This window comes from Helianthus annuus, chromosome 2 (genome assembly GCF_002127325.2).
Source record: "Helianthus annuus cultivar XRQ/B chromosome 2, HanXRQr2.0-SUNRISE, whole genome shotgun sequence".
Classification (NCBI taxonomy): Eukaryota; Viridiplantae; Streptophyta; class Magnoliopsida; order Asterales; family Asteraceae; genus Helianthus; species Helianthus annuus.
This window is the reverse complement of record NC_035434.2, coordinates 82,795,274-82,867,362: the sequence shown is the minus strand read 5'-3', so window position 1 is coordinate 82,867,362 and position 72,089 is coordinate 82,795,274. Positions and strand designations below refer to the sequence as shown.

The 72,089-nt window shown below is 37.4% G+C and overlaps 2 protein-coding genes and 1 non-coding gene across 3 annotated transcripts; 1 reads left to right on the top strand and 2 right to left on the bottom strand.

Annotated features, from left to right (window-relative positions):
* Positions 1 to 21,721: 21,721 nt before the first annotated feature.
* LOC110919394 (transmembrane protein DDB_G0273707/DDB_G0273361) lies at positions 21,722 to 28,250 on the top strand. Its single transcript, XM_022163669.2, has 5 exons — positions 21,722 to 22,156; positions 22,235 to 22,368; positions 27,111 to 27,258; positions 27,329 to 27,435; positions 27,916 to 28,250. Exons 1-5 carry the CDS (start codon positions 21,922 to 21,924, stop codon positions 27,955 to 27,957), a joined length of 666 nt encoding a protein of 221 aa, XP_022019361.1. The 5' UTR covers positions 21,722 to 21,921; the 3' UTR covers positions 27,958 to 28,250.
* A 28,178-nt stretch (positions 28,251 to 56,428) lies between these two features.
* Positions 56,429 to 56,522, bottom strand: LOC118490048. Its single transcript, XR_004888054.1, has one exon. It is a non-coding gene; the product is annotated as a small nucleolar RNA R16 (small nucleolar RNA).
* Positions 56,523 to 58,997: 2,475 nt separating this feature from the next.
* LOC110919400 (homeobox-leucine zipper protein HAT5) lies at positions 58,998 to 61,147 on the bottom strand. The gene is made up of 3 exons (XM_022163674.2): positions 60,590 to 61,147; positions 59,810 to 60,180; positions 58,998 to 59,575 (listed from the first exon to the last, which is right to left on the bottom strand). The coding sequence occupies exons 1-3, from the start codon at positions 60,699 to 60,701 to the stop codon at positions 59,183 to 59,185; spliced, it is 876 nt and encodes a 291-aa protein (XP_022019366.1). The 5' UTR covers positions 60,702 to 61,147; the 3' UTR covers positions 58,998 to 59,182.
* Positions 61,148 to 72,089: the final 10,942 nt, after the last annotated feature.

Genomic DNA, 72,089 nt, shown 5'->3' with positions numbered 1-72,089 from the left:
TATTTGTTATGATTATGACATGAGATGTTATGAGAATGATAAATGTTACTACATATACGTATGATTATCACACTTACTATGACCTGACCAATATGGAACATCCTCTAGAAAATGTCTCCACGACGCGACACACGCATGCCGACTAACCAGGCAGAACTGCAAGGAATCATCGCTGCCGCAATTGCTCAATATGCTGCTTATCAAGGGGACTCAAGCGGAAACATCTCCAACAACAACAACAACCCTCCGAACGGTAATGATCAGTCATAGGAGACACATTACACTATATTTGGACAATTCTTGTGCGACTGCTAATAATTCCCATAAATGACACTGCTTGTACAGGGTGTACTTTCAAGCAATTCTTAGATTGCAAGCCGCAAAACTTTGATGGCACTGGAGGTGCCGTGGCTTTCACTCGTTGGACTGAAAAGACGGAGACGACAATAAGAATGAGCAAATGTGCATCGGGACAACAAGTCACATACATCACTGGGCTCTTTACTGATGGTGCCCTATCATGGTGGAATCTTCAAGTCCAAACACTAGGAGAGGCTGCAGCATACGCCATGACTTGGGCTGAATTGAAAGAGCTGATGCGCAAGAAGTATTGCTCCAGAGCTGAGATCCAGATATTGGAAACCGAATTTTGGAACCTAAGGATGGAAGGTCCAAAAATCGCTGAGTATGTTCAAAGGTTTCATGATCTGTCCCATGTGGTGCCGTACATGGTCACGCCTGAATTCAAGCGCGTGGAACGTTTCATCTGGGGGTTAGCACCTCAGATTATGAGCATGGTCATAACGTCTAAACTGGCAACCATTACTGAAGCCATCGACTTGAGCATCTCACTGACTGAAGAAGCCATCAGGCTAAACAAGTTTTCAAAGGATGATCAGAGAAAGAAAGAGACTCATGTGGAGTCGTCGGGGAAAAACAAACGCAAGTTTTCCAACTTCAAGCAAGGAACTAGCAGTGGTAGCAAGAGAAGTGAATCAAACACGCCGACCAGGGCCAAGACTGGTGATAAAAACAGAGGAAAAGGTTACATGGGCACTCTGCCCAAGTGTGGTACATGTCAGTTCCATCATCCCTGTGACACCCCAGGAAAACCAGCAAACGATATAACTTACCTAACTTGAACTTATCTAGCTTTCTAGCTTTCTCAGTGTGTGCGTACTAAATTTCGGGACGAAATTTCCTTTTAGTTGGGGATACTGTGACAACTCGTAGTTCGAGCCCACTTCTGTGTAACATTATGTGCCGATGTGAACTATTACGATTGATATGACGTTATGATTCTGTGTTTTGTGTTATATGAGTGCATGTATGTATGTCATAAACAAACCGAACCACACAACATGGCCTTTGGGCCGTAATATTTGTACTCGAGATGTGGGGCTCGGCCCACTCTCATGCCCGCAAACAAACACCTCTTTAGGGGTTATTGCCCTTAGTTAGTAACAACACACACACACAAGACTCTCGTCTCTCTCTCTCTCTCGGCTTAGGCTGAAACCCGACGGCATCCACACGCACAACCGAAGATCTTTCTTACTCGGATCACCTTTGTGTACTCTAATCGGTTAGTGTCTGATTATGATTGATGATATTATTCTATGTGTGATAATCTAGTATGATGATCTAGGGTTCATGATAGTATGTTTGATTTTGATGTTAACTATTAATGTTCATGAATCGGCTATTATATGTGATTACCGGATATATATTGTATGATGTGTTAATGGTATCTTGGGTTTGATTATGATTTAGCTGGGAAATTGTTATGCTTTAGGGTCTAAACCGATTTATGTTTGGTGAAAAATTGATGTTCACGCTTTGATCATGACTAGGGTTCATGAGATTTATGTTAAAACTGCCTGTTTGATTTGTTTGAATGGTAAACAAAACTGTTAATTGATTCTGATTGAATTGCCAAAATTATGCATAATCTGTTACGGAATTTAGATGCTACAAATCAGGAAAACTGTTACACACTTGGTTGCGACACATAGTTGCGGGTCTAGTTACGACTCGAGACCCCACACTGGTACACACATAGCACAACTCGAAACCGTGGTTGCGAGTCCAGTTGCGACTCGTAACCAACGCACACCGACACAAAACAGCATGAACCGAAACCACTGTTGCGAGTCAGGATGCGACTCGTAACCAGACCATGACAAACCGAAACCACTGTTGCGACTCGTAATCTCTGTTGCGACTCGTAAACCACAGTTGCGACTCGAAACCCCTCGTTGCGACTCGAGACCTTTCTTTGTTGCGACTCGAGACCATATAACCGTACATGCTGATATTGGGCCTGCACAATACGAGCCCAACTGATTGGGCTGAACACTTGGACTTTGCTTGTTTACGTGACTGTTTACGTCGATGCCTATACGTGGAATATGATGTCGAATACTTGTACAACTTGTATACGAATCTGACTAGCATAATAACTTTGGTAGGACGGGGTTGATCACTTTGTAACTTAATTGAACTGTGTGAATCATACCGAGCAATCCCAGGTGAGTTCAATGCATTTTCTCAAGCATGCGTCCCGGTGGTTTGGGACAACTGGCAAACATTGGATGGGAAATATTGGGTAAACAACTTAATCGGTTTTGGTTATTGCCTGGAGGGCAATGGGGGTAATTAGTTGATAGCGCTATTAGGTACTAATTATCTGGGTTTCACTATGGTTGTTTAGAGGCACACTCCTCGGTTACGTAAGGGCGGTTCCCCTAGGGTAACTAACTAAACAACATAGTGGGTTGCTAAGAGGCACACTCCTCGGTTACGTAAGGGCGTAGTCCCTAGGGTAACTAACTTGAGCAACATCGTAACGCAACATTGAATCGCATTAACATATATCTGGTAACACAACGCGTAATAACACCTTGAACTCACCAGCGTAGTCTGACACACTTGTTGCATGCTTGTAGGTCGTTAACTTTGGAACGTGGACTTGCTGTCTGGAAGTGCTGGAGTTGTCATGGATCGAAGCTATTGGATTACTCGTATTGACACATTGGTTTTGATTTATTCTGAAACGATTACTAAACAATTTACTATATGCTTCCGCTACTCAACATTATTGAATTGATAACATGTTTTATTAAGTATTTTCTATTGGTTCAATGTGATTGGTGGCTCAGACTCTGATGTGTAACACGCCTCGCGGGGGTTCCCGCAGGTGGTATTTTGGGGGTGTTACAATCCCGGCCCGTGCCGACTCAGAAGAATCTTGCGGGAAGACGGGCCATTCAAAGGAGACGTGTTGGGTTGGATCAGGCCAAGGTAGTCAAAGGGGTTACAATAACAACAACCGTGGTAATGGAAACAGGCCGCAAGGAAATAATGGGGGGAAACAGAAATCGTGGGAATGCCCCGAATCAAGCTGGTAACCGGGGAAAAAACGGAAATTGAGGCGGAAATGGAAATGGGAATGGCCGAGGGCCAGGATGCTTCAACTGCGGGGACGTTGGGCACTTCAAAAGGGAATGCCCAAAGCTAAATCAAGCTCAAGGCTGAGTTTTTAACATTGGTGCGAGGGAAGCGCGCCAAGATCCGAATGTTGTCACTGGTACGTTCCCTATAAATCAACGCTATGCGTCTGTTCTTTTTGATACTGGTGCCGATTATAGTTTCGTATCGTTAGAATTTAAGAATATGCTTGGGTTAGCTGCTAGTAAATTAGACATTCCGTACTCTATTGAATTGGCGAATGGGAAACTAGTTGAAACGGGTGAAGTTATCAGGGGATGCATGATAGAACTGGGAGGACACGAATTTACGTTAGATCTACTACAGTCGAGTTGGGAAGGTTCGACGTGGTAATAGGGATGGATTGGCTGTCTAGCAACAAAGCCGAGGTGGTTTGTCACGAGAAGACCATCCGCATCCCAATGGCCGATGGAGAGACGATCATAGTTCATGGAGAAAAGCGCGATATGCCATTGAGGATCATTAGCTGCTTGAAAGCTAGGAAGTGCTTGAAGAAAGGATGTGTTGCCTTCATGGCACATATCGTTGATAAGGAGGCCGCTGAGCCAAAGATCGAAGACATTCCTGTCATGAAGGAATATCCTGAAGTCTTTCCAGAAGACTTGCCAGGATTGCCGCCTCCAAGACAAGTCGAATTTCACATTGACTTAGTTCCAGGCGCCGCGCCTGTGGCTAAGGCACCTTATCGACTTGCACCTTCAGAGATGCAAGAACTGTCGATACAACTCCAAGAATTGTTAGACAAGGGATTCATCAGACCAAGCTTCTCACCTTGGGGAGCTCCAGTTTTGTTCGTTAAGAAGAAGGATGGTAGCTTTCGTATGTGTATAGACTACCGCGAGCTCAACAAGTTGACTGTCAAGAATAGATATCCTTTGCCAAGGATCGATGACATGTTCGATCAACTACAAGGTTCGAGTTTTTACTCAAAGATCGATCTACGATCGGGTTATCACCAGTTGAGAATACAAGAGGAAAGTATTCCCAAAACTGCTTTTAGAACTCGATATGGACATCACGAGTTTCTGGTGATGCCGTTTGGGTTGACAAACGCTCCAGCAGTTTTCATGGACTTGATGAACAGAGTCTGCAAGCCGTACCTCGACAAGTTTGTAATCGTATTCATTGATGATATTTTGATCTACTCGAAGACGAAGGAAGAACACGAGCAACACTTGAGAGCTATCCTAGAGCTGCTTAAGAAGGAGAAGTTGTACGCTAAGTTCTCGAAATGTGAGTTTTGGTTACGCGAAGTCCATTTTCTTGGACATGTAGTTAATGGAAATGGAATCCATGTGGATCCCACAAAGATCGAGGCGATCAAGAATTGGGAGTCCCCGAAGACGCCAACCGAGATTCAGCAATTCTTAGGTTTGGTTGGGTATTATCGAAGGTTCATTGAGGATTTTTCCAAAATCGCTCAACCTCTCACCGCACTCACACAAAAGGACAAGAAGTTTGATTGGAGCGATAAGCAAGAAGAAGCGTTTCAGTTGTTGAAAAACAAGCTTTGTGACGCACCGATTTTAGCTCTACCCGAAGGCACGGACGACTTCGTGGTGTATTGTGACGCCTCGCGTCAGGGTTTAGGCTGCGTGTTGATGCAGCGACAGAAGGTCATAGCCTATGCCTCACGCCAACTGAAGGTTCATGAGAAGAACTACACCACACATGACTTGGAGTTAGGCGCCGTAGTGTTCGCATTGAAGATCTGGCGACACTATCTGTATGGGACAAGATGTACAATCTTCACTGATCACAAGAGTTTACAGCACATTTTTGATCAAAAGGAACTTAACATGAGACAGAGACGCTGGGTTGAGCTGTTGAACGACTACGACTGTGAAATCAAGTATCACCCAGGAAAGGCGAATGTAGTTGCTGACGCCCTAAGTTGAAAAGAAAGGATTAAGCCCATAAGTGTTAGGGCTTTAGAAATGATTGTTCAGATGGACCTCTCGTTGCGCATTCGTGCCGCACAGAGAGAGGCCTTGAAAGAAATGAATATCGAGGATGAGTATCTCTGTGGGATGGAGAAACAGTTAGTGCCAAACAAGGAAGGAACATTGTGTTTCATGAATCGAATTTGGGTTCCTCTATTTGGTGGATTGAGAAAGGTTATATTCGATGAGGCTCACAAGTCACGATACTCGATTCATCCAGGAGCGGATAAAATGTACCAAGATCTTAAGGATTTCTATTGGTGGCCTAGGATGAAAGGCGATGTCGCAGTATATGTTGGCAAATGTTTAACTTGCGCCAAGGTTAAAGCCGAGTACCAGAAGCCTTCAGGTCTCCTGCAACAACCTGTAATACCCCAATGGAAATGGGAACAGATTTCCATGGACTTCATAACGAAATTGCCAAAGACACCCAAGGGCCATGATACAATTTGGGTAATTGTAGACCGACTGACAAAGTCTGCGCACTTCCTGCCGATCAAGGAAAAGGACAACACGAGTAAACTTGCTGAAATATACATGAGGGAAATTGTTGCACGTCATGGAGTGCCTCTCTCGATTATCTCTGATAGAGATGGACGCTTCGTATCAAGGATTTGGCAGTCCTTCCAAGAAGCATTTGGTTCTCAATTGAATCTGAGTACGACATTTCACCCACAAACTGATAGCCAGAATGAACGGACAATTCAAACATTGGAAGATATGCTGAGAGCATGTGTAATGGACCTGGGTGGTAGCTGGGACAAACACTTACCCTTGGTCGAATTTTCGTACAACAACAGCTACCACACCAGTATTGGAGCCGTGCCATTCGAAGCGCTTTATGGACGAAAGTGTCGATCACCGCTATGCTGGGCTGATGCGGGTGATAGACAGCTGGTTGGCCCCGAAATGGTTCAAGAAACAACAGACAAGATCTTTCAAATTCCAAAACGCATCGAGGCAGCTCACGACAGACAGAAAGGCTACGCAAACCAAAGAAGGAAACCTTTGGAATTTCAAGTTGGGGATATGGTTTTGTTAAAGGTTTCACCCTGGAAGGGTGTGGCACGCTTTAGAAAGCGTGGGAAGTTGAATCCGCGTTACATTGGTCCTTTCAGAATCCTGCAAAGGATTGGGCTTGTAGCATACAAATTGGACTTACCTGCTGAACTTAATGGCGTTCATCATACATTCCATGTATCGAACCAGAAAAAGAGTCCAACTCAAGAGACAGTTGTCATTCCTGCTGACGAGGTCCATATTGACGACACACTCCACTTTTTGAGGAACCGGTTGAGGTTACGGATTGGAAGGTTAACAAGACACGCTGGAGCAGTGTCAAACTCGTTAAAGTTTGATGGAATGCACGACACAGCCCGGAATTCACATGGGAGCGTGAGGATCGCATGAAGGCCAAGTACCCACATTTATTCCCCAAGACCCCTGCAACTAGAAGTAGGACTTAAAATTTCGGGATGAAATTTTCTTAACAGGGGGAGAATGTGACAACCCGCATAATTACAGGTACCGTACAAATTAATTAACCTTAATTATGTGCTTAATGACTGTGCTTGAGTACATCTGACGCTTTAAACTGCTTACTGATTTATTTTATATACATACATGTGCATTCTTTACATACAGTCACTCCGATTATTTCATACAGACTCTTAGTGACAGACCTGATGCACAAAGCACAGTTAGCACAGTAAGCGGATAACTCAGACACATGCTGACAATGCCAGCACTTAGACAAATACTATTTTTAGGCCAGTATGGGCCAGAGATAAAACACTACACCAGTATGGGGTGTAGGGAAGTGAGGACCATAAGACTATGTCACGAGGTAGGTGATAGTTTGAGTGCCGGAAAGTGCCTAAAACGCAATTTAATTACAGAATTCCGCATTTTTAGTAACAATTCAGCTTTTAACACACTCATATTATACAGAGTATTGACTAAATGGTCCTGGACACTTTCCTAAGTGTTGGAATTAATTTCGTTACAAAAAGATGCGCAAAAGACGCTATACGGGACAATTAAACGCTTTAACGGAACGATGCGAAACCGAACAACTAGACATTACCCGAGACACGAAAATATTGTCAGAAATATTATTTTATCATTTTAAATTATTTATGGTCAAAAAATCCCTATACACCATGTAAACATGACATACACCCACTATACTTGGAAATACCCTTAACCTTCTAACTTATTACCTACTAGTTACCAAAAATTTACATTTTACCCCCCCCCCAACCAAAAATCTGCCCTAATTATTCAAAAATATTTTGTTTAGATATTGTGTAAAGTGAATCCTTGTTCTGTTGGCCAAGAGTTATTGGGTATGATTACCCTAGGAACTAGAATTGCATGTTTCCAAGATTAATCATCATCACTCTCAAACTCTACACTCAACCTCCTCCCTCCTCCCTCTTATTTTCGGCACATACTCCCCCCCCCCCCCCTCTATCCATAACCGATTTCACCACCACCATCCTTCACCACCTCCATTTTCTTCACTAAAAGCTCTCATTCAAGTTTGAGGTTCCTCCATAGAAGTGCAAGATTGAAGGGTTCTCGAGGAAGCTTGATTCAAGCCTTTGTCACTAACATTTCACCATCATCTTTGTCCTAAGATTACTACCCTAGCCTTGTGCTAGTAGTAAGTCCCTTCACACCCTTGTTCCATCTTGTTCTTGTTATGTTTTGTTTGAATGTTCATGACACACAAAAGCTAAAACACTAAAATGTTGAACTTAAAATTCTACATAAAAACCATAGATAAAAGGGTTGTATGAAGTAGAAATCTGGATGGTTTAGGGTTGGTTAAAAGCATGATTAAAGTTTTTACATTTGTTCATCAATAAACCATGGTTAGGGTCCTTGTTTACGCGTTTTTAGTCACTTCTACAATGTAAACAGCTTGCTGAGTTGGATTTCCAGCCAACTTCAACAGGCTGTAACGGAACCATTTTAAATCGAAAAACTGATTTTCTAAAGCCTAAAATGTGTATTTTGGAATAACTAAACAAATGGCACTGGAATCATAATTTTTCGAGACCGTTTACTATTTTTAAAAGACTTTTTTTGTACAGCAGCTCAAGCTGCATTTTTACTGCAGAAAAAGTGTGTTGTTTTCGAAGTCATAACCTGAAACCTGAGTGAAACCGACTCATGGAATTTTTACAGTAGTTGGTCATCGTTGTCAGGATGACCCTCCAACTGGAATTTCATCAAACGGACTTACGGTTAATTTTTAGTGAATATTTCCGTAAACTACAATCAGAAAGTAACAAATCTGATGGCAGTCGAGAAAATGATTTTCTATAAAATATGGATAACGAACTGGACTCTGATATTTTTACATGATAAATTTTGGAACACATAGAACCTTCTGTAAAAATTTGAGAATTTTTGAAAAAGGATAACTATTTTATAAAAATCCTCGAAAACAGTCCGGTTTCGAGTAATAAAGCTGAAATAAAGTATGTAACGTTTTGTATGTCTATATGTCGGTTTGGTTATTGAAAATGAACTATTGGATATATGTAAAAGAAAATGATATGCTAATTAAGCATAGACACCTCTATTTACAGAGGAGACTCTGTCGAAATTTTCCGAGGATCCGAACACTTAATAAAATGTTCGAGAAAAATAGATACGAAATAGTTGTCTAACTATTTTTCTAAGAACGATAGTTAAGTTAAAATAATTATTATTGTTTTAACAAAATAATACCTAAGTAACGCAAATCAAAACACTAAACTCTAAGCCAAGGCACGGCCCGTTCGTCTAATAGACATTAGTACGTTGTAGGTTGTCGTGTAGCGGAAAGAGTTAAGATTCGAGTCAAGACGCACTACGGTGAGTTCATGACCCCCTATTCCTTTACTGTTTTCGGTTTTATACTTCGGGGGTGGAATACATGTTTACAAATTATTTCAGACATTTTATACATGGTATTGTTAGCTTAAGGAGGGTTTTTATTACGCGATCAAGTGAGTGGTGGGCATGACACTTAAGGCCATTAATCCTCATAGTAGGACCACGGGACATGAGTGATAGATCTATTTGGGTGTAGCGAGCCCACACCCATGAGGCCGGGGGCCCATAGTGGTGACTATGTCTTCATACCGGAGACAAATTTGCTAGGTTTGAGTCTTCCTGCATCATTCACATATACTATTGGATTTGCAACCCAATGGTGATCAGTTTTTCCTTATTGCTACATACCAGGGACTATTTTTACTTACAGACATATTAAACGGTTTTTTACACACAGACTTACACATGAACTCGCTCAACTTTTTGTTGACTTTTTAAACTACATGTATTTCAGGGAATTAATTTGGATCTGGCAAGTGATGCATGATTAGCTGCGTACTAAATAAGGATGTCATCCGGAGTCGTAGGTTTGGGAAGTGTAACTCTTTCCTGGACGAGTTGCATGTCTCAAATCCTTGTGTCGTTGGTAGCATTTCGTCGAGTCTTATGAACTTTTTTTTTAAAACAAGTTATGTTTTGTAACGCATTTTGTGGTTGATGTTTTTAAACAATATGTTATGCATTCTCTTAACTATTTTAATGGATGAACATCATAAGTTTTATCATATAGCATGTTGTGATTGTTGCTATGGTATTAAGAAGTCACACCAAATAAACCCACGCTTCCGCAAAAGCCAGGGTGTGACACAAATGGAATGGGTAGAAGAGAAGGTTTTTGGGCTTGTCATAGAGTGTCGGGATTTTCCAAGATCGTTTAGGTTTTATTTTTATTTATTTACATTCCTATTCGTCATGATTTATTAAAAATATTTGATAAGATAAATTATTTATTAAGGCATAACATACCTTTTAAAATTCCATTTATATACAAGTTCACGTACCTCACGGGGAAAATCACTCACACTCGGCCGAAGGTGTATTTTTAGCGAATCACTCGAGAGCGGCGTGGAACTTATTTCTACCATAAGCTTGCCAAGCAATCAATTCTCCTCCTTTTTAACTTTATACCTTTGTAAATATCAAGAGGACTTTTTGGGTGAAGGGTTAGGCTTGGGCTAAAGGTGGGTAGTTGGTTAGTGGTTAGTTGAAAAGGGCGAAAAGGCGTAAAAAGCGTTGGTTTTCGTAAAACATTTTGTTTTTGTGACTTTTTATTTTCAATGAAGTATTTATTCAAACGAGCTTTTGTTTGAGGAGCTTTGTTTGTTTATTTCCAACTTCATCATCATTTTTTTTTCAAGAGTCACACGAAAACCAAGCTTTATTACCAAAATAAGGGGTAAAAAAATGAAAAAGGGTTTTGGTGGGTAAAAGGGTTTTGGGTTAAGAAATGAAAGGTTTAGGCTCAAATGGGTTAACTAGGGAGAATTTTTGGGTAGGTGAAAAGAAAAGTGAAAATAATGGTGTTGAAAGAAAAAATGGTTAGTCCTAATGCCTCCATCATTTACTTACTTGGGTTTAAGTTGGTAAGGACCGGGAATGAATTATCGTGGCAAGTTCTAGAGTCGTAAGAACCAAGCGGCTATTCACACAAGAAACGAAAAATGAGCATTTAGTGTAAAGATATGTATTTGTATGCTCTATAAAGGCTCAAAACTCACTTTTGTGGGAATGGGTTTTTTACGTGATCAAGTATATATAATCAAATTTTAACTAAGCTTGTCATGCCGTTTCATAATTTTCTTATGTTGGTTCTTTTTATCACGACGCTTTCGGTTGTAAATTTGTAAAAATATAACCTTGTTAGAATTAGAATTCTCAACTTAAACTTAGACAAGTAAAAAAAATGCAAATTTTTGAAAAAAAAATTGGGGTGATTAGCGATTCCAAATAGAGTTTTGTGTAAGGCTTGTTATTAGGACTTGCAAAATTCAAGGTTTTAGCATCCCCCCCACACTTAAATTACACATTGTCCTCAATTTGTCCCAAAAAAAAGTTTTTAGGTTGATTGAATGTGTAAAATGGTGTTAAAAGCATAATTTTATGTTACTGGCAGTCTGGACACGGCCCCGTGGTGAGTGGACACGGCCCCGTGTTTAGGTGCCAGTAATGAAAACTTACAAAAGTTGGACACGGGGGCGTGTTCGCTGGGCACGACCCCGTGTCTGGCAAAAATTCTGCAGAAATTTGACAAATAGCAGGTCTGGGAGGTGGGCACGGGGGCATGTCGGCTGGACACGACCCCGTGTGGACAGTCTGCAAGGCTGAAAAACAGGTTTCTTTCTTCGGTTTTCCTGTCCTGGCTTTAGTAGTACTAATGTTTAGTACTCTAAGCCTCGTTTGTACATGTTCTATCAGTAAACACCACACCAGACAATACCAAACGTCCTAAATTACCAAGTCAAACATCAAACCATCAAGTTAAAAGTAAAAACAAAAGCAGAAAATAAAAAGAGTTAAGGAAAGTAAATTGTTCAACACTTGGGCACGCAGGCCGGAAATTGTCTGATAGAAAGGGAAATTAACCTGTGGGCTCATCAACCGTCCACTCCTACTCCTTCTTCATCCTCCTAGTTCATGTCTTCATCACTGTCATCACCTCCTCCCCCATGACCCGCTATATACTCCCGGATGCTTCCGATGTCATCTTGGATATCGGTGATGTTTCTTTCAATGGCTCCGACCCATTGGTATGTGTTGTTGGCGAGGTTGTAGGTGTTCCTAGTGCACATAAGGTTTTCCTGCAAAAGATCATGTAAACTTTGAAGGTTAGGAAAACCACCTCCTTGTGAGGAGGACTGCCCCGGATCACCGTGGGGTTGGTACTGGTATTGGGGAGGTGGAGCGTGAAGGACTAGCGCCTCTTGCGGGTTCCATGCATGGCCTTGCATTCTCTGAAAGCTTACCGACCCATCTTCCGCCTCATAAATTAGGTTCATAGCATGACAAATGTGCACATCGACCCGTCCCGACCATGGGCTTCTCTGGAAGGACCTAGGGATGTTCGTGAAGTTCTTGAAGAGGCGGTACACCCATCCCCCATAGAAGATAGGGGTTGGTGCATGAGCAAGCCGGTTCAGATGCATGTTCCGGAGTAGGAGGAATGGAACATCGAGGGCTCTTCGGGTGTGAATGCAGTGTAGGACTACCAAATCTCTCAACCCAACCACGCCGCTGCTGTCGTGTCGCTGACTAAGAGAGTAAGTAAGGAGCCTGTGAATGTAGCGATAGAGCGGATCCCTTAGCTTAGTGCTCTTTGTACTGCTCGGATTGTAAAACCCATCACCAATCTGAGCCCATGCAGCCTGGCGTTCATTTTCATCTAACTCTCGCATTCCCTCGGTGTTTTCTTCATTTCCCGAATCTTCTTCTGAATACAACCCCACTATTGCCCTGAATTGTGCCATAGAGATCGAGTACCTTGTTCCACCACATCGGAATGCAACCCCCTCATTGTCGAACGGGTCACACCTTGAAGTGAAGGTGAAGGTACTATAGAACTCCAAAGTGCACTCGTGTACCGACCGGAGTCGGGTGGCCAAAGAAACCCTGAGTGGTTCGGTAACGAGGTTGTTGAAGCGGTCAAGTTGGTTCACCATGAGTAGCAGGTCCGTGCATGCTTGCCTTGGGTATTCCTCGGGTCTTGTTTGAAGCGTATCATATCTGGCCCTAGCATCGAGTTCATTAGCGTTGAATCTCGTAAACTTCTTCGACATCTAAAAGAATACACCAAAAGTTAGCATGAAACAATGAGATTTTCGGAAGAAACTGCAAACAGTGAGCTGGACACGGCCCCGTGCTCAGCGGGCACGGCCCCGTGTCCAGGCGTCTGTTACTTAAAAACTTCATTTTTCGACCTGGTCTCGAAAATCTGAAAATTTTTGGTCAAGTAGTAGCGGTTTCCCCCGAAAATGAAACCCCAAGTGCCGTTTTTCTCAAAATAAACCGTTTACCCCTTCAATTTTATCTTTTTCGGTTCAAAAACAAGGGTTTGAGGTTTTTGTGAGAAATTGGGCAAATCTATCAACAATACAAGTGTAATTACTTCCCATTATACTAATCTACACTAATGCTAACAAATTATTTCAAAAATTTGAGGTTCGATCCGGATGAACTTCAACAACCCTAGATTTTTCCCCAAATTTTTGATGTTTTAACTACATGCAAGTAACTAATCTAACTACTAATGATGATAGAATCATACCTTGATGTTGTTAGATCTAGAGGTAACGTCGAAAATCTGCAGAAAATCGCTTCGGGCCAGAGCTTTTTCGGGGAAACGGGGCGTGTGGAATGATGTAACTGTTGTGAAAAGAGGGTTTTATCCCGACAGTCGCGCAGACACGGCCCCGTGTCTAGCGGACACGGCCCCGTGCTGAGCGAGGTTTTGAAAAAATATTATATATATATTTTAGTGCTCGTGTGAGTGCCCATTTTCCCAAAAACATGGTTAAAGGACTTACTGGTTTCGATGTATACTCATTTGTTCGTAACATACCAGGTATGATGTGGCTGCCCTTTATTCGTCGACCGTTTGAAATGAGATCTCTTATTCCTCATCCTCAATGGATCCTCGATAGAGCTTTAGCCGTTGGCCATTGACTTTGAATGGAATTCCATTTCGAGATTTAATTTCTACTGCACCGTGAGGAAAAATATGGGTGATGGAAAAAGGTCCTGACCACCTAGATTTAGTTTACCCGGAAATAATCGAAGTCGTGAATTAAACAATAGAACTTGGTCTCCTACTCGAAATTCATTAGGATTAATGTATTTGTCGTGTAAATTTTTTATTCTTTCCTTATAAATTTCTGAGTTAGAGTATGCATAATTCCTTAGTTCGTCTAATTCATTTATTTGACAAAATCGATTTTTACCTGCAATTTCTAAATCTAGGTTTACACTTTTTATTGCCCAGTAGGCTTTGTGAGCTATTTCTACTGGCAGATGACAACTTTTTCCATAGACGTGCTTATATGGGGTTGTGCCTATAGTTGTTTTATAAGCAGTACGAAATGCCCATAAAGCATCATCTAGTTTATCAGCCCATTCCTTTTTATTTAATCCTACGGTTTTTTTTCAAGTATTCGTTTTAAACCTCTATTAGTCACTTCGGCTTGTCCGTTTGTTTGAGGGTGATATGCTGTTGAGACCCGATGATAGACCCCATATCTTGTTAAGATTTTTTCGAGTTGATGGTTACAAAAATGGGTACCTCTATCACTTATTAATGCTTTGGGTGTCCAAAACGAGAGAATAATTTTTTCAGAAATTTTACCACAACTCTTCCATCATTTGTTGGAAGGGCTTCGGCCTCGGCCCATTTAGACAAGTAATCAACTGCCACAAGTATATATTTGTTTCCTTTTGACGGTGGGAAAGGTCCCATGAAATCGAGTCCCCACACATCAAAAATTTCACAAACGAGAATGCCATTTTGAGGCATTTTGTTTTTAGAAGAAATATTACCTGATCTTTGGCAAGCATCACATGTCTTTACAAGATTTTGCGCATCCTTGTAAATGGACGCACCTTCGGATGAGTTGGTCAGCACACATTTTGAAAAGAAAGGGGTCTTCCCAAAAGTAATGCTTCACATCGGCAAAGAACTTCTTTCTTTGGTGATGTGGCCATCCTTTGGTGACTATACCGCTAGCTAAGTAGTTAGCGTAGTCGGCATACCATGGTTCTTGTCTACTTTCCACCATTTCCAGGGATTCTGTTGGAAATTTTTCATTGATTTGCTCGTCCCTAGTTGCTTCCAAAGCTGGGTCTTCCAGGCATGAAAGATGATCTGCCGTAGTGTTTTCTACTCCTCTTTTGTCTTTGATTTCAATATCAAATTCTTGGAGGAGTAGAATCCACCTGATCAAACGTGATTTGGCGTCTTGTTTCTTGAAAAGGTATCGGATAGCTGCATGATCTGTATAGACTACAGTTTTAGAAAGAACAAGGTAAGAACGAAATTTATCAAAAGCAAATACCACGGCTAGTAATTCTTTTTCAGTAGTTGTGTAATTCTCTTGTGCATCATTAAGTGTTTTACTAGCATAATAAATTGGGTGGAAATGCTTTTCTTTTCTTTGTCCCAAGACTGCTCCAACAGCAAAGTCACTTGCATCACACATGATTTCGAAAGGTAGTTTCCAATCGAGCGCTATCATGATAGGTGCATTGACTAGCATTTCCTTGAGAGTTAGAAATGCTTGATTGCAATCCTTGTCAAAGATGAAAGGCGCATCTTTTTCAAGTAATTTTGTTGGAGGTCTTGAAATTTTTGAAAAGTCCTTGATAAACCTTCTATAAAATCCGGCATGTCCTAGGAAATTTCTGATTGCTCTAACGGAGGAGGGTGGAGGTAATCGAGAAATAGTGTCTACTTTTGCTCGATCAACTTCCATTCCTTCGCTCGAGATTTTGTGACCGAGTACTATTCCCTCTGTTACCATGAAATGGTATTTTTCCCAGTTAAGGGCGAGGTTAGTTTCCTCACATCGGGATAGCATTCGTTCAAGGTTATCGAGGCATTGGTCATATGAATCTCCAAAGATAGAAAAGTCGTCCATGAAGACTTCCATTGTCTTTTCTATCATGTCATGGAAGATGGCCACCATGCAACGTTGGAAAGTTGCGGGGGCACTACATAGACCGAATGGCATGCGACGATAAGCAAAAGTTCCATAGGGGCATGTGAAAGTCGTCTTTTCTTGGTCTTCAGGTGCTATTGGAATTTGAAAGTATCCTGAAAAACCATCCAAGAAACAGTAAAATTTATGACCGGATAGTCGTTCTAACATTTGATCAATGAAGGGCAAAGGAAAGTGGTCTTTCCTTGTTGCTTCATTTAATCGTCTGTAATCTATACAAACTCTCCATCCTGTGACGGTTCTCGTTGGTATTAATTCATCCTTTTCATTAGTTATTACCGTCATACCTCCTTTCTTTGGGACTACTTGGACGGGACTTACCCATGGACTATCGAAGATAGGATAAATTAGTCCGGCGTCAAGTAGTTTGATGACCTCATTTTTAACCACTTCTTGCACATTGGGATTTACTCTACGTTGTGGTTGTATTACTGTTTTGTAGTCATCATTCATTAAAATTTTGTGCGTGCACATGGAAGGACTTATTCCTTTAATATCAACAAGCTTCCAAGCGATCGCATTTTTGTGTTTTTTAAGAAGATTAATTAATTTCTCTTTTTCTACGCTACTTAATTTAGACGAAATAATTACAGGTAATTTACCATCTTTGTCTAGAAAAGCATATTCCAAACCTTTCGGAAGTTCCTTGAGCTCAATGGGTGGGTCTTTAGGAGACTCCTTATTATGTGGCTCATCTAGATCAAGAACTTTAAAGGTTTGTTCTATGGCGACCTCTTCTTCAACAAAGTGGTCAACTTTTTCACTTGTATCGGGTGGTTCATCTTCATCTTCAATTAGGGGGTCATTATTGCCAAAAGGATATTTCATTGAACGCTCAAGATCTATGCTCCTTTTGAATGCCCCTAACTGAAGAGGTAGATTATTAAACTTCCGGTTTTTCAAAGCTTCATGAGTTTTTACAAAAGGTCGTCCCAACACTAGAGGAGCGTCATCGAGGATGACAAAGTCGGTTGGGATTACCATTTGATTTGTTTGAACCAAGACATCCTCCACTACACCAATTGATTTTATTACTTTCCGATTTGATAGAAAAATGGGTATTTGAAGTGGAGCAAAATCACTAATACTTAATTTTTCGAAAATGTAATTAGGCATTATGTTAACACAAAGATCTTTATCAATAGTGACATTACTAATAAATGAATTTTGAAAAAAAAACATGGAACCGGTGTAATGTTAATTTCAAAAGGATTTTCTTTTATTAGCGAGGTTTGATCATTGGTTAACTTAACACTTACCATTTCTTCAATTTTAGTGTTAGTGTTTAACTCTTTTAAAAACTTAGCATGAATTGGTACTAAACAGTGATTTTCGAAAGAAGGTGACAAGAGATTAATTTCTTCAAAATTAGACTCTTCTTGAATTTTAATGTTATCGGTCTCACCTTTTTCGTTGTTTAACTCATGTGTTGGTTTTTCACTTGTTTGTTCTTCCATTTTTAATTCCTCAATTATCGTTTCTTCTTTTCTCACGCGGGACTCCTCTTCCCTTGCGCGAGATTCTTTTATGCATCTTTCGATAAATTTAAGGTTTTCTATTATCCTATCGGCTATGTCGGTGATAGAGTAAGGATCGGGATCCTCAAAGCTTGAATCCGGTTGTTCGATCCTTGGTTCCTCATAGTACCCATATGAAGTAGATGGTTCATACCATTGTCCTTCATTGTAAGCATATGATGGATAAGGGTCGAAATTTTGTTCTTCATAGTACTCATATGAGGTGGGTTGTTCACGCCATGGTTCCTCATAATAAGTATATGAAGGTGGTGGCTCATATCTTGACTCTTCAAAGTATGAGTATGAAGGTTCATACCTTGGTTCATCAAAATATGAGTATGAGGGGATAGGTTCATACCTTTGGTCTTCATAGGGTGTGTATGAAGTTGATGGCTCATACCTGGGCTCCTCATAATAGTTGTATGAAGTGGATGGTTGAAATAAGTTACAACATTGTACCGAGTGCGGGTTACCACAATTAGTGCAATATTCTCTCATATAATCATCCTCCTCATAGGTGTAGTTGTAACCTCCTGAGTATTGATCCATAAGAATCACTCAGCAGACCACAACTGAGTCTGGGGACCAGAAAACAGAAACAAAGACGGAAACAGAGGCTGGACACGGCCCCGTGTCTGGTGAACACGGCCCCGTGTTCAGGGTCTGTATCTGGGCGTTTTAATTAAAGTTACTGGTCTCGTTGAGCACGGGGGCGTATTCAGTGAGCACGGCCCCGTGTTCAGACTCTGTATCTGGGTATCTAACTAAAAATATGCAGCACAGGGGCGTGTTCAGTGAGCACGGCCCCGTGTTCAGGCTATTGTAAATGCAAACTAAACTAAAATGTAGAAAAATGTGCGCGCGTTTTAAAAAGGTTTTGAAAAACTGATTAGGCCGTCGATTTTAAACTTTCTTAAAATCCTTGTGTCCCCAGCAGCGGCGCCAAAAACTTGATGCGTGCAAGTGTGTATATGTTTTAGGTATATATGTTAAGCCCTTTTTACACTTTTTAGCCAAGTTTTAAATTTATAAAACACGATATTTACTAACACTACACACACATATGGGCAACTGCACCCATCGTGGACGTAGTATAGTGTTGGTAAGATACCGAGGTCGTCCAAGGACACAAGAGCTTTTAGTACCGGTTTATCCTCAACGTCTAATCAAATCAAAATGTTAGAAAAGATTTTTAAAACTAAGAAAATAAAACTAACTAAATGCTGAAAAATAAAAATAAAAACAGATAACCAAGATGAATCACTTGGATCTGACTCGTGTATAGTGTAACCTTTGATTATTTTCGCACTTTTGCACTTGTTTAAGAGATTATCTTAGTTATTGTAGTAGGCCCCTCTTTCGAAGGTGACGTTACCCTCAACCCAGTAGTTTGAGTCAGCAAGGATACAATCCTAAAGGGTCGGATTATTGAAAGATAATTAATTAAGTTATTAATGCAAATTATGGTAGGCCCCTCTTTTGAAGGTGACGTTACCCTCGACTAAGTAGTCTGAGTCAGCAGGGATACAGTCCTAAATAGTCGGGTTATAGTATTAATAGTAGTTTACTTATGAGGGGGTCAAAGAGTTTGGATCCCCGCCATCCAATACCTTTGGGTATTGAAGGAGATCCTACTAAATTTGACCCAGGTCCCTTGCAGGACCTCTAAACGCTGAACAAGGGCAAGACTCTTACCAAACCGTTCCCTTAACCCCCGACCAGGTAGCCAACATACCTCCATATAGACCGTGGAGATATGAATGGTGAAAATCTTTTATTTTATATAGACAGTAAAATAATGTCAAGACACCACGGACAAACGATAAGGAAGAATCACCTCCAACATAAGAAACTAGTTATTAAAGTCACTAATACAAAACCAAATAAAAAGTGCAAAAGATTAAAAATAAAAAGTATTACACTAGACACTTGTCTTCACCAAGTGATGTAAGAGACTTAGGCAAACATGGCCTTTGATTGTCAAGAACTCTTACGATCAATCTTGGATCCCGAGACGACTCACACACTCTATGATGGACAATGGATGATGGTGGTGGATGATGGTGTTATGGTGGTGGTGGGTGGTGGGTGAAGTGTGAGATAGGTGGTGTGCCAAGGGATGAGTTGAAATGGCTCCAAGCACTCCTATTTATAGGATGAACAGAAGCCTGGGCATGTCCCCGTGGCCGTCTGACACTCTCTTTCTTCATTAATTGTAATTCGCAATTACAATAAATGCGCCTCCAGTACTCTGACCACGCCCCCGTGTCCGCTGGGCACGGCCCCGTGGTGGGCAATAGAAGCTTCTATTAGTTTGTCTTTTCTGTTACTTCTTGGGCACGGCCCCGTGCTCGCTGAGCACGGGGCGTGTTCAGTCTTCTGCTTTCTTTGTTTTGCTTGGGAGGATGCTGTCGAGGGGTCGGGCAATCCACTTTTGTCCCTTTTCTTGTATTTATGTTAGATTTTGCTGTCTTTTTGCTTCTTTTGTTAATTTGAGCTCATTTAATCCTGAAAATACAAAAGGAAGACAAAAGCACACTTTTTCCAACATTAGTACTAAAAAAGGGTTAGTTTTATGCCATATTTGATATAATTTATATGTTCCATTTTGCGCGTATCAGTCTACACAAAACCACTTTCCACGTGGCATTTCCCCAGCCGTCGATCAGACCCACGATCCGTGTGCATGGATGGGGGGTTAACTATTGACGGAAAGAGAAATAACTATCAACGGAAAAGTGTTCTCCGTTAATATCTCTGTTACACTTTTTGGCGCCAAATTACGATTATAAATATAGGAATTCAGGTATGATCTCACAAGTTACTTTCACATACTTTCACTCCTACTACTTCATCTTTTCCCTTTGAGATCACTGTACTTATTCTCATGCCGGAGGGTGGTCACGGAGAGAACCCCCATTCTCCCTGTGGCGAGTCTAACAGCTTTCTGTTTTGCAGTGTTCTCCGGTAAAGTAGCCCTCAACCAGCAATCGACGAGAAGATTAACCTTTTTATGCGGAAACTAAACCCCAGAGATCTGATTGATTCCGATCAATTTTGATCACTGTTTCTTCAGCTTTGATGTTTGACCGGTCAAGCAACTTTAAAATAGCAGCTTCATCCCCTGATCAGAGTACAGCCAGATGTGTATTGATCATGGTACACATTACGCAAACCCCCAACCCATCTTTTATTCTTATGTTCTAAATCAACAAAACCTTCATCTTTATCGACATTTATAATATGGGTTTTGTGGAATTTGAAGGTGAGTTCAAGCAGGAAGATGGAACGGTGGTTTTAGGTGGAGGCACTGGTTATTGTTGGTGGTAGGTGGTAGGGCTGGCAAATCGTGTCTTATCGGGTTTAACAGGTTTCTAACGACGCTTGTAACACAAGTATTAAACATGAATACAACGCGTTTAACCACTTTATATCTCATTTTATAACACAGTTTTACGTTTTATGTAGCACGAAGAAGAAATGATAGATCCTAACCTCAAAATTATATTTATTTTTAAGAAGTAAAGAAATCGCGTTGTGTACTTTTTCAGCAAACAATTCTAATCGTGTCTTATACAGATATCTATTGTCAGCCCTAGTAAGTGGTTATAGAGGTAGGGAGAGGGAAGGGGAGGAAAGAGTGTATACATATCTACATTTTAGATTTTGTTTTGTATTATTTATTAAAATACTTTAATTAAATAGATAAAATGACTAAAATACCCTTGTGTTACCTACTTTAACAATAAAATCTAACTACATTAGGGATAAAGGACATAACGTGCAAAGTTTTGAAAGATTAAGTACAGAATTTGCCAAGTTTTGCGCCAAAAGACACCGTCTACAAAATAGTATACAGATAAAGGACAAAACTTATAATTTTGTTTTTTTTTTATTTTTCTTTAATTTAATTTTTAGTAAACTACTACACACGTTTGTCAGGTAGTTTAGTTTTTGTTCAACTACCTTTTTTTTAACGGTGTTTTTTTTTTTTAGTGACCCAATGTCACACCGTCTAAACGACGGCACTAGCCAAGATCTAAACTTAACCCGACTACTCCGATATATTAAACCTCAACTGCTAAAATAGAATAAACTAATGAGAATATGAAATTAAAGTAGCAACCCTAGAGAGAATAAAGACAACATAACACAAACACAATATTTTGAGAGATAACAAGTTGACCTAAATAAGTTAAAAGCAACCTCATGTTGCCCCTTCATTGAACCATCCATGTGCCTCTTCCAGCCATTCAATGGCCAACAAATACATACACTTGTCCTCTCTTTTTTAACTTGTCAGCAACCTCCTGTTTTCCCTTATATTTTCAACATCAATCAAACAACGACTCAGTCATGGCTTCATATCTCTCCACTCTGGTGAGAATCGGCCATGAAAGCAACCATGCAATGCGCCTGCGATCGCCTTCGGGTCTCGCCGGAGCCTCCATTGATCCGGGCATAAGAAGAAGAAGAAGAAGAAGACGACCAATATTTGGTGTTAAAGCCGCGGCTAATTACTGGGATGCTTGGAAACCTGACCAGGGTTCCAAGGCTCCTTCACTTAGCGACGTGTTTTGGCCCTCTGCAGGTTCGACCAAATTGTGAACCATGATTGGGTTGGTGTTTTGGCTAACAAATATATACGTATATGTTTTGGATGGAGCAGGTGCATTTGCAGCCATGGCTATGTTGGGAAAGATGGACCAAGTGTTGGCTCAAAAGGGAGTTTCGATGACAATAGCACCACTTGGAGCTGTTTGTGCGGTTCTTTTTGCAACCCCTTCTACCCCTGGTGCTCGGGTATTTCATCCATCTATTTCTTATCTTTCATTTTTCCTTTTTTTTTTTTTTTTTTTTTTTTTTTTTTTGCTTTAATGTGTTTTTTTTTTTATATTATAAAAATTATTGGGTATTTGAGATTGCTTTCTTATAATGCATCTTCTTCAATTCACAAGTCTAAAGTTTGATGTGTCGTTTTAACAATATATTTTAATGTAAACCACATCAGATTGGATAGTCAAACTACTTTATGATTGTGCATTAAAATTTACATTTTGTTACACATATCTAATAATTAGTTACACATTTGTTAGGTTAGTGAGAACAATATATCACATAAGAAAAATCTGTATTTGTACATATACAAATACTAGTATAGTAATTAACTTTTTAGAATAGACTATCCTTAGTAAGGATAGGATAATTTGAAAATTCACTTGAGTATAGAAAATTTGTGAAAATCCTATGAATCAATAAAAAAAACTTTGTATGATATATGCTATTTATTATCTTCAAGATTTCAAGAAAAGAAAATTTTAAAATGTGGAACAAAATGATGTTAAAATGCTACACATGTGTAACATGCGGAATTTTCATTTTGTTACACATATGTAATAATTAGTTACACATTTTTTAGGTTACCGAGAACATATATTACATATGTTAATAGACAAAAAAAAAAAAAAAAAAAAAAAAATGGTTGTTACACTGGATTTTCACGAATTTCTTAAACTTAGGTGGGTTTTCATTGTATTCTCCCCTGGACCGGGGTATATCAACAAAAATATGTATTTATTAAAGCGTAAATCAAACTACTTCAATACAATACAACAATGTCATTTTATACATTCAAATAACTGATTATAATGTCGTGTTTCTGTCCTGAAAGCATGTACAAACCTTAATAATATTTGCAATACGTTTTGTTACATTTTTGTTACCGATTTTAGTTATAGAATTTCATAGCATTAGCATCATTCTCAAAATGTTTGAGGACGCATACTTGTATCTTTTAGACTTTTCTTGAAACGGGCATGGTCCAACGTAACTATAAAACTAGTAACTAGCACCAAAACTATGCTATTTACTTGAGAGGATTCTGTTGGTATAGAAAATTAAAATATGTATAAAAGTGATTGCTACAGATTATTAAATAAGTACTTTTAGGGTTTTGATTTTAAATAACGGTAAAAATCATGATTCACGAGGAAATATGTGCCACAAGATATGCTTGTGTATTTTACATTTAAAATTAAAAAAAAAAAAGGCGACTTAATTTTTAATGGAATATGCTTTTTAGCCATGAAGAATTACAAGTTTTTTATTATTAAGATAGATAATTTATTAACTTCTAACTATCTCGATATAAATTATCATTTATATATAAAATTATTTATTTAGTTCAATTTAAATAAATAGAGTTTTCGTAACTCGCACATGCTTCGATGAGGGAGGGTGTTGATGGTCTAATACTCTAATATCATTAGTTTTGATAACAAATTCGTACTAAACCGCTAAGTAATGTTTTGAAAACACAGAAAATCAAAGATCATGTTAGTTGGTCTGTTGAACCGGTTAAACTGGTCAAAACCGTTCAGTTTGGCACTTTGGGTTAAACCACATTTTTCTTACTTTTTAAAATTATTAGTTTGCATAACTTAATACTCACACAAAAATATCATAAGTAAAATCTTAATACTCACACAAAAATACCATAAGTAAAATAATACGGATGCGGTTGGCTCCAAGCTTCAAACCTAAACCCAACAATTCAACACGGGTTTTCAAACCATAAATCGAATAAACCTCAAACCGGTTAATTTGTTTCACTTTAAACGGTATAACCAGTTTCTAACAGTTCAGGAGCAATTCTAATCACAGATAACAATAAACGGGACATATATATAGTCCATGGACTTCTATGTTGTATTTCCCCTGCCATTAAAGCTATCATGGATATTTTTCAACACTTCTTCTTAATTATGTTTCTATGGCAAAAATTTAACCTTTTTTTTTATGAAGATGTAATTGACACCACAAATTGTCAGAGAATATTGGGATTTTAATTTTAACTTTTAACAGAATTTAAACATATAGAAATTGTTTTATTGAAAACCAACAAATTTAGTGATAACAAAAATATTTGAGCACTAAGATACACGTGCAAAGCCGTTACTGGAGACATCCGAATGTATATATTTTTTTTTAAAACAATAATTTTCACGCAAAAAGATCCGATTTTAGATTAAAACATGTTCATGCCTTTATTAATATTTATTATCGTTGCGTTTTTTTAGGAATTTTGGATTTTAATAATCTCAACTATTCACCGTTCGTCGTCAACAGTCTGAACTTTAAAAATAACCACTGGCAGCCCTAACTTTTAACATATTGGCCTTCAATAGACCCTGACTAACAGAACCCTAACGCCGTTAATCTTCGATCACCAGAAAAACGTTTTTTGGCCGGAAAACTCAACATTTTCGTCCCGAACCTCTTTATAACAATATTATGGAATTTTGGGAACTTTATCTAGTAAAAGCCTCAATTATTAAAGTCGTCGAAAAACTCATTTTTCGCCGGAAAACTTCTTTTTCGCCGGAAAACTCAACTTTTTGGCCGGGAAACTCAACATTTTCGTCCCAAACCTCTTTGTAACCTTAGATCGGACCTTTAGAAACCTTTTTTTTGGACAAAAACGGTTTTCCGGAGACTAACAAAGTTAGGGTTTTGTTAATCAGGGTCCATTGGTAGCCAATATGTCAATAGTTGTGACTACCAGTGGTTATTTTTTAAGTTGGGACGGTTGGAGGCCAACAACGAATAATTGAGATTATTAAAATCCAATATTCCTTTTCTTTATTTTAAATTAACTAAGTTCAGATCTATAAATCATAATCATGTTCTCATTCTGATAGTCAACTGAAAGAAATTTGACTTTTTTTTAATAATTTATGGGGGCTACTAAATGTACCCCCTCTTGTTACTTTTTATACCCCCTTTCCATAAAATCATATTTAAACTTGTCATATTTACTCCCTAAGAGCATTCACATCCAATCCACTAAAAATATACATACATTTCACTAAAAAACAACTCCTATATCAATATATTTTCACTAAAAACAAATACTTTTTCTCTCTCCTTTCCAATATATATTACATTTTTCTCTCTCTTTCACTCACAACCACTTTCAATATATATTAAAAAATTATAGTGGGTGAACAGTGTCCCCCCAAATATACAGATGAACAGTAATATTTTCTCTCTCCTTCACTCACAACCACTTTTTATACTCTTTACATTTTAAAAACCCCACACACTACATATGATGGACTGGATGGGAATGCTCTAAACAAGTCCTATTTTTTTAAAAGCATTCTTTTTTGTTACAAAAGAAATCCAAAAGTGTAAAAATATATTATAGACGTTTTTTTAATTGTTTATTTTTTATGTTTATTGCACATCTTTACAAATTACTAATAACGTTTTTTATATAAAAACAATAATAAAAAAGTTTTGAATTTTATTTTTGATAAAAGTCTACATTATATTTTTTTTCTCGTCTAGTTTGTAATTAAATGTCTTATATTTATTATTTTTAATATTTTAAAATGTTTTTTTTTATTTTGTAACGACTTAAAGTGGGTATCTGATGCGTGGTTGAAAACCAATGATTATTCGTAATTAAGTTTATGCTTTTACGTGACTTTTGATTTCGAATGACCTACTTTTGATTATAAAAAAAATCCACATATATTTTCGAGATCAACCAGTTTAATATATTTTTTAAATGAAGAAGAGAAAAATCCACATATATTTTCGAGATCAACCAGTTTACAACATACTCTTTATACTAATTAAATTTGAATTTATATAGATTGTTAATTTATAGTTTGATAAAATAATTTTAGTACCTATTGTTTATTTGTTCACTTATATAGATGGTTTGAATGATTAATATGTGCTAGGGCTGTAAACGCTATTTTAAAAGATTTTTTTTTACTTTTTTGATAAATAAAAATCGTTACTTATATTATAAACACGTCTAAAGTATTAAAAAGATAAAAGTAAGACCTTTAAAATACAAATTAGATGAGGAAAAAACATAATATAGATTTTTTTTTAAAAAGAAAGTTCAAAACTTTTTTTATTATTTTTATAAGAAAAAATGTTACTATTTATTTGTAAAGATGTTCAATAAAAAAACATAATCAAAATACTATTTGAGAAAGTGTCTTTAGAAACAATATATGAAAACTTTTTAAAAATATGATTTAAATAAAAATTAAATATTAAATATTTAAAAAAATGTCTCTAATCTTTTTTTACACTTATGAATTTTTTTTGTAACAAAAAGAATATTTTTTAAAATGATGATTTGTATAGGGGGTAAATATTACAAGTTTTAATATGATTTTATGGAAAGGGGGTATAAAAAGTAATAAGAGGGGGGTACATTTAGCCTACCCCTAATTTATAGCAATTAACTAATTTATAACGGTAAGATTTACTATACAGGAATATCCTTTCAAACTATAGAATTTCTCCAACTATCTTTGATTTTCTGGCAAATTGAATTTGACTAAATTTAAACTATAAGTCTGTGATAATTATGTTTGTGGGATTGTCCTTTGTTTGTATTATTTAATCGGATTTTGTTTAGATTTAACAAGTTAGTAAATTATTCAATAAATATTATGATTTCAATGAGATAAAAAGTTTAAAAGAAAAACTCTCTTTTTGTGAATGCAAAACTGCAGAAGTACAATATGTTTATGGCTCAAATGGGTTGTGCAGCAATTGGAGTGTTAGCGTTCTCATTTTTCGGTCCGGGTTGGCTCGCTAGGAGCACCGCGCTCTCAGCATCACTAGCTTTCATGATCTATTTCCGTGCCATTCATCCACCGGGTATGTATCAGGGCATTTTCGTAATTTAAGAAACGTTTATAGTTGATTAATTTTTACCATGTCCTTGCAGCTGCAAGTTTGCCTTTGTTATTTATTGATGTGGCCAAGTTTCATCAGTTGAAGTTTTGGTATGTTTTGTTCCCGGGTGCAGCTGGATGCCTACTTCTGTGTTTGATTGTAAGTTTCCCATTGAGTAAATTACAAAAATCGTCCTTTTTGTTAACACCATATTACAAAGTGCGTCATTTGTCTTCAAAAAGTACGAAAAACGTACTTAATGTTTGCAAACCCTTGTACGTTACGTCCTTTAGCCTTTTAACTCAGTTAGTTTTAATGTTTAAATCTGACCAAATGAACCCCACATGAGGGTATTTTGGTCATTTTACTCAAAATAATAAAATGAATCATCATAAAAATGATAAATAATTTTAGGTTTTTTTAGTTAGTTTTCGCGTTAACTAGTGGTTTTCATTTGAACCTTCCCCATTAATACATTTCTGTAAATGCTAGGTTGGTTTAGATTTTAAGCCTAATCAAGTGAGCATGGACTCGTTTAAGCTCGGCTTGTTTACACCTCTTGATTACTTTTTACCCAATTTTTTAAAATTTTCTAAAAAACCAGTTACTAAATTTGTTGGTTCTGTACCAATTTTGCAGCAAGAAGTGGTGTGTTACATGAAAGATAATGTCAAGTTCTAAGTGAATGACAACTGGAATATCGAAAAAAATGACAACTTGATTCAAATTTGAGAATGGGGAAAGAAGGATATTCATGTGCTTTGTTCCTCGTGTGAATGATTTTTCAATTGTTATGATAAATCAAAGTTGTACATTATGGCCCATCAATTCACTGGGCCCAATATAAGTGATATGCGCTTCATATAATATTTGTATATAGAGCCTAGAGTCCTAGACAAAGAGTTGCAAACACAAAATGACAAAAGTATAAAAGGCAGCCTTTTATTGACCGATATTAAATCTTTGAAAATAAATATCTTTTTTCTATTAGTCATAACTTTTTTAGCATTTAAGTTAATCTCTACTTTGGTGTTTATAATGAAATTATCTTTTCTTTCTCTTAAATATGTTTTTTCTGCCATTTTATATATGTTCACATATTAGGGTTGAGGGTATAGTCAAACAACTTAGGGTAGTATTATGTCATGTCAACTTCTCATTCTACTCATTTTACACTCAATCACTAGGTATAGTCAAACACCCCTCAATTAAAAAAAAAAAAAAAAAAAAAAACATGATTGGTCCCTCCTCTCTCTCTCCTCTCCTCTCAATCACACTCAATCCAATTCGGTGAACACTCACCGATTTTTGTTGCCTCTCTCCTCCTCACCGATTTCCCCCAAACCGAGGGTATAGTCACCGAATCGGTGACTCAAGTCACCGAATCGGTGACTTAGGTCACCGCACAAGTCCCCGAGGGTTATACCCTCCACCCTTATTTGTATATAGCTTTTATATATTTACAGTAAAACCTCTATAGATTAATAATGTTGAGAGTGAAATATTTTATTAATTTAGCGAGATATTATTATATCAATAATTATTAATTCAAAGATTTGCCTTATATTCATGAGCAACTCTAAAATTAATGCATCGACCTTCAAAATTTGCATTTCCGTTCACTTTACCTATTTGAATAAAACAGAAACAAGGACCTTCAAAATTCTCATGTACATTCATACATTAATGAACTTGTCAACTTCAATGTACATAGATTTAGATTGATCACTATAAAATATCTAATGATAAATTTTAAAATCACATCAACTATAGCTTCTAAACTAAAAGGTGTTAAAAAAAATCAATGATGACCAATCAACAACGAAAATTGTTATACGAGTATAAGAGAGATCACCAAGGATGTACTCAACAAGATTTGGTGCAGTGGGTTGACAAAACATTCGATTTGAAAGTTAGTCAACGAACAATATCAAACACTCTTAAGAGAACATCGGAGTTCCTATCGGCTAACTTTGACAAAGATGGATCTTCCAAGCGTCACAAAGCAGCCAAGTATCTGAGAATATACTGCCTCAACTCTTAAGTGCATTGGGGAGATTTAAATATGAACTCAGTATAGACTTGAAGTTCACAAAAAAAAAAAAAAAAAAAAAAAAAAAAAAAAAACAGGTGACTATAGAATCATTTTTTTACAAGACAATCCTAGGGAATCTTGATACAGGAGTATATTAGGGAATCTTGATATGGAAGTATATTCTAAGGTGGGACACGCGAATAAGTTTAAGCCCTTAAAACACTAATTCGTATCTCGAATCAGTTGAACTTTGTGTAAAAATTTAAGAGAATCAGTATACTGACAATCTGTGTGAATGCTTTAGAACTTAAAGTGTTACAAGCTCAACGGTGCTAGTGATTTATCATAAACTGATATGATCCTCTGACACAAACTCACACAAAAATATTGTCTGTAAATATGTTTGTAAATATTTCTTTACTGCTTTATGTTTTCAGAAAAATACAAAAAGATTTTGTTTCTACTTTATTTTCGACAACCGATGTCTGAATGTTGAGTTTCAAAAACTAAGTATGTTGAACGTGTTTCTGAAAATAAACAAGTTCATTAATTTGAAACTTGAAGTTTTAAAATCAAAAATCAAAAACAGTTTGTGATATCTCCAAGGTCATTAATTTGGACTTGGATGATTAATTGTGAGGGATTTGGATTCTTAAACTGTGAAATCTATAAAATCATTTGATAAGAGGAGAGAGCCAAGTTATTCCTGGAATTTCATATTGTTACAATTATACAATAGAGCCAGGTTTTCAATCCTGGATGTTCACAAATGCTTTTACTGTTTAATTCTTGAAATTGTACCAGATTACGATCCCGATAGCCGAGTCTAAGGGGGAGTCTGAAGACGAACTCGACGCAAGGGGAAGCTTGTAACCGGAAAGCCAGGTGTCGATCCCAAAAGCACGGAAGCTTGACGAAAGGGGGAGACTGAAGAAAAAGATTCTACCGAAAGGGGGAGCAGCTGAAGCTGAATACCGATCCACGGGGAATCTGTTCAAGCAAGAGGGAGTCTGTGATTGCTGAAGATGATAAAGCTTCAAGAAGACTCAGAGACAGAAAAGACAAGATGCTACGATATTGACTGTGGCAATATCCAAGGGGGAGTCTGTGAGTGCAGATATGTCTATCGCCTCCGTTAATTCAGAACGTAGCAGAAAACAGAATGAAACTAGATTTTATAGTGATAAACATAGAGCAATGGCAATTTTGTGAATAAGGAAACACTCCTTATGAGAGCCCTATAAATAGGAGGCTTATAGTTTCATTTTAGAACTTTTGCTCATTTGGTGACTTTGGAGCTTTGAAGTTAGAGAGAGAAAGTAGAGAGAGAAAGCCATCAAGGTGATTCAAGGTGATTGTACTATTGTAATATCATTCTATAGAATAACTATTATATTACGTTTATGTGTTCGCTCCACGCACGCATACGGATTCCGCACGTCGCACGTGTCGTTCGCAATCGTACGGGAGTCGTTTACGGTCCTACAACGCCCTCACATAAACCCTTTCTTGACCGCTTCGTCATCGTGTTTATAGATGATATCCTTATCTATTCGAAGTCGAAAACTGAACACGTGCAGCATCTACGTTTAGTTCTCGAGCTTCTCCAAGGGAATCGCCTCTACGCCAAGTTCTCCAAGTGTGAATTTTGGCTCAAGGAGGTTAAATTCCTCGGTCACATCATCAATAGTCAAGGTATTCACGTCGATCCCACGAAGATTGAACCAGTTAAGAGTTGGATTACACCGAAAACCCCGTCCAAAGTTCGTTCTTTTCTCGGATTGGCGGGTTATTACCATCGATTTATCATCGATTTCTCTAAAATTGCCGTTCCTCTCACCTCTCTTACACATAAAGACAAGACTTTTGTTTGGGGAACCGAACAAGAGGATGCCTTTCAAACCCTCAAGTGTATGCTTTGCGACGCTCCCGTACTCGCGTTACCCAATGGAAACAACGATTTTGTAGTCTAGTGCGATGCCTCTAACCTAGGTCTTGGTTATGTTCTTATGCAACGAGACAGGGTTATCGCGTACGCGTCTCGTCAGCTCAAAGTCCATGAGAAGAACTACACCACCCACAATCTCGAACTCGGTGCAGTTGTTTTTGCGTTAAAGATTTGGCGACACTATCTGTATGGTACCAAATGTACGGTCTTCACCGACATAAGAGCCTACAACACATCTTAAACCAGAAAGAACTGAATATGCGCCAACGTAGATGGGTTGAACTTCTCAACGACTATGACTGTGAGATACGCTACCACCCAGGCAAGGCAAATGTCGTAGTCGACGCTCTTAGCCGACGAAGCTATTTACACAGTATTCGTAATGTTCAAACCAACACGACCTCGAAGCCCTCATTCGCGACGCTCAACACGCTTGCTTTCTCGAGAACACCCTAAAGGAAGAACGGATACTTGGAACCAAAAACCAACTAGTGAATAAACCAAATGGTATCTTTCACTATCTCGACCGCATTTGGATTCCTAGTCGCAATAGTCTCAGAGAGATTTTGCTGACTGAAGCCCACAAATCACGATATTCCATTCATCCCGGTGCCAACAAGATGTACCAGGACCTACGTGCCAGGTATTAGTAGTAAGGAATGAAGAAGGATATCGCTCTATGTTTCGAAATGCCTGACTTGCTCGAAGGTTAAGGCCGAACATCAACGACCCTCTGGCTTACTCGAACAACCCGAGGTCCCGATGTGGAAATGGAAGAGTATAGCTATGGATTTCATTACGAAACTCCCTCGTACGCCATTAGGTCACGATAGCATTTGGATTATCGTTGATCATCTTACTAAATCTGCGCACTTCTTACCGATACGAGAAGACTACAAGGTTGAACGATTAGCACGAATCTATACCGACAAAGTCATTTATCGACATGGGACACCTCGTGACATCATCTCTGACCGCGATGGTCGATTTACTCCGCGTCTCTAGGAGACATTCCAATCCGCTCTCGGGAATACTCTTAATCTCAGTACCGGATTCCATCCCCAGACCGACGGTCAGGCTGAACGCATGATTCGCTCCCTTGAAGACATGCTTTGTTCATGCATTATAGATTTTGGTGGTAATTGGGATTCGCATTTACCTTTAGTCAAATTCTCGTACAACAACAATTATCACGCTAGTAGACAAATGGCACCCTTTGAGGCAATATATGGAAGAAAATGCCGATCGCCTATTGTATGGCACGAGATCGTAGACGCGCAAATTACCGGTCCTGAGTTATTACAAGAAACGACTGACAAGATCCTCCAGACATGAGACAATCTCTTGAAAGCTCGGAGTCGTCAAAAGAGTTATGCCGATAAACGCCGCAAGCCCCTTGAGTTCGAAGTTGGTGATCACGTACTCCTAAAGGTTTCACCTTGGAAGGGGGTAATCTGATTCGGCAAGAAAGGAAAGCTAGCGCCACGATACGTGGGACCCTTTAAGATTCTGTAAAGAATTGGCAAAGTAGCCTACTGACTCGAATTACCGGAGGAACTCAGCAACGTACATCCGACTTTCCACGTTTCAAACCTCAAAGAGTGTCTAGCTGAAGAGAACCTGCATGTTCCTCTTGAGGATCTGCAAGTTAACGAAACCCTACACTTCATGGAAAAACCAGTAGAAATCATGGACCGAGAGACCAAGAAACTCCGACGCTCTCGCATTCCTATAGTGAAGGTTCACTGGGAAGGCAAACGCGGCGCCGAGTTCACTAGGGAACTCGAAAGTGATATGAAAGCTAAATACCCACATCTCATCGTTACACATGCGCCTTAATTTCGGGACGAAATTCCCTAAAGTAGGGGAGGCTGTAACAACCTGACCTTTCGGGTCATTATAATAAGAAATGGCAGATACCACATTTCTTGCTTAATTGCTTGTACTCTCCGAGATTCGATGCTAATTAACCCTTTTGCGACAATATATTGTTTGAAATATATTTTAAACTATGTTCTACAACGCGTTCACAACGCGTTCACAACGCTTAATCAAAACACAGTTATCACATTTAACGCATGTTATAACGCTTACTATTTAACGCATTTCATCGCATGTTAGACTAAACGCTATCGCAAGCAATCTCAACGCAAACTCAAAACGCAAATTTACTTTTATGCATCTTAATTGTTATGTGTGTTATTTGTGTGATTATCTGTTTATTTGTTATGTGGTTATCTCAACGCAACGCTCACTCGCAACTCGCTTAAACGCAATGCAACTTTTAACGCACGAAACGAAAGTGGGAAAACTAACTCGCACAACTCAGCTGATCGAATGAGCAGTCGATCGAATGGACATCCGTCTGGATGACCATCCGCTCGGATGGCCATCCGCCCGAGCTACACTTCGTGTCCTCCACCGCCTTATCTCCTCTCTCACCCTATAAATACTCGCCCGTACATCAATGTTCATTGATGTGACAGCTCCATTCGACCAACTCGCTCCCAGGTCATTCTCAGGCACTTTCTCTCGATTCAAGGCCATTTCGTAAGTATTTCTCCCTAAATCTTGTACTTCCATCATCACTACACACTTCTCCATCATCTTTTCCATCAAAATCACTGGTCTTCTTCCCGAAATCACCTGATTTGGACTTCTTGAAGGTGACGTCATCTCGGTTTCTTATGCAAACTATAGTGTGACATCATCTCATCAAGATTTGTTCAGATCTAAAGGATTTCCACACATTTAAACACAAATCTCAACAAGATCTAAACATTTTTCAACTGATTTCAACTTTTCTTCAACTTTCTTCACTTTTTACTCAAACTGATGAAATCTAGACTCCTTCAGACTCTCTGCTCATTCTCTAACTGAGAACCGATTTGAAAACGGATTTCCACCGAAGAGACGACCGATTCACGGGTTGAACATGAAACTCCAACAAAGACAGTTAGTCTGATCGAGTGGGGTGGTTCCCATCTGATTGACTGGGCTGGACCATGGTGGGTTTTCGATTGTTTGACACGTCATCACGCCGTCTCTGTTAAAACTCAAACTTTTGAACTTAGAAAACTTTGTGAAATTTTCAAGTGACAGTTTCCCACTCGAGGGGCCATCTGATCGGGTGACCATCCGATTGAATAACCATTTGACCAAGTAGCTTGTCCTTTATAATATTCCTTGTTTCAAAACGATTTGACCAAACTTCAAACTACCAGTCTCTCGATCGAATAGCCATTCGATTGAATGGCCGTCCATCAGGATGACCATCCGACCAGATGACTTGGCATCTATACTTCATGTTGTTTAAATGCTACAATGAAAACTTTAAAAGATTTCAAAAAGATTTATAAACTTCCACATCTCATTCGAATGGCCATCCGTCTAGATGACCATCCGATCGAACGGGTATTCATCCGTTCTACTCACCATTCGACACTTATCTCATCTGACACGCTGTTTACACGTTGTTCAACACTTATGCTACTGTTCTATGCTCAGGCTAACTCCAACGCGCTCCCTTCAATCCAACTCAAGGTTGTGTTTATTTGTTAAACACATACTGTGAGTATACTCGAGCCCTTTTTCGCTTAACGCACTTTGGGTGTTACATACATTCTATATCAAGACAACACGCACACAATACTCAACTCTTTTATAAACGCTAACCGCTCTCGCATGTTATATGTGACTCGATGAATGCTTATATGTTATGTTTACACAGTGATTGTTTGCCTGACACCTTAGCAACGATAGTACTATAGTTTGGACTCAGCACCTGTTTGTTCAGGGGTTGTTAAGGGCCTTACTTCACATGTTCACAGTGGTGAAAATGTGTTGCGCATTCTACAACTCGCAGTTATGTCGGTTGCATGCGTCATTGTATATAGCTTACTTGATTCACATTTCTACGTGTTACATGCTAGTTATGCGTAAACGCTTTCACTATACTATATGCTATGCAAACTTGTGTACTCACCTTTACATTTTATGTATGGAATTTATTTTAACGTATGTTCATGTTGATAAGATGCTAAGCTTGCTTTGATGAATCAAGTAGGAAGTCTAGAAACCCACCGAATAAGAAATCTAAGTTATCGGAACAGTTTATCTGTTTTTGAGACACGTTATCTGTAATAATTGTCTTTACTTTATATGTTAGTGGTATGGAACATTAACGTTAAATATATTGTCATTAATAGTTGTTATGGATTCTCTTGTACAGTCTGTTTTGCTCAGTGCCACGCCTCGATGTTTCCGCCATCGATTGGGGTGTGACAATTAGACATCATGATATTAGCGTGCAAGAAAAAAATACCAAAGAAATGATTAATACTATGTTGAAACGTTTATTTTTCTATACGAAAAAAATAACTTTCTTCATACCATGTCAAAGTAGTCTCCTTGCTTTCCTATATAGTGAACTTTAGGCACTCCATGAATCAACTTGTTGTTTCTTTTCATCTTTCTCTAGAGTAGTGTCACTAGAACCATCATTTCGTTGTTTTCTTTCACCATTCTACAATTTAAGAAACATAAATTTATCAAACTCACACTCATTAACAAGATAAACACTCAATCTTTTTTAATTTAAGAAACACACATTAAAAAGATCAAAATTTAATCTTTCAAAAGCACACCTTAAGCAGTCACCATTAAGACCAGCAACTATAATAGTTTTCCCATCATAATCAGCGGGATCTAATGATGAAATGTGACATCTGTGTCACTTCAACCATCAAACAAATACCAAACCAATGAAATATTGTATTTCATACTTGGGATTTGTATAAACATGTGTATCAGTTGCACATATCAACTCTTGTTCGATTTCGGGCTCTAAATCGCTTTTCTGGAAGGTTATACGCGCACTGATGCGTAAATATAACCAGTTTAACGCAACAAACACTCCGGAACAGTGACATAGGCTTAACATACCTTAAATAACCTTTACATAACTTAGAAATAAGTTTTGGAAGGTTTGGTGTGCCGAAATTAAGTTTATTCGCTTACAGGGACTAAATATGACAAACTGCGGAAGTATGCCAATTTGAACTATAACGAACATTCCGGAATATGATCATAAGATAAACACACCATAAATATCCTTTACATAGCTTAGAAATAGGCTTTGAGGTGTTCGGTGTGCTAAAATAAACTTTATGCTCATTCATGGACTAAAAGCGTCAAAAAGTGCATAAGTTTGCATTTTCGCGCATAACTTACGTTCTGAATACATCCGGACATCCAAAAATTTATTCAAGCATTAAAATATTTTATTTTAGTGTTTGGCATGAGAAAAATCCATTCTTCGCGCAATTTGGATCGTTTTTCGTGCTTATGCGCATTCCGTCGTAATTAAGCGAACATCACGATCGTACGACGAAACGAACCGACATCCGGCATATTTTTGAGCATGTTTCATGTCCACAATGTTTAAGCATCATTTTAGGGCCTTAAAGTTGGCTTAACGGGCCTTAAACATGTCAGAAATGGCTTTAAACACCAACAGGGACTGAAACTGTCATTTTTCAAACTTGTTTGCAGATCAGAAGGCTCAGGCGGCCCGCGTAAGCCCCCATAAAACCTTACGCGGCCCGCGAGAGCATGTCAGGTATGCAAAAATCAGTTTTTCCAGCTGTTAACTGCTGTTATACTCTTGTAACCCACTTGCAAATGGTTTTGGGGCATTTCTATGGGCTGAAATGGTTTAGTAAAACTATGGGCACAAGTGTAAGGTTGAGATCAAAGCTCGAATATCGACAAACGATCTTAACGGCTCTCCGAAAACTATAAATACCCCATCCCATTCACTTGCAAAACCCACTTCATTTCTGAGATTTCTCTAAGTTGGGGTGTTTCATCACCTCATACCTGAGAATACTTGGAAAATCAATCTTGCGGGGACCCTTTGTAAGTATTCTTTCGTGTTTTTCATTCGTTTTTGCGTTAAAGTCAAACTCCGTTTAACTTTCTGCATTGACCAGTTTATGGTCAACGCGAATTTCGTTTGAACTTCATAACGTGAGCGTAATCACGATGGTTATAGTCCCTAGTGACTATACCTACTGATTACCACATTATCTAGGCTCAGTGCCGAGTCGTAGTTTCGGCCAAAATGCGTTTTCTCACGTATTTTGTAACCAAACTACTCTAGGGTATTAAAACCGTTTGTTTTAATACCAAACCTGTTTTCTAACCTTACTAAACATGTTCTAGCATGTTTAGCTCGTCACTTTTAGAATTGTGCTTGTTTAGGGTCGTAAAGGTAAGCGATCTAATCAATCGCTTATACTTTCGAACCCGACCCATTTGGTCGATCTTTAGGATCCGACCAAACGCTTTAGGTGACCATAGTTGTATAGGGAATAACCTTCCGAGGTTATACCTTATGGTCACGTCATTTAAGTAGTTGTATGATAAGTAGATTATATGCCTTAGGAAAATTACCAAAATGCCCTTTTTACGCATAAATTCATTTTAAGCATATGTAACCTAAATTTTGACATCTAAACTGATTAGGCAACTATATTAGACATGTTGAGGCATATTTTACTTATCATAGGACTAGTTAAGCGGTCCGAACGCGTTTTACGCGAATGACGCGTTAAAGTAGCATAAGCTACCTAAACGGGTCGTAATGGGTCGTAAGCACTTAGGTTAGGTTTCATTTTAGTATGTGGGCTTTGTTTAACCATATCATATGAATTCCAATACTCATTTGGTTTACGAAACCTCATACTATCCAATTCCCCGATTTAGGTCCGGTTATTTATGTAGTTATCTATATAGGGTGCCGTTTGATTCCGTGATCCCTCTAGCTTGACTTGGTTGTTGTTCAAGACTTCTAAGGACCCTCAAGTGAGTACATAGTCCCCTCTTTTACTGTTTTTCAAACATTTTGGGGGTGAAACACATGTGCCTACTTATTACTTTCATGCTTTTCATGTTTTCATATCATATACTTGCTATGTTCATTAGTACACTATTAGTACATGATTTCAAATTGTTTTGCTATGTATGTTTACTTAACATGCTAGCACATGGTTTTACATCACATTTCTTTTGCTATGTATGTTTGCTTAACATGCTAGCACATTGTTTTACATTACATTTCTTTTGCTATGTATGTTTACTTAACAAGCTAGCACATTGTTTTACATGACTTTTCTGCTTTGTATGTTAACTTAGCATACTTAGTACATTTGATTTACATTACCTTTTCATGCTATGTATGTTCATTTAGTCCATACTTAGTACATTCACATCACATCACATGCTTACATTCGGTATAACATTTGGTTTGTTTAACGGTTCTTTATTACATTCATTAACATTAGCTACGCCGCTCGGTAGTAAGTAATGGTACCATAGGACTTGACAAATCCCGTTCCTAAAATCCTAGGTTTGTTTGGATGGATGGAATGACCGAATCCGAAAACATTTCTTTTTGATAACTTTTACTCTAAGGTTATCCTGCTGTCTCAAGGCTTGAATGTATGCGTTTAACATACCGCATAAGTGTTTGTATCAGTATAGCATGCATTTCCACAAAACATAACTTTGATTTAAACCAAGTTTTACTTCAATACTTTGTTTTGTGCATTTTTCACCTATGGTTTAGTTGATACATTTCACTAGCCATACATATCATTTTGGTTACACATTGCATGATTTACACTTGGACATAAACATTTGACATATTATTCAATACATTTGGCAATTGGTTTAAACATAGACATTTGACATTGGTGGTTGGTTTGGGTAAGTGATTTAAGTAACGAGGCGTGTGTAATATGATACAAGCATGGTGGATACGCCGCTGGTACTTCCTATATATAAGTGTTTGTATGATATTACATATCGCAGCGTTGTTTAAATCATTTTAGTTTAAGACATATTTTTTCACAAGACATTGTTTTACAAACAACTTATTTTATACAAACTCATTTTTACTTGGTTATTCATTTAACCTTACATTACTCTTTGACATATCATCTACCTTATTATCGCTTTTCAAACGTTTTATAAAAGCAAACACTTAAACTGGAATCATGACAAGTTTTCATTAAACATTTTCTTAAACCTAAGTCATGAATCCTATTTTGACAAAACCTATGTACTCGCCGGCATTTTTATGCTGATGTATTTTCACATGTGTTTCAGGTACAATAATTAATGATATTTGATGATGATATTGATGCATGCTCACATAGGATTGGACGAGGCCTTAGTGACAATAAAAGATGCAAGACTAGATAATTATGTTATGTTTCTTTGCTTGTTTTGACATTGTAACTCAGTTAATCAATAAAACAAAATTTCAAATTTCCATGTGTTATGAAACAATGATTCTATTACAACACTCCCCGACGTTTCCGCCACGTTTTGTTGTTTTACGTGGTCGGGGTGTGACATGAAAGCACTTGATTAGTTGGTTGAGGTTGTTGAGGCATGGGTGGCCAAGAGGCTGTGAGGATACTAAATAATTGTTCCTTAATAGATTCTTCAAAGATGACCACATACTCACATTGTTTGGCATAGTCATGCTTTAGACCTTATGTAACTGCCCCTACTTTGAGTCCAATAAGAAAGTCATCTTCACTTTTACCCTCCAAATCATCATAACCTGATACAGGTCGAGTAAACATGGATTAGATTCTTTCAAGTTTCGGTATCACCTACATCAGAAAAATGAGCACAAATTAGTTCAAACAGTTTCTCACATGTTAGTTTCTACCAAAATAAAATTTTTACTAATAAAAAACAAATTAAATAATCAATGTACATTAAATAATAAGGTGACTATTGCCATGGCATACATCTTCTTCATGTCCTTAAAGATTGTGTTTCTTCTACTACATTAGTTGTCTTTCTCTTTCATGAGGATTCAAAAGCCGCAAGTCTGCATCTTCATTGGCAGGTCTGGCTCTCTTTCTCTCTCTATCTCATTTTCTCCCCCTCCTAAAACTATTTAAATTTTGAATCATGGCGCTCAAATATCCTCCCGCTCACCTGTGATTAGCTTCTACCATTGTCCAAACCTACAAGATGCTTTCAAGACTTGTACATGATGCATCACAACTTGTACTTTATATATAGTATATATATGATGTGTGTAAAATGCAACATATAAATTACATCAAATAAGGCATAAAACTAACCCTTTTTTTAGTACTAATGTTGGAAAAAGTGTGTTTTTGTCTTTCTTTTTGTATTTTCAGGGTTAAAAGAGCTTAAATGAACAAAAGAAGCAAAAACACAGCAAAATCTAATATAAATACAAGAAAAGTAATAAACGTGGCATGCCCGACCCCTCGACAGCATCTTCCCAAGCAAAAATAAGACATCAGAAGGCTGAACACGCCTTGTGCCCAGCGGACACGGGGGCATTCCCAAGTGTCTGCAGAAAGGACAAAAGAGTAGAAGTTTCTATTCCCAGACACGGGGGCGTGCCAAGCTCCACACGGTCGTGGTCAACGCTAAGATTCACATAATCCAAGCAAATCTTGAAAGTACAGATACGCTTCTGCACACGGGGCCGTGCCCAGGGGACACGGGGGCGTGGTCAACTAATGCAGACAAACTTCAATTAATGAAGAAAGAGAAAGTGGGTGGACACGGATCCGTGTCCGGGCTTCTGTGCAGGCTATAAATAGGGGTGCTTGGTTCACTTCAAAGGCATCCCTTAGCAAACCACCTCTCTCACACTTCACCCACACTCCACCACCATCACAACACCCTCATCCACCACCATCATCCATCATCTATCATAGAGTGTGTGTAGTAGTCTTGGGATCCAAGATTGATAGTAAGAGTTCTTGACAATCAAAGGCCGTGTTTGCCTAAGTCTCTTACATCACTTGATGAAGACAAGCATTTAGTTTAATACTTTTGTTTTTTAATCTTTTCGCACTTTTTTTTTGGTTTTGTATTAATGACTTTAATAACTAGTTTCTTATGTTGAAGGTGAAACTTCCTTATCATTTATCCGTGGTATCTTGGCGTTATTTTACTGTCTATATAAAATAAAAGATTTACACCATTCATATCTCTACGGTCTATATAGAGATATGTTGGCTACCTGGTCGGGGGTTAAGGGAATGGTTTGGTAAGGTTCTTGCGTTGTTCAGTATATAGATCCTGCAAGGACCTGGGTCAAGCTTACTAGGACCTCCTTCAATACCCACTAGTATTGGATGGCGGGGGTGCGAATAGCTTGATCCCCTCATATGTAAACTACTATTAATACTTTAACCCGGCTATTTGGGATTGTATCACTGCTGATTCAAACCACTTAGCCGAGGGTAACGTCACCTTCAAAAGAGGGGCCTACCACATTATGTCACACCCCAACCAATGGCGGAAACATCGGGATGAGACGAAGTGTGAAGATTGCTCGAGACATCATACGCTAATAATTGTGACAAGTATTTAAATAATCGTTTCATTTCATTTCTAAAGAATCAAGTACAAGGTTTTGAAACAAAGTACAACAACATGACTAATAAAATGATACAATACAAATACAATTCTTTCTAAGTGTGTATCTAAGCATCCTACTAGATTCCATGCATCGTCAACATCCACCTGTAACATGTTAAAAATAAAGTTCAATGCAAAAGCAAAGGCGAGTATACAAGTTTGATACATACATAGCAAAAGATAAGTTTTGAACAATTCCTCATAGCAAGCATGTGATTCAAGATAAGCCTTTAAATATGGTATGTGTCTAACATATCAAACCAAGGAAACGCAATATGCTCATGACATAACCGAGATAAAGGGGCGGGTCGTTAATCCTATAGCGCTACATATGTCACGGTTTGGCTCTTACGAAGTTAATGATAAATTCAACACATAAGTTTCACCCAAGTTTAAAGTATCAAGCCATCACGTATACAAGCATGTTATAGGAATGTTCATGTGTTTAAGCAAAATGTTCATGTGTAAGTTTTTGATAAGTAAACATGTTATACCCCAAAAGTGGTAAAAGTAAAAAGGGGGAAATACGAGTATACTCACAAAGTTTGCATATGTTTTCCGATTATCCAATGTGACAAAGTTGCCGAGGTTGGAAGGTTGAATGCGTAAGGGTTTAAGTTCAAGCATGTTTAGAGTCGAGATTTGGAATGAAAGTGACATGAAAATATTATATCAAAATTGTGACAACCCGTACTCTCGTTGTCGAGAGAAGGGCATTTCAGTAATACACGCATTTATTTATTTAGTTATTTTTACAATTATTATTATTATTATTCGTGAAATAATAATAGTCCGCGACTAGAGATTTAAATTATTTGCGCATTTGGTTAATATAACCGAACAAGTCTGGTTGGGCAAGAATCTTAGTCGGTTAAATGGGTTCACACACTTGGGCTAGGCCCAAGACCCACTCCCTAAACCTAAACCTAAACCTACACTATTTAAACCTTCTAAAAACCCTTCCCCCTCTCATTTTATTAACCCAAAAACCCTACAAAAACTATGGCAGCCGCACAAGTCCCTGATCCTCCTCCTCTCTCTCGTTCAGATTTCCGGTGACCGGAAATCGGATTCCGGCAGGTGCCCTTCCCTCTCCGATGTCACACACCCTCAAACGAGCTAACCCTTTCACCACTCCTGCTCCCCCTTCTCGATTGAGCATTGGCAGCCAAGAAGGAGCCGGTGCACCCCCCCCCCCCGTACTCTCATTTCCCGGTGACGAAGATCACAAGATGGAAGTAGAGAGTGAGCAGTGGAGAAGGAGACGACGGTGGCATCACCATCTCAGGCGGCAGCGCCGCTCGCGGCGGCGGTGGCAGTGACGCTCCACAACGACGACGGTGGGGATTCGTTCAATGCTTCTTTTGCTGGTGGTGCTTGGTCCGGTCAACAAGTCAGCAGGATCGGGTCTCGTTCAAAGCTTCAGGTCTGTTCGGTTCAATACTAGAGCAGATTGGGTTTCGATTCAAGAAGTGAACTCGGTCCAGATCAGAAGCAGGGACTGCTCGTGCATTCAACCCTCGGTCAGTTTATACCACTGTTTGTGTTTGTATTGTTAGTTTAAATAATGGTTGGCAGTTTGCTCGATTCATGGGTGCGTGTGTGATAATAAATGGTTGTTATTGCTTGATAAGTTGGATGTGTGAATGATAGGAAGACGTTGACTTACTGTGTTGTCAAAAGTGATTGTTTGAAAAATTATACAAGTCTAATGTTCACAATAATAAGGTGCACAAAGTTGTCTATTTGTCTATGATTACATATTTAACAAGGTGCATTTTGTGTGAATGAATATTGATTACAATATGTGTTCACGAGTATAAATAAGTAGCTATTTTGGGTGATGATTGTTGATAATAGGATGATATGCAAAAAATATGAATGTGTTTAAGTAAGACTTTTGCATGATAGAAATAGAAGAGATAATGATGAACTTGTTAACAAAATCATGGTAATGCTTGTTGATGGAATAATGCTGGTTGATGATGTTTAGGGTGCATGATAGCGTGATTTTTGTGATAAAATGGCTGCACATGTTTTGGTTGGAATGTAGTAATAAAGCGATATTAGGTGATGGTTGATTGGATTCGTTTAGAATTATGAACGTGATGAACAGTTTGAATATGCGATGAATATTTGAAATCTGTTGATTGATCTGATTTGATTTGGGTAGAATGTTGAAAACATGTTAGTGAATTTTGATTGGACAGTACACACTCATGAAATCTGATTGGATAGTACAAAAGTTGGGGAATGTTCGAGAAGGCACCCGTGCTTGCATCAGTGGTTGCGAGTCGAGACCGCAAGGTTGCGACTCGAGAACATTGAACGACTACTCGAGACCGAGCATGCACATTAGGGGACTCGAAACCAACTAGGTTGCGACTCGAAATCTCTTGGTCTCGACTCGAGGTTTCGACTCGTGCATGCATCCCTCGAGACCTTCCATTGCAACCCGAGACTTCTTGGTTGCGACTCGAGACCTCATGATCTCGAGTCGAGACCACCTGGTCTCAGCTGGGCTGCTTGACTTTGTTATTGGGCCGCATTACGTTATAACCTGTTTTGGACTATGTGTTATCTGCCACTGCTTAACTGGACTATGTGCTACTACTGTCTAACTGTTCATATGCTAGGATAGGTCCAACACCGTATTGGCAAGTATGACTTACGTACTATGTGTTAGATATGTGTAATTTATACGTGACATTCTTGCACACGAACCTAATAAATATTTAATAACCATAATAGGGTATGGTTGACTAACGTAACACAAGTAAATTGACTACCGAGCAGAGCAAAGGTGAGTTCACTACTTTTTACTTAAAGCATGCGTTCCCGGTGGTTGGGAAACGGAACGAAACAACTTTTCCTGGTTTGGAATGGCTTACTATCTCCTTGTGCGGGATGCGGTATTTCTATCTCCTTGTGTGGGATACGGGTAACAACACTATCCCCTGTGAGGGATACAAACCTACTTTTCTTCCCTTGTTATTGGGAACCTTTAGTTAATTACTGTTTATACGGATTGCAACAAACGACACTAAACGAAACTCTATCACTCAAGTCCCTACTACATAATACCGATTAGTCGCCGGGGCCAGGCGAACGGGTTATTAGTTGATAGCGCTATTTAGGTTTTATCAGCCTCACACCGTGCCCGTGTATGGGATCGGGCGTGAACTAATGGACTCAGGCATCCGTCAATGATGATAGAACATTGACATCGGGGCATTCTGCGGAAACGCAACGGTTACCTAGTGTTCGGTATTGGAAAAACAGTTTAGTCGCTTACTTATGGGGTAGCTCCCCATGGCATGTATAAACGAGTAAATTAACTGGTTAAAACAAGTTTTTGGAATTAAAACTGTAAAACTGCAAACACGTGAACTCGCCAACGTTATGCTGACACTCTACTGCATGCTTTGCAGGTTGCTCGATACAGCTTTGGACGGACATTGCAATCGGATGGAGTGCGTGGTTCGTAAGTAACATGTTAATAAACTTGTGGTTTCAATTATGATGCGTTTTCTTCCCCTTTCCGTTGTGAACTTAAACTATGTCTTGAAAAATTTAAATTAGGTCACTAATTATGCTAATGTTTATAACAATAACTCATCCGTTCAAAATAATTAGTGGCTAAGATCCTGGTCGTCACATGCCTCGCGGTAATACTCCGTGTGTGGAATTTGAGGGTGTGACAAAAATATTCATCTTCACACATAACACTTGTATGACACTTGGTAACCTCATGGGTTATAATGATTTTATGAGTTGAACACCCATAAGAATCATAACAAGGTTTAGGTCCTTAGATGATAACCTACTACTTTGACAAATGAATATGATTTCAACATCAAAGATTCGAGTGTACATAGATAGTATGTAGGTCGTATATTATACACATATTATTAAGTCCAAATGTTCAAGTATTCAAGTAAGAGGTAGAAGATTACATCTTCATTTAGGTACCTCAAGTTGAGTCATGGGTGTCATGGATGGGGTAGGAAGACAAGGCTTCCATTTAGGTACCCCTTTGATGTTCACCACTACACTTGATGTAAAAATAACCAAGGAGGGTCATGAACTAAGGTCTTTACATGTATGTAAAGTAAACTAACTAATAGAAATCATCAAATCATGTGAGGATTGTATGTTTGGACAACCCAAGTTGTTCCATAATCACTCATGTATCAAAGACTATGTTTGACATGATTTGTGGGTTGAAACCCTAGACAAAACACCAAGTTTATGAGGTTTAATCCTCTGATTTTAAATGTCTCAACCTTGTTTTTAAGCTTAACCAACCATGGGATAAGTTGTAAGCATTAGGACATAGGCATGAGATGTGTTAGACACAAGTTGCATAGGTTTAAACAAGTTTTGAAGAACATAAAAATCAAACAGAAAGTTTATGGACTATTTCGGGGCATTTCCAGGTCTGATTTCTCCAAGGAGAAGTCTAGGAATCGAACCCCATGATTATCCAAGCAAGTAGGAAAAAGAATCAAGTGAATCGGATAAGAATTGAGTGAGTTATGCTCATTTTCGTGAAGGGGTGTCAATCTGCTCGAACCTTTGCTTTCAGCTACGGTTTGGAGGATGTTTTGAGAGTTTTTAGTGTTGCAAAAGTGGTAGGGAGGCTGGTTATAAGTGGTATTTATAGGGGGAAGGATTAGGGTTTCAATGGGTTGGGCTTTGGAAGTGTTTAGAAGGGGTTACACCTTGAAACTAGCCCACAAAACCCAACTATATGGGGCTGAATTTTGCTGAATTGGGGCTGCCATATTTCTTTATTTTTTTTTATTTTTTAAAACATTATAATGAGTAATTTTGTTAATTAAGTTGTGTAATAATATGCAACAATGTTTCCCCTAACTTGTAACAAGGTGAAATATGAAATAAAACATGATTTAACTAGGTAAAAAGTGTAATGTACAAGTATGTAACATGTTTGTAAGTGACAAATATATGTCACATATTAGATGATTAACCGTTGTATAAATAAGCATATTATTAGGGGTTTTTAGGTATCAACAATATAAGGACAAGCATGGACATGCATCGTGAATAAGTATAAGTATGAATTACAAATAAGGATTCGATGTACAATGAATTCGAACGTATGAACATGTATGAATATGTAGATGGTGAATTTAAAGAAATACGAATTTTATTTATGATCCAAGTCTCGGATTTTACAACAAAAAGACGACTACAATAATACAAGATTTCCAAAAATAGCATTACAAGGCGAGCTTTCTAATTATGGAAAGTATGAAAAAGCAAGGCGTTATAGTCTCCCCTCCTTTAGGAAATTTCTTCCCGAAATTTATTTAAGAGGTAGATTTAAAGAGTTTTGGTAACAGTTCGAGACTTGAGATTTTGAAACGTTTTGAAAAGTACGAGATTTTGGGAAGATAAAGATAAGTTTGTAAAATGATTTGTCGAGCCGAAATGGGTTTGAGGCATAAGCAGGGGTAAACAGGTACAGGTAAAACGATTTGAAATGTCTAAAAATTAGAAAGTTCTAAGGGTAATAAGATAAGTTAGGATTTGAATGCTTAAACGAGCTTGATTGTGAACGAGGTTCGTATGAAAGGAAGGAAATAGGAGCATGGGGCGAACAATTGACACTAAATGAACGCAAGTATACGAATGATATGGGCATTAGATAGATGAAAGTAGCATGTTAAGGATGAAGTATCGTCATGGATAATCGGGCATAATGTGTTTGTGAGTTGCTTAAAGCTTGTATTAGGTCCAAGAGGTCTGTAAAACACTGAATTTCCCATGACACGTTTTACGAAATTTTGGTCACATGGTGAAAACACTTATATATAGGAAGTACCAGCGACGTCTCCACCATGTTTTGACCATGTTACGTCCGTTTCGTCTTCGGTGTCATGTTACGTTCCGTGTATTACCATACGCAGTAGCACACTCTATGGTTCTCATACGCCTATCACTATAATCCCGTGTGCACCCGTGATTATTTTGATCGTCGCATGATCCGCATAGCTTGTACTAGTTGTGTATGAATCGGGGTATACATAAAAAATTTAGAATGTATACGTACAAGAATATAGTATATAAGCAAGTCCATGCTTAAGTATGTGTGGGACCCACGCAAGCGAATCCCTCAGGTTACGCTCGCGTATAGGTACGAATGTATGAATCATGAGTAAGGATGAAAGTATGAGCATAAGTTTAAGTATGAATACGCATGTATGTATGAGCATAAACATAAAACGTGTAAGTAGTATGTGTACAAGCAGAAGCGTTAAACGTATAAGTAGTATGTGTATGAGTACAAGCATAAAACGTATGAACATAGGTGTAGGTATGAAAAATAAATATTGCGTATATGGTGTACGTTGAGGCATTGCGGATTAGAAAGGCTAAGTATGTAGATACGAACGATATAAATGGTGTTATCGCGAGATATCGACTAAAACGTGTATGACCATGTGCATGTATAGCTGTTCCAACAAAACGTTGAGTTTATCGAATCAAAATTAGATTGAGCCTGGTTTGAAAGGTAGAATATAGTTTGTATATGTAAAGGAACATAAAGTACTCGTTGGTTATGCATAACGTATTTTGTAACAAATAGAAATGCTAATTTTGTTTAAAAGGGTTTACGTAATCCGAAAAATGGTCGGTCCCTATGAAGTCTTCTTGCCCACGTGTTTTGTAAATTGGTGTAGGAAAAGGGTTTTCGTTAAAAAGTAAGTTCGTTTCATCAAAGAAGAAATTATGAATTTAGGAGGTTCTTGTGAAAATTAGGATCCTTAGAAGAGAAATTTAGCAAAAGGACTTAGTGATTAAAAAATTAACAAATGATTTGTTGATGTTGAAAAGGGTATTTGGTAAAACAATCATATAACTTCTATAAGATCTTATAAGTATTTGAGAAAGGTTGGTTGGATTTTGATTAAAAGTAGAAGGTGAGCATGTTTTAGTGATTAAGTCGAATATGAAGTTCAGGGGCAAGAGTTTCATTGAACCGATTAAATTGATAGGTAGCATTTCGTAAGGTTTTGATGTTCGAGCAATAAAACGTTTTAAGACATGATTATGAATCTCGCGGATATGAGTTGAGTGAAAATAGATTGTAGAATAAGAAGTACGTTTGATAAAACAATGCATTTTGAAATCGGTATGAGTGGGTATTTTGAATAATGATAAACAATTTGGGTATAAGATATGATCGAGTTTGCATAATAAGATATTTTGAAGAGACGTTTTGGTAACGATCACCTAGGTAAGGGAATCACCCCTAACTCGTTGGTGATGTCGTTTTTTTTTTTAAGAAAAAGGGGAGTGGAGTTAGTCGTCAAGGTAAGGAAATCACTCCAATCTTAATGATATGTCTCCACTCGTCGTTACAAGGAATATGAAATTATATTATATGAAATCATGCATATATATAAATGTATGGAAAAGGTTCAATATGTTGTGTGCATGAAAAGAGAATATCGAAAGTATACTCGAGTTTGAAAGATTGCATCGTATAAAATAAATATTAGAAACACATGTTTAACCAAAGTTTGGAGTGTTCCAAAACGGAACTTTGACTAACCAAAGTGGTCGAAAAGTCTTTTGAATTTGAGGAGCATGCTTTGGCCTAATAGGTAAAATACTCTCTCCGACAAGTCGGTTAACGGTATTTACCCTTCCGGTTACTACATGTCCCAAATCAATCGAAATTTCGAGACTTGGCGGGATTAAAAAAAATATCAAGGAGTGGATCTAGTCGTCAAGGTGCGGGTTTCACCCCTAACTTGACGGTTTCGTATCCTAAGTGTGGTTGGTACTTGTCGGGTCGAAATTTAGTTTCGACATGTTGACAAGGGTCCACTAGAATTTAAAATTTGAGATTTACCATTAAGATGTGGATTTCACTCCTAGCTTAATGGCGATATCTCGTGTAAAAAGGAAGAATATATAGATTGAGCGTCGTTCACCAAATTGTGGGTTTCACGCCTATCTTGGTGAATTCGTCTCATTTGTATAATGTGAGGGTTTACGGATTTAGAATAGTCAAGTAAGATGCATGAGGAAAAGTGTATGTCAAAAGAATACACAAACGAGTATAAACACATAAGAAAGCATATCAACAGTGGTACATAAAGAATAAAGAATGAAACAATAAAACAAGTATTAACACATAGAGAAATATGTCAAGAATAACACATAAAGATTCAAACAATGAATCAAGTGTTAACACATAATAAAACAAGCACTAATGCGTACGAATAACATGTCAAATTTTACACATGAGTAACATACATGTTTTAAAAAAAAGCATAGATAAGTAACAAATAAGGTATCATGTAGTGGTTCAAACAAAGCATACGAATAAGGTTCTAAAACTATAGTCTAGGTGAAAGCATTCCTACTTTTCCTAATTCCCTATAGTTATGGCTCTGATACCAATCTGTCACACCCCAACCAATGGCGGAAACATCGGGATGAGACGAAGTGTGAAGATTGCTCGAGACATCATACACTAATAATTGTGACAAGTATTTAAATAATCGTTTCATTTCATTTCTAAAGAATCAAGTACAAGGTTTTGAAACAAAGTACAACAACATGAATAATAAAATGATACAATACAAATACAATTCTTTCTAAGTGTGTATCTAAGCATCCTACTAGATTCCATGCATCGTCAACATCCACCTGTAACATGTTAAAAATAAAGTTCAATGCAAAAGCAAAGGCGAGTATACAAGTTTGATACATACATAGCAAAAGATAAGTTTTGAACAATTCCTCATAGCAAGCATGTGATTCAAGATAAGCCTTTAAATATGGTATGTGTCTAACATATCAAACCAAGGAAATGCAATATGCTCATGACATAACCGAGATAAAGGGGCGGGTCGTTAATCTTATAGCGCTACATATGTCACGGTTTGGCTCGTACGAAGTTAATGATAAATTCAACACATAAGTTTCACCCAAGTTTAAAGTATCAAGCCATCACGTATACAAGCATGTTATAGGAATGTTCATGTGTTTAAGCAAAATGTTCATGTGTAAGTTTTTGATAAGTAAACATGTTATACCCCAAAAGTGGTAAAAGTAAAAAGGGGGAAATACGAGTATACTCACAAAGTTTGCATATGTTTTCCGATTATCCAATGTGACAAAGTTGCCGAGGTTGGAAGGTTGAATGCGTAAGGGTTTAAGTTCAAGCATGTTTAGAGTCGAGATTTGGAATGAAAGTGACATGAAAATATTATATCAAAATATTCATCTTCACACATAACACGTGTATGACACTTGGTAACCTCATGGGTTATAATGATTTTATGAGTTGAACACCCATAAGAATCATAACAAGGTTTAGGTCCTTAGATGATAACCTACTACTTTGACAAATGAATATGATTTCAACATCAAAGATTCGAGTGTACATAGATAGTATGTAGGTCGTATATTATACACATATTATTAAGTCCAAATGTTCAAGTATTCAAGTAAGAGGTAGAAGATTACATCTTCATTTAGGTACCTCAAGTTGAGTCATGGGTGTCATGGATGGGGTAGGAAGACAAGGCTTCCATTTAGGTACCCCTTTGATGTTCACCACTACACTTGATGTAAAAATAACCAAGGAGGGTCATGAACTAAGGTCTTTACATGTATGTAAAGTAAACTAACTAATAGAAATCATCAAATCATGTGAGGATTGTATGTTTGGACAACCCAAGTTGTTCCATAATCACTCATGTATCAAAGACTATGTTTGACATGATTTGTGGGTTGAAACCCTAGACAAAACACCAAGTTTATGAGGTTTAATCCTCTGATTTCAAATGTCTCAACCTTGTTTTTAAGCTTAACCAACCATGGGATAAGTTGTAAGCATTAGGACATAGGCATGAGATGTGTTAGACACAAGTTGCATAGGTTTAAACAAGTTTTGAAGAACATAAAAATCAAACAGAAAGTTTATGGACTATTTCGGGGCATTTCTAGGTCTGATTTCTCCAAGGAGAAGTCTAGGAATCGAACCCCATGATTATCCAAGCAAGTAGGAAAAAGAATCAAGTGAATCGGATAAGAATTGAGTGAGTTATGCTCATTTTCGTGAAGGGGTGTCAATCTGCTCGAACCTTTGCTTTCAGCTACGGTTTGGAGGATGTTTTGAGAGTTTTTAGTGTTGCAAAAGTGGTAGGGAGGCTGGTTATAAGTGGTATTTATAGGGGGAAGGATTAGGGTTTCAATGGGTTGGGCTTTGGAAGTGTTTAGAAGGGGTTACACCTTGAAACTAGCCCACAAAACCCAACTATATGGGGCTGAATTTTGCTGAATTGGGGCTGCCATATTTCTTTATTTTTTTTTATTTTTTAAAACATTATAATGAGTAATTTTGTTAATTAAGTTGTGTAATAATATGCAACAATGTTTCCCCTAACTTGTAACAAGGTGAAATATGAAATAAAACATGATTTAACTAGGTAAAAAGTGTAATGTACAAGTATGTAACATGTTTGTAAGTGACAAATATATGTCACATATTAGATGATTAACCGTTGTATAAATAAGCATATTATTAGGGGTTTTTAGGTATCAACAATATAAGGACAAGCATGGACATGCATCGTGAATAAGTATAAGTATGAATTACAAATAAGGATTCGATGTACAATGAATTCGAACGTATGAACATGTATGAATATGTAGATGGTGAATTTAAAGAAATACAAATTTTATTTATGATCCAAGTCTCGTATTTTACAACAAAAAGACGACTACAATAATACAAGATTTCCAAAAATAGCATTACAAGGCGAGCTTTCTAATTATGGAAAGTATGAAAAAGCAGGGCGTTACACATTACGCATTAATAACTTAATTAATTATCTTCCAAAATTCCAACCCTTTAGGATTGTATCCTTGCTGACTCAAACTACTGGTTGAGGGTAACGTCACCTTCAAAAGAGGGGCCTACTACTATAACTAAGATAATCTCTTAAAAAGTGCAAAAGTGCGGAAAACATCAAAGGTTACACTAAAGGCGAGTCGGATCCAAGTGATTCATCTTGTCTATCTGTTTTTATTTTATTTTTTTTTTCAGCATTTTTAGTTTTTATTTTCATGTTTAACTCTTTTTCTAAAATTTTGATTTGATTAGACGTTGAGGATAAACCGGTATTAAAAGCTCTTGTGTCCTTGGACGACCTCGGTATCTTACCAACGCTATACTACGCTCACGATGGGTGCACTTGCCCATATGTATGTTTAGTGTTAGTAAAATATCGTGTTTTATAAATTTAAAACTTGACTAAAGTCTAAAAAAGGGCTAAAAATATATGTAAAAATATATATACACCGACACACATCAACATGTATATATATATATATATATATATATATATATAATAGCTTAATAGAAAAAGTATCAGGCTAGTTGCAAATAGTCATAAAAGTACTTTCATGCAAAAGCCTACTAAATCATATTATAAAACACCGTAAAGACATGACATAATTTATGTAATAGTATTTGGCACATTAGCAGTTATTAAAAAAACATTGAATTTTGAAAAATAAAAAGAAGTCCACCAAACATCACCCAACCCATATACCAAAGGCATGTGATATCAGTAATTAACTCAAATCAATATTGATCCATTGACCAACCCATCTATTTGGCTAATTCTATTGTGTTATATTACAAATGAAGCATGCACAACATAAGTAGAAGACCACAGATTTATTTTATAAAATAATTTTGTTATTTAAAACAATAGACTAGCCCAACACAATCTTGTGAACGTGGAGCAAAAGAAAAGCTTTGCGAAAGAATTACTTCTCAAATGAATTGCAACAGAAAAGCTTTGTGTAAGAATTACTTCTTACTTTGACTATAATATGGTCAAAATAATTATGTTTTGGATAGATACTTAACTTAAATGGTGAACTAAACAAACCACCCTCATCGCAGATGTAAACTATGTGGGGACTTTGACGCTCAATAGCAAGATTGTGAACACACCCATTGACAGTTTGACACACGTTTTTTATGTTAAAAGCGCATCACATTACATTGCTTAATGGTCCACGGTCTGGATGTTCTATATCCAAACACCATATTTAGTATGCTAATAATAAAAGTGACTTGACATGTTATGCTTGAGGGGGAGGGACTGGGGAGCTAGTTCTGATATGCTTGTTTACCTGTCTAATCATGTCTCCTTGTTTGAGTGGCAGGTTCATCAGAACTCATCTCGCCAGATCTACACATTAACCTGATGATGCTATCACCACCCTTTCCAATCTTTCTCTTTGGAAAATGTTTTAAATCTGATTTTGGATCAGTAATCCCGCAATGTGGTAACCTACTTATAGCACCTGTTCCCACGCACAATATTAATTGTATAAACTGTTCTCAGCCACTTTAACTCTACGCTGACCGGAATAACCTGCATCCATGAAAAATAACTTCAAAATTTCAGTTATTCTTCTTAAATTAACTTTTTATGTCACACCAACATTTAGAGATAGTAATTTCAGCCCACTAATCTGATTAAAATGACACCTGTAAATTCTACGAATCTAAAACATAAATAAAAACTTACATCTGGTGAGGTTTTCTGGTTCCTTTTAAGTATTTCACCTAAAATCATCAACAACAATATTATTTTATTAGCACATTAATCCAAAAAACTCGATCAATCTATGTATTTACATGCACACTGGTGGTGTGTTGGTATGTTTTTAGTGAATACTAACCAAGAACCCTAATAAAAAAAACCGGGTATGATAACTTAAACTAAAAGTTGTATCGCTACACTCACATCACATAAAACAACAAATCATAAAAAATGTGATTTCAAAACAAAAATGGTGTCATTATCACAAATAGAAACCAGAAACCATCAGCACAAATTAATACCCTTTTTTGTAATCTAATAAATTTACAAATTTGTTGCTAATACTACCTTGATCGAAACAACAAAGCTTTGAGATCTAATGTGAACAAAGAGAAGATACAAAGATAACTGACCATATCTGTGTTGTATTGAAGTTTTTTTTTTTCTGGAACCAACCGTTGATTTGATAGAAGAGATGATGTCAGGGTTTTCGGTAGGAGAGAAACCCCATCGTTGGTTGGATCTGGTATCTAATAGAGGAGATGATGTTAAGTTTCATTCTTCCCTGTTTGAGAGAGAGAACGAAGGAAGATGGGTGTTTGAATTATGAAATAAACTTCATGCTTTTTGGGGGAAGGAGGATGGGGTAGAAGAAGATAGTTTGCAGAGAGAAAGTATGAAAGAGATGGAGGAGTGGCAGAATGAATGAATTCCTGGTTTGTAGATAGAAACATACAAACATTATATTGGATTCGAAAGTGTTAAAATGGGTCAACAGGATCCGATTAATATCCACGCGGCTTCAGAGCATGATTAGACAACTTTCAACATATTGATGCTTGGAATGCTTGTACCATATGCTTAAAATGCTTATACATGTTGAAAATGGATGGAAATAACCATATTGTCCTCTTAATATGCTTTATAATATAGTATAGATATATTATTTAGAGTTAAATGCTTGGTTGGTCCCCGTGGTCTGCAAAAAATGCAGACTTGATCCTAGTGGTTTACTAATTACACGCGTGGTACCAAAACTTGTCAAAAATGAACTCGCTTGGTCCCTAGCCGTAACATCAGTTAAATATCTCTGTTAAAACACCCCATATGCTTGGCACTAGGGGTGTTCAAAAAAATCTGAATCCGAAACCGAATCCGAAATATCCGAAAACCTGTATCCGAAATATCCGAATTTTCGGATATCTGAATTTTCGGATATCTGAAAATCGGATAATCCGAAAATTCAGATTAGGATTCGGATAGTGATTTTGAGAATTTTCGGATAATCGGATTATCCGAAAATATCCGAAAATTTAATTTTTATTTTTTTCGGATATCCGAATATACGAAAAATATCCGAAGTATCCGAAAAATATCCGAAGTATCCGAAAAATATCCGAAATATCCGAAAAAATGTCAGAAGTATCCGAAAAATATCCGAAATATCCGAAAAATATCCAAAATTTATATTCGGATATCCGAAACTACCCGAAAAATCTGGTTCCAAATATTAAAAAATAATAAAAAAATAAAAATTAAATAAAAAATTGGATATTCGGATATCCGATTAGATATCCGAACCCGAACCCGAAATTTCGGATATCCGAAATTTCGGATTCGGGTTCGGATGTCAATATTTCACTATCCGAAATTTCGGATATCCGATTTTCGGATATCCGAAAACCGGATTATCTGATCTTGAACACCCCTACTTGGCACATGAGGGTTATTAGGTTATTTCAACTCCTTCTTCTACCCACCCCACCCCCTTCTTCTTCCCCAAACCACCACCACCATCTCAGCTCCCCCCTGAAGAACTCGTGGAGCGCATTGATTGGAGGTACGCAAGTGCACGGGCGACATCCAATGCGATCTTGTGAAGAACCCGCCAAACAACGGCTCTCACCGATCTCATCGATCGTTCTTGAATGAATCTTTCCAAGTTTGAAAATCTTAGAGTTGAATCCATCATAAGAACGGATAGTATGCAGACAATCAACACGACATCATTTCAGACCGCCCGTATGCTCAATCTCATCATCAAATATTTAAATTTTAAAAAATTCTGGCATCAGATAATAAGCGGAGTTTGTAGTCACCATAGTTTAATCAGAGTGTTAAGCATAAAACTGGTATTATTATTTCATCATCTGCCAATTCAGTACAATTCAACCAATCAAAAAAAAAAAAAAAAAAAAAGAATATAGGAAGGACCATTTGACGCTAAAGCAATCAGTAAAAATGATGTGCGTTGGTAAGCCATCCTATAATTAACTATATGCATCTCTTATTATATCTCCTTGTGTAATCAGTATCTCCTAACAAGAAGAAGAGAGAGATTAAACCAGATGCGAGATTGTATATGAAAATGCAGAAGAGGGTGGGGTGGGAAGAAGAAGGAGCTGAAATGATTAAATTACCCTCATGTGTCAAGCACATGGGGTGTTTTAACAGAGATATTTAACTGATGTTAGGGCTAGGGACCAAGCGAGTTCATTTTTGACAAGTTTTGGTACCACGCGTGTAATTAGTAAACAACTAGGACTAAGTCTGCAATTTTTGCAAACCACAGGGACCAACTAAGCATTTAACTCTATTATTTATTATATTAATATCTAATATTATTATTATTTATATATTATTATGTATATATTGTATTGTAAAAAAAACATCAATATTTAAATGATGTAAAGATAATTAGGTTCCTATGTCCCTAATTTTGGTCATTTACGGGTTCATCAATCCAATCGGAGAATATCTCCACCTTTGCATTTATGACTCTAACATTCAGATCTATCATCAAAATGCATATCAGGATTTCAAAATTTAAAAAATAGTTAATCTCAAGCTATCCATTTTCATCTAAATGACAATCTATAAACATAACCGCTAATAACAATTTTAACTTTACCAAAGCATAGCGGTTTACCTTTTCTATTAACATACTATAAACTACCATACTACCGTTGTTATTTTTCAATATTTTAAAAAATCTGAATATTTTCATAATAGAGTAATACTAGCTACGAATGAAGTTGTACAGAAAGTAAATGATCACCTACTTTCATTGCTTTCCGTCAAAGAAAAAAAATAACTAAGTTATGTAAATGGTGTATATATAAAAATAATTCACTTGTGTATATTTGTGCAAATATTGTAAAGTTACATAATTCCTATATTTATATCGGTGTAATAGATGGGACTTATAATCTAATTAATTAACTAAGTGAAACTAACCAATGAAATTAAGAGTGTCAAGAAAGACAAAACACCATTTTAGTAAAACAAAGATGATAAATATTTTCTCCGAACACCACCATTTTTTTCATCCATATCCTACAAGCCCATAACTTCCTCGAGAAGGCTTTTTTAGCCGAGTTATTCTTATGCGATTGATTAACACTTCTCTTGTCATGAATATCCGTCTCCAAACCAATCATGTGTAAGTTATACCCCACGTCAATCATATACGTGACACTTGGACCCTCATTTCCTTGTCACTTTAGAAATTTGTATTTCTATACATAATGGCAACTATGAAAGCACTACACGTGGGTCCTTAAACGTCCACATGTGAAATAACATGCCATTTTGTCTTATTAAATCAAACGCAACACAAATTAAACACTTCATTTTTAAAATATAATAATTTTATCAAAAGCCCCAATACATTTTTTTTAACGTGGCAAATTTCTTTTAATACTTTTTCGTATATGGAACTTGAATACAAGACGATCTCCCCCTCTCAAACCTAGATGTTTAAAAACTTTTACCTTTACCAATAGACCATCACCCCATTAGTTAAAATCGACAAATAAATCCATAAAGATTCATGCAAAAATCTAAAAGTATGTGTAGACCGTCTCAACCTTTCCGGGTTGTAAGTGAATTCTAAAATCAGGGTGTTTTTTAAATATATAATAAAAAACAAAATATTGTTAAAATTTCTTATATCATACATGTTACTATGTTAGTGAAAAGAAAATCATCCGAAGTATATTAACTCTTTGCCCTCTTTGTCAGCATCAGGAAATTAAACAAAGTTGAACCCTAAATTAGTTATCCGACTTGTGAAAACACAAAGATAGATAAGAATTACAACATAAACCAGAGAGATTGAAAGTTATGAATAGAAATGAAATCATATTAAACGCGAATGTAAAACAAAAAGAAAATATTGGAAGTTGAACTTTACAAGCCGCCATATGAGCATACGTCACGTGGAAAAAACAAGCCTTTGTAATAAAGGTCGCTTGGTATGTTGTACGGATCCACCACGAGAGGGAAGGGATAGTCCTCTGGATCTGAGGATAGTATGCTGGGAAATCCTCGGTCTACCCGCATCTCAATTGAAACTCTCCCAAATTCCTCACATGAATAAAAAAACAGAACATGATTGAGTTCGTCATTTGCTTTATCAGTTTTTTTTTAACCGCTAAACTTCTATAAAAATTATAGAAAAAGGGCCAGCAAGAGACTGGGATTCAGAATTGCAAAATTACATCACGAATCTTAAAATCGACACATCTATCCCACTTAAGATGGGATAAATAAAACTTATTCCACATTTTTCAAATACGACAGCAAGTTTTCAAATACGACAAGTTTTGGATAATCACTATGGCCAATGACATGTCTCAATCCCAAAATTATAATTTACGAATTACATTATTATAAGAAAATGCAAGTACATTTACAAAACAAAAGCACAAATTTTTAACCTTATTTTGAAGAAACACAAACATAAACCTTAAAAACACAAACCCACCATCACTGAGTTACAACGACTTCAGCTGAGTTATTTACCACTGAGTTGACTCAGTAAGACCAAAAACCAAAGGCTTGATCATCTCCAGGGAGCCCGAGATACACTGAATTCCGGTCCATTTCGATCTTTTGCGTGTAACCGTCTACATTAGGCATCAACATCTTGCTCAAGGTGTTTTCTTCATCCAACGATCCATCACTTTGTTCTTGCTCAAATACATAGGATGAGTCAACCCGTTCAACGAGCGAGTTGTAAACCACATTGTTCAACTCGTTGATTTTCTCTGTGAAATTACCATTTTGCCCATAGCCCGTGTTCGTGTTTTTGGATACATCTTCCTCAACAACATGTTGGCATGGTTTTGGTTGAGACAGGCTTTTAGTACTCGATGAATCCGAGGTTCCCTTCTCTTGCAGCATCATTTTGTCACTTAATTCTTCAACCTAAAACAAGTCACTCATATTTAGCATGTCTTAAAGGAAAAAAAAATAAGTTTATGTTACTTGTATATATACACTTTAAGAAAGCCGAGGGTCTTTTTGGTTGCAGACTCTCTATCATCTAGGATAGAGGTAAGATTTGTCCTCGTTTCCCCCTCACCAGACCCTACTCTACGAGTGAAAAAATTTACTGGGTATGTTTGTTTGTAAGGATCAAGATCACAAAATCGATATTACCTCAGATTTTAGTTTCTCCTTCTCTTTAACAAGATCCTCATAGTTGGCTTTGAGTTTATTGTAACTTTCTTGCAGATCATCATAGTCCTTCTCTAGCTGTTTATTCTTCCAACGGGCTCGTCGGTTCTGAAACCAGATCGCGACCTGTCTTGGCTGCAGACCGAGTTCTTTCGCAAGCTGAATTTTCCGTTCTGGCTCGAGCTTGTTATCCGACTCAAAACTTTTCTCCAGGAACCGAACTTGATCACCCGTGAGCCGCCGTTTCTTCTCGGGCTGGTGAAAGTACTCATCATATTCATCATCTCCATTGTCTTCGTTTTGCCAAAATTGTCCCCCGGATCCATTCCCTTGATCTTCGAAACTAAGCATACCTGAAAGGATCCAAAACAAGACATGTTCTTGAAAAGTCAACACAAACATTCATCATCTTTTGATAAAATCTATACAATTTAATGAAAGTGATTGCTCTTTTTTACACCTCATTATATCAAAAACAGTAAAAAAGGTTTCTAAAAACAAGAAGATTAACACCGTTTTCATGTCAAATTACGCATTAATCACAAAAGTCAACGATCAAGATTCACAAAATTAAAAAAAAAGTCAAATGTAAATCTAGCAGGTAACTCAATTATGGTCTGGAAACATAAAAAAGATTAAAAACTTGAGGAAATGGGGACAACTAAGAGCCCATCATGAAGCAATCAAAGACCTTTTCAACACCTAATTAGATCTACAAACATAAATGATAAATCACAAAGTCAAACACAAAAAGTCAATTACCCTGAAAAGCAGACGATCGGGGTACAAACGAGGGATCAGCAGCAGATGAAGAATGAACCCTTTTGTTCGTCAGCATCACAGATCCACCGAAGAGAAAGCTTCGAGCTGCCATAGCTTCAACACCAAAAGAAATCACCACCCACAAGAAATATTGACAAATTAAGTCTCAATCAACCATAAATATTTTGTGAAAAATATATGTAACTAGGAAAAAAAGGTGTTTAGTAAAACTTGTGGCGGAAGAAGCTGGTGATGATGATCTCGGTGATGTGGGAAGTATGGGAACACCTGGTGCTCACACCCATCACTCGCCGCCGGGAACCCAGAAACCGGCGAGTTGATCAAAAGAAGAAAGCAAAGGGGGATTTGGTTCAAGTTGTGAGTTGAAAATGGTGAGAATATAGAGAGGGTGGGAATGGGATGGGGGGGGGGGGGGGGAGAACAGTTGAGGTGTGATGTGGGTGGATTCCTTTTGGTTGGAGGAGAGTGTGGAAACGTCGTTTTTTATAACGTACGTCCCCACTCTTTAGATCGTTAATATTCACACGCTTATTTACTCTCTCTCTCTCTCCCTCTCCGTATGTATATACATAGAGAAAAATAGAGTAAAATCGGTGTGAAAATAAGATAGGAAGAATCTATTAGCACACCCTCATGTCTATCAATACATTTTGCTTTTTCAATATGGGTCGTATAAGTCTATATTGAACGTATAAACACAAAAGTCAAATTTGCAGATGTCAGTTCTTGTCCAGTTGTCCGACGGCCGGCTAGACCTATACGGGTTGTATTGAATTGTTTTTTTTATAAACTCTATACAACAATCTTTAGTTTTTTAAGGGTTTAATAAAGAGTAAAATCCGTTTTGCTTCCTGTGATTTGATCATTTTAACGATTTTGCCTAAATCTTTTAAAAATAGTTATTTTCCTCCAATCTCACTTTACTCAATGGCCTTAACTCAGTTAAATCGTACAATTAAGCTAGTGGTATTTCGTGAATTTTATGTATAAGCACTTAATTATTTATAAATTTCTTAAATATGTTTTATCTTTTTATTTATTGATATTAAATTAAATATATAAAACATATCTCTCTTTACGTCTCTCTACATAATTAAAAGACAAAATTGCACAAATTAACCTTTATGTTATACCTAAACTGCACTTCATATCTTTCATTATGAAATCGGCCAAACTCAACCTTTATGTTCATATTTTGTTACGGGGGTCAACTTTCAACACAAACGATGTTAGTTTTTTAAGTTATCTCTCCTCACATGAGTTGCATGTGAGGGTATTATGGTCTTTTATGAGGCCTTTTATTTAATATATTTTTTTTTAAACCATAGTCAACCTCTCTTTCTCTTTCCCTATGTCATAACCTCACACACAACTTGCAGAATGTTGTTATCTTCAATATTCAATAATGAATTTTGCTTTTAAGTATTCAAATAACGATTATGAGTTTTGTTCTAATAGTGAGTTTTGATTTTTTTGTATTCACTAACTAGAATTATCACCCGTCACAATGCGGCGGAGATTCATTAGTTATATATCATGTTAGATGAAAGGCAAATGTTTCTCACATGACCACGAGCCTATGTGTAAAACCGGAAAAAAATAACTAAGTCGATCTCTGACTAGCACGTTGCAACAGACCTATCAAACGGGAAAAATAAACGCGCTACGACGGACATGTCAAACAGGAAAAAAATAGATGAAAAAACGTTGAACCTCACACGCACGTTGCGGCGTGTTAACTCGGAAATTTAGAACATCACGTTAAACGGAGAACTTATAAAAGATAAAAAGTATATAAGAGACTAAAGTTGAAAGTAAAAAAAGTGTTAACTCGGAAATTGCGAAAGATGAAAAGCTTTGAGTTGAAAGTAAAAAAAAAAAAAAAAATTAAAGGAGTTAAATTGCAAAAGATGAAAACTTTTGAATTAGAAATGAAAAATCAAATTTGTTGGTGCACCTACGTCTGCTGACTACGTCTTCTATCAAGTCTTGAAGATTTAGGAGATCAAACATGACACGGAATCCTAGATTAGATTGTTTGAACAGGGATCGCTTATATGTACAAATCTAGAGTCGCTTGTGTGTCATAGTTGGGTTAGGATCGCCTATGTGGACATGTGCTGGATCGCTTATGTGTCACTGTGTAGGGTCGCTCATACGGCATGTCATATGAGCGGACCAGAACCTCTATATATAGGTCTGTAGAGCGATCCACATCATATAGTTGATGGTGTATTGTTCCGGTACTCTGCCGAAGTTCTGTCTGATCGTGTAATCTTTCAAGATATCAATACAACAGCAATATTAAAGTGAATACAGCGTCAATTGCACCGAATTATTAGTTTCCGCCTCTTAATTCGGATACGAACTTCTCTGAACGACTCAAACAGGTCGACGAACGATCCTACAATTGGTATCAGAGCTCAGGAGGAGGAGTTCTTGCCATTTTAGCTGCTATTCTTCTGATTTTCTACACTTTCTTCACTTTTTCAAAATTTTTCACGGTAAAACAAGCTCAAAATCACACAGTGCACTCGGAATCATGAATTAACAAATCCTTGAAGTTTTCAGATCTAAAATCAAAGTAGAAACCAAGATTTTAAGTGATTTGTTCATTCAGGATCGCTCAAAAGATGACGTAAGCCTCTGGATCGCTCGAAATTTTTGTCTTGGATCGCTCATTTGATAATTTCAGGGCCGCCTATAAGTCCAATCTGTCTGGATCGCTCGAACGTACAAGCTTTTGGACCGCTCTTGTGACTGGTTGTGAACCGCTCGAACGTATCGTTGTAAATCGCTCGAATTGACAGCTTTTGGATCGCTTATTTGGTAACCTAGTCAGATCGCTCGAACTGATTTTGTACTTGAACCGCTCCAAAGAATATAGATTGGACCGCTTATTAGATCAATCATTTGGACCGCTCATTGAGATAGTATATTTCAGTCGCTTTTGTGAACAGATTGCTAATATTTGAAAGTTATTGAAAATTTGTGAACATTTGACTTATGGATATTGAATTTTATAATGCATTTGCTACCCCGACCTCAATTACTCAAAGTGCTTTGATTGAAAATGAAACCGGAACGTCTCAGAAACCACCGAAACTCATGGATATTGATGATTACAATGTGTGGTCGGAACGATTCGGAAATTGGGTTGAAGCTTATCATCTGGATGCATGGGAACACACTGAGGAACCATATGTTAAACCAGTTAAAAATGGTGTGCAACTAACACTTCGAGATATGAGTACAGATGAGAAAAAGAAGTATCGAGATGAGAAATTGATGGTCAGTCTACTTCAGCAAGCGATAAAAGAAGATATTTTGATATTGCTTCAACATGACGGAACTGCATATTCGATTTGGACAGAATTGGAAGCAAAATTTACAGGAAGTGATGACATGTTAAAGAACAAAATGTCTCTCATGAAGAAAGAATTTGACTTGTTTCGGGGATTAAAAAATGAAACCACCAAACAAATTATTGATCGATACTGTAATTTGGTGAGAAATATGACAAAGTTGGGTGTTAAGAAAGATACTGATGAATTAATTGAAAAACTTGCAGATGCACTTCCATATGAAATCTGGGGAACATTTTTGATGATGCTGAAGTCCAACAAAGCAGAATACAAAAAGATGAAACTAGGGGACTTCATAAAGCATTTGGAAGCCCAAGAGATGGAGCAGAGAAAGATCGCTAGGATGAAGAACTACGATGGAGAGCAGGATATCAGTCTGTACTGTCACACCCCGAAATATCAGAGCTTGGCGTGACTGGACCGGTATCTTCATTGCACAGCGGAAGCAAATAAGCTAAGACTTCTAGAAAATGAACGCCGCTAAGTACTCGAATTCCCATGGGTTCTCCTATTCCAACCGTTCCATAGTTTTGAAAAATGCAACCTGAGAAAGAACATGCGAAAAAGTCAACATAAAGTTGAGCGAGTTCATAGTTTGTTTTGAAAAGATTTAAAATAAATCTTTTTGATAACCGGTTTCAAAGTTGTTGAGAAAATATAGTAAAATCATTTTCTTGGCATGATATATGAGAACTGTGAGTCTAGCCCACGAGAGTCTTTGTGCACTGCACGAGAGGGAATGGGCCGAGCCCAAACGAACCTTTGTAAGCAGGATCAGCGCGTCCTCTTACTTAGGTATAATTTGAAAAATGTTACCAAAGTTTGTAAATCCATGTATTTGTGAGTTTCCATCAAATGAATCTTATGAATATAGGATAGTTTTAGTGTTGTAAATGGGCATGTAAAGCGTCTATGAACAGGTTGATCGTTAATGTTTCGCGAGGACATTAACGTATGCGGCGACATAGGAAGTACTCAACCTGTGTAGACGGTTTTTAGTGTCGAATCACCTCGACTGTGTGAATCACATCGACTGTGTCGAATCCCCTCGACTGTGTGAATCACCTCGACTGTGTCGAATCCCCTCGACTGTGTCGAATCACCTCGACTGTGTCGAATCCCCTCGACTATGTCGAATCACCTCGACTGTGTTGAATCACCTCGACTGTGTCGCCCGTACCCATTAGAAAATCATGCACGTTTCGTAAATATGAAGGCGTTTTGTAAAACCGGTATGTTTGATCGAAATCATTCGTAAACCATTTAAGTTCCTTGAAATTCATTCGCAACACGGTTTAGAAATATGAGTTTTCGTTCATCGAAAAGTTGTTTATTTTTGCAAAACTTGCATGTCTTTCCACCCCCGAAAACATTTATAAAAATGTAAAATAGTAAAATGTGGGGGTTATGAACTCACCTCGACATTCCTGTGCAGTGCTAGCTTAACGTGATTCCGTGATGTCCTTCCAAAAATGTGAACTCGCTAGCGTGTAACTAAAGCATTCCTAATCAAGGAATATCTTATAAGCTTCTAAATAAAAGCGGTATCTAACTACGTGCCACCGAGCTCTACCGAATCATTAACCGAACGATTCGACGGTAAGTCGTTAGCTTAACGGAAACGATTAATTTATACTTGTTAAGTCTCGTTTAATGTCGGTAATAATCACTAAGTTTTGGGAAATACTTAGTTTTCGTGAGATTTAAAGTATATACATATTTATATAAAACATATAAATATATCGATGGTATTTCGTTGGTCGTCTCTAGAAGTCGTGCGTTTATGTAGCGAATACTTATATGAAAATAATATATAACAAACTCGTATTATATATTGCGCCTCGTATAATAGTTATCAAAATATGGTATTTGCCGTTTAGGCGTTTGAAATAAATATGAAAGTTATATTTATTTAAGAAGGAAATGGTCGAGTTTTTGTGTTCGAAAATAAATATATAACCATATTTATTTTTATGAAAATCGCTGGATATCGATAGTTGTCGTTTTACAACAAAACACGCTTTGCTTTCGGATTTTCTCGAAAAATGGGCAGAGTTTACTCTGTTTTTGGACGCCCCCGACAACACAAGTTGTCGCTATTTTTCAAAATTCCACACAAGTCAATCACAAAATATTAAATTACGTCAATTGTACCAAGAAAACGTAAATAGTCGTTAAATAATTCGGTTCGAGCTCGAGTTTATGTAAGTAACGAAAACTATATAACATAATTAACACGCGCCGCTAAATCTTTACCAATTCTTTGGCGTCGTTTCGCCGACCATGCTGACTGAGTTGACCGAGTCAACTGGGTTGACCGGGTTTGACCGAGTTGACCCGAGTCGACTAGGGGGTTGACCGAGTCAACTGGGTTTGACTCGAAACGCAGCTGAAAGATCTTCCCGAGAACTAAAACCCGACTGATTTCTAGTAACACTCGAATCAAAACAAAAATCAAACTTGCTGAACCGGAACCCGAACGTGAACCCGAAACATAACTGACGTGAACCGGACCAATCTGCACTGAGTTGACTGCGAAACCGAACCGAGCAAACCGTTGTTGACCCGAATAAAATCTGACCGGTTAGCTAGCGTGGTCTGAACCCGATCCAAAACAACATCATCTACAGCAGTAAATCATCGTCATCTTCCACAACGATTCATCATTATCATCATCGTAAAAAAAAATCTTCATCAGAGAATAAAAAGAACAGGGACTTGAAGGCTTTACCATAAGATCCGTCGGAAACAAATAAAGAACCACCGCCGTGAACGGCGGCGCTTCCGCCGTGGAATCCCACTGCCGCCGCCGTCTCCATCATCTCCGACATCAACATCAGCGGCGGAACTCCACCGTCGTCCGTCGTTACCCCCCCCCCCTCCGACGTCTCTCTCTCGTTCTCTTGTGTCTGCCCGACTTGATGTGGTTCCCGTCGCCGCCACGCCACGCCACCACCGTGGCTCTGCCGCCCATGGTGGTGGTTGGTCGGTTTATTAGAAAGAGAGGATGAGAGGTGTTTGGAAGATTGAAGGCTCTGCTCGATTGTGGGAGGTGTTAAAGGGGCAAGTAGGTTACAATTGTTTAAATAAAAAGAAACCCAAATATGATAGTCTTGAGTGTGGACATGGTTTTTGATGATTGAGTGTTGGTCTTGCTTTTCTTGATTGAAAATGTCGATCAGAGCCAAGGACTTTGGATTTTCATAATTTAAAGACATCATGGTTTTCTCAATATAATATTCTAGTGTCAAGTACTAAACATGTGTGGAATTTCAAAAAAAAATGTTGTGTGAATTATCTAGGAACCTAAAATGCAAGGGAGTAAAAGCGAAGGTTATCACAACTTTTAATTAAACAAACCTCTTGTGTATCATAAATGGAAACAACATGGTTAAGATGTTTTAATATTATGAATTAATTAGAATGTGAAATCTAAGTACGCATGAGGAAGGGGATTGTGAGTTATGAAACACAATATGAGATTTTGGATCTTAAATCTTTGTGGATAAGATTTGGAGTTTAATAAATGGCTCTGATATAAAATCAAACTAAACCCAAACCCATGGTATTTATTTATTTTTATATGATTTGCGCTAAGATAAAAATCTAGCAACACTTGGTAAAAAAAAAAAAAGAGTTAGAATGTATAAAAGTAAAATTATAATTATACATATCGGGTTTGTCGAAACGCGATATCGGATCAATGCGGTTTTGTTTTAGAAAATGCATTCTTCAGGAAAAAGAAAAAAAAGAATGACACACGTGGGAATTCAAGCGGTTTTCAGTTTATAAAGCATAAGAGCTGAAAATATAACATGTACTATTTTAGTATCAAAAATTCACAAAATGATGTTGGTAGTTGATATTAGTCGCGTGCGTTCGAAAGCACAATAAATTCGCAAGACCAAACCCATATGTATACAAAATATATATACAAAATTTGTATTTGTCGGCGTTGTCAGTATTTCGTCCGGTGTCAGTCCGTATTCGTTTACCGCATAGTTGATTTCCCGAAAATCACCATACGCGCACTGTAACGTCAGATAAGCGTTCCTAGGCATTCCAAAAGCCTAATTAAGTTAATTCGTGCCTTAATCACTATTTAATACCGCCTGAAACGTTTGCTAATCGCGTAATTAGAAGCCGTTAATTACCGGTTGTCACATGTACTACAAGCATGGTGCTACTGATTCTACAAAGTTTTCACCTAAGATCGAAACTGCCTACAGTGTTAAAGATTCGACCGAAAAGAAGACATCTCAAGAATCAAGCAACAGCACAAGATTCTCGTCTTTCGATCCTAACATCTCTGTAACAAAGAATGGTAGAAAACTTCAGTGTAACATTGTGTTAAGCCTTGAAAATGATCAAGACTACACTGAAGATATTGCAAAAAATCAAATGTCTTTGTTAGGGATGATTTTAGAATCTTATAGTTGTTTTGTTGTAGGAAAGATCGGAAATCCAATGCTCACGAAAGAGGATTATGATCAAATTGATGCTGAAGAAATGGAATTAATGGATATAAAATGGTGTATGGCGAGTGTGATGAGACGTGCTGAAAAGTTCAAACAAATTACTGGCCGTGACGATTTTCGTGATGCAAACGTTTCAACTTTAGGTTTTGATAAATCTAAAGTTACATGTTTTCGTTGCAGGGAGAAGGGGCATTTCAAGAGGGAATGCAAAAACCGTGAAGCTACCGGTGCCCAGAATCCTTTCGGAAACAATGATTATCACAAGAAGGCCATCTATCATCAAATCACTCAACCAGCACAGCAGCATCAGGCACAAACAGCTCATGGGAGAGATGTGGTTGACAAAAGAGCATGTGTTGTTAGTCAGGGAAAATATGATAATTTTACCTGGGAAAAGTATCTTCCGAAAGAAAGCAAAGTGTGTTTAGCTGAACAAAATGACGAGAAGTTGGCTGAAGGATTTACTTGGGATGATTTTTGTACAGATCAAGACTTTATGGCCAAAAATACTTCTCATGCTTTCTTTGCTAATGCTTATGATTTGAAATGTGCAGAAAGATGCAGAAAAGTCATGGAAGCTGCTGAAGAGAGACGAAGAAAGATCATAGAGGAGGCAGAAGAGGAAGAGAGATTGAAGGAAGAAGCAAAAGCTGAGAAATTGAGAAGAGCTCAATTTTTAAATTCAAGCAGGACAGTGAAAGAGGTTCCTGAATTCGAAATTAAAGTGGATGCTGAACCAGTCTTGGTCCAAGAAAAATGCATGAACTGTGATTCGCTGATTAAGCAGAACAATGAGCTGTTGCACAATATTCACAAGTTGAAAGAATCGTATGATACTATGAACAGAGAAATCAACAAATACACAGATTCTGATGGTGAACAAGCTGAAGCTATGAATACTTTGAAGATAGCATATCTGAGACAGCTTGATACGGCGAACTATAACATAAAGAAATGTGCAGATCTCGAGCTTGAGTTGGCAACGCAAAAGATAGAAACTGAGAAAGTTAAGAAATTATTAGACAGTTACTCATGTTCTGCTTTTGTTGTTGACAGGATTTATCCAGTTGTGAAAGATTTGAAGACATTTGAAGAAGTGAAGATATTTGAAGAAGAAAAATCTGTGACAAAAGATGAAGAAAAATTGAAGACTTCTGGTAAGAAACCGAGTGTATCCTATAACCGATGTCCGCCCCCGGTCGAAATGGATATTCACCTCGAAATCCAAATTCAGAAAGAGTCAATCAAGCAATCAATTTGAAATGGGAGTCTGGGTCGTCGGATAACTTACCAGAAAGTATTGATGTCACATATACGTCATCAGACACTGATCATGAGTCAAAGTTGATAAAAAGTATGGTCGATCAGGTGTTAGACACAGATGACAATGAGGAATCAAAACCGAAGTCTAAACCCGAGTCAAAGTCTGGGTCCAGTGCGTCAAAGCAAACAGTCAAAAAGGACAAACGGGTTTATGATAAAGAGTTTTTACTTTCGAAATCTAATTTGAATGATGAATCAGTCAAAGTGGCATATACTTTGAAAGGTTCTGACAAATTATATTCAGATGAAAGTTTTCCAATAAGAAGTGTCAGAATTGAAATGATTCAAAAGGTTTTCAAAATCACAGAAATTAATATTTCTGAAATAAAAGATTTCAATCTTAATGGAAAACCTAAACAATACACTTCAAGAGATCAACAAAGAATCAACAAGAAAATGGGTTACAATTGTGGTTATAGTTTCCAAAAGAAACCAAACCATGATCGTAATTACAAAAAGAAAGGTCTCGGTTTTATTTCACAGAAAAACTATAAAAATGAAAAAGTTTATAAACTAAAAACAATGTTTGTTGCAGGAAAAACTACAGAAGCTGACAAAGAAAAATCTTTCAGAAATCAGACAAATCAAGAATTCCTTGCTAAGAAGCAAGAGGGCATGAAGAAGAAAGAAGACCCGAAAAAGGTTGAAAAGAGATCTTGTTTTCAGTGTAAAGCTGTGGGTCATGTTGCGAAAGATTGTCCGAAGACATTTCGACCAAAACAAGAAGTCTCAAGAAAAATGAAAGAAAAAGTTGTTGAGAAGACTGAACTGTCAACCCGGAAGTTCACAGGCTTTGAGAATTCGACTTATGAAAAAGGAGAATCTTCAAAGAGTGCTTCTAAAAGAATAGACAATGCCACAAATCAGAAATGGGTTGTAAAAGGTTCAGGTAACAAGTCTGGTGATGAATCTGATTCCATAAAATCAGAGGAGCCACGTGTTGAGAAAGAGATTGTAAAGAAGGTTTCAAAAGTGGACGATGTAAATTTTCCACCACTAAGTGCTAAAAATTACAAATCTAAAATTGGAAAAGTTGAAATTTCAAATCAGTTTTATTCTGACAAGAAGAAAATTGATGTTGAAAAAACTTTCAATGGAAATGTAAAACGCATCTTTGGAAAAATGGTCAGTGGTAAGGCCCAAAGCATTCAGGATTTTTATGCTTCCAAAGGATGGGTTTACAGGTCGGTTGAAAGAAACAATGAAAACGATGAAGTTACACCCAAGGAAGGTCAGGCTTGGGTGGATATATTTTTTCAAGAATGAAAACCTGACTTGCCGGAGATCCCAAGATGGTATTGTGGATCATGAATCGGCATCTTTCTAAATCTGTTTGTGAGTGTTTTGCAGGATTTGCCGGAACTCCCAGGTTTGTAAGCGAGGAGTAGGAATCGGCACCTTGAGAATTCAACCAAAAAGATGGTAATTGGTTGAAAAACAGGTTTGAAGAGCTTAAATTGCTAAACTTACAAGTGGTTGTATGTCTGTGATTGTTATTTTTGGTTCAGAACGAGAACCAGTTGATCTTACAAGTGGTTAAATCAAGGTCATTGAATTGAACTTGATTTAATTATCATTTAAGAATTTGGTAAACAAAGTGATGATTTTGCCCCATTTTACAAACGGTAAAAACAACGAAACTTATTTTCCGGAAAAACCATTCTGATTAAAACAAACTTAAGTGTTTTGAAATCATTATGGGAAAATAGTTTGTTGTGAGGGGGAGTTCTGACTGTTTAAGCCAAATGGATGGAGAATTGAAGTGTTTCGATATCGGTTGTCATATTCTGTATAGTTTGTTTTCAATTTTCTTTAGATGTATTTGAATTTTAGGGGGAGTAAGAATTAATTTTGAAAATCCAAAAACATCAGAAAATTTGAAAAAAACAAAAACATGATAAAATTGAAAAATGAGTTTTTGTTGCATAAAAGAGGAAATGATAGTACATCAGTGGACTATTACAGCATGCTAAAGAATTGGAAAGTCAAAATGTGATAAACAATCTTACTGTGGATGTGTCAGTAGATTTTCACACATTTAGTAAATTGAAACGAGATATAAACCTAAATCAAACTTACTTAATTCGTGGGTAACTATTCTTGGATATATGGGTAACCCCCGAAATCTTGTTTGAAAGGTCCCGTATTCTGAGATACTAGGTCTTTATGCTCAGTGATATCTGGGGTATTATTCCGGGACTTCTGCTGTATGGAAATACTGACTACTGACCTAGTCCCCGAATAATACTTTCTGCAAAAAGCTTTGAAACATAAGCTCGCCCTCAGCAAACTGATTAAACAATAAAATTGGTA

What these genes read in the sequence shown, in the direction of transcription:
- LOC110919394 (XM_022163669.2), top strand. Translation starts at nt 21,922, where the DNA reads ATGGCTTCATATCTCTCCACTCTGGTGAGAATCGGCCATGAAAGCAAC. An exon ending in CGTGTTTTGGCCCTCTGCAG is followed by an intron (nt 22,157 to 22,234) that starts GTTCGACCAAAT and finishes TGGATGGAGCAG; the next exon opens with GTGCATTTGCAGCCATGGCT. An exon ending in CCGTGCCATTCATCCACCGG is followed by an intron (nt 27,259 to 27,328) that starts GTATGTATCAGG and finishes ATGTCCTTGCAG; the next exon opens with CTGCAAGTTTGCCTTTGTTA.
- LOC110919400 (XM_022163674.2), bottom strand. Translation starts at nt 60,701, where the DNA reads ATGGCAGCTCGAAGCTTTCTCTTCGGTGGATCTGTGATGCTGACGAAC. An exon ending in CCGATCGTCTGCTTTTCAGG is followed by an intron (nt 60,181 to 60,589) that starts GTAATTGACTTT and finishes GGATCCTTTCAG; the next exon opens with GTATGCTTAGTTTCGAAGAT. An exon ending in AGGAGAAACTAAAATCTGAG is followed by an intron (nt 59,576 to 59,809) that starts GTAATATCGATT and finishes GACTTGTTTTAG; the next exon opens with GTTGAAGAATTAAGTGACAA.